The sequence below is a fragment of the Molothrus aeneus genome, chromosome 14 (assembly GCF_037042795.1).
Source record: "Molothrus aeneus isolate 106 chromosome 14, BPBGC_Maene_1.0, whole genome shotgun sequence".
In the NCBI taxonomy this organism is placed as follows: domain Eukaryota; kingdom Metazoa; phylum Chordata; class Aves; order Passeriformes; family Icteridae; genus Molothrus; species Molothrus aeneus.
In genome coordinates, this window is record NC_089659.1 from 132,200 (window position 1) to 198,982 (window position 66,783).

Sequence of the window (66,783 nt, forward strand, 5' to 3'; positions counted from 1 at the left end):
ATTGGCTTTTCGCAAATATTAAAATAAATATTATATGTGTTATGTTAGAAAGTTATGCTGTATTAATTTTCTAAAGTAGTGTGTTAAATATAGTTTGAGGTTATAATATAACGTTAAAATAGAAACTATGCTACGTAAGATACTTTTTAAGTAGCTCAAGAAAGAGATGAGATAATCAAGAAATTCTTTGCACAGAGATAACAGCAACAAAACACTAAAATCCAAGAGACAGAATTATTGTCTCCTTATCGTGAAAAACTAGTCTCCTAGCAGACTTCATGGAGTCTGAAATGATTTACAAGACGAAGGGGGGGAATTTGAATTATAACCAGAAAACACCCTTTGTTTGAAAAGAGTTTTTGAATCATGTATGAGATGTATGAATAGGCAACAGGCTATTGTTTTTAAGAGTTAATCCTTTGTTAGAAAGCCATGCTTTTTTAGGAAAGCATCTGAATGTTCGTATTCTTTGCTCTTATTGTCCTTTATTGTCCTAACTCTGATTGTCCAAATTCTTATTGCTCTAATTTGTGTTACTATTTTTATGATCATTTTATTACTGTTAAACTTTTAAAATTTCAAAACAAGTGATTGGCATATTTCACAAGGTTGATATAATGGAAAAGGTATTGAAGGGGTATCCCCGAAGGTGATGGAATGCTTTTGGCTGAGTGCTAAGATGCACCCTTTAATCTTTGCTTTACTCTCTTTGTCTCCCATTGTCTTTCATTAAACTCTTTAAATTTTCACAGGAGAGTGAACGTGTTTTTCACACTTTCTTCTTGTAGAAACACCAGATCAATCACTAACACTACCAGTCGTATGCTGTTGTGAGCATCAGCCTGAGCATCTTTGGTTCTCTGTAGTGATGGCACACTGAGCCCCTCCCAGACAATTGGGCATGAAGCAGCAGGTGTCTCCAAGCTCCTATTAACCTGCAAACACTGCCAAAGGGCATCAGCTGAGACAACAGGAGGCCCACCTGCACCTCTGCATCTCCCTGCTTGACAGGCCCGGGCTGGGCTGAGAACTGCGATGACCACAGAGCCAGCAGGAAGTCTCAGGCACAAAGGGACACAGGAAGCAGAATAGCAAATCTATAGGAGCTGTTTCTGGCAGACTGGGCTTGAGTTGCGCCAGGGTGAAAAATTAGAGCAATGATTTGGTTAACGAGCTGCATTGCCAAGTACTACCTGAGCCCAACTGCTTGTCAGACAGACTATTTCACCTCTGTGGATCAAAATAAAAAAGCCTTGACTCATCAGTAGCCTCAGGGAAAAAATGTGAATTGAGCATATGAAATGCAGAGCATCAACTCAATACCTGGGTGTGAAAAATGCATATTTTATGACTGGCTTCTCCCAAATATTAAAATGAATATTATATGTGTTGTGTTAGAAAGGAATGCTGTATTAATTCTCTTAAGTATTGTGTTAAATATAGTTTTAGGTTATAAAAATTGTTAAAATAGAAACTATGCTATGTAGGATACTTTTTTTAGAGAAAGGACTCGCAGCAAGATAGCAGCCACAGGACACCTAAATCTTTCAGAGAAAAATAATTTATTGCCCTCTTATCAGAAGAAATAGACTTCTTCTTGCCTGTCTAAGGATTGAAGGCGCCTTAGGATTAGGAGGAAGAAGTTGACAATGACCAGACCGAATCCTTTGTTTGAATGGAATTTATGCATCATGTATGAGATGTATGAACATACAACAGGCTGTTGTTTTTAAGGGTTAATCCTCTGTTAAAGTGTTTTGCAGGCTTGTGCTGCCCAGAAAATGGTACCTGGACATCCGTAACTCTTTGTTTCTATTGTCTCATATTGTAATAATTCAAATTGTCCAAATTATTATTACTCTAATTGTATTACTATTTTTACAACCATTTTATTACTATTAAACTTTTAAAATAAAAAAAAAAATATTGGCATTTTTCACACTGGGTATGTGTGTTGGAGATTAATGCAATTATTGATACTTAAAATAACCAAAACATTAACCTGACAGAGAAGCGAGGCTGTTCATTTCTATGAGCTTGTACCACAGGGAAGAGTTCAAACCTTTTAACTTCACCAGCATTCCCAAAGTCATGAACTTTGCACAGAATCAGTTACACTGCTACTGAAGTGTAAGTTTATTCTCCCGCAGAAAACGGGGAGAGGAAAGCAGTACAAGGAACTTCACAATACTGTGATTATTTTCACACAAACCAGTGTTACTGCAATAGCGTGAGACACAACTGCTCACTTTCAAAATTTTAAAAGGCTTATTAAACTTTAACAAAAATTCAACAAAAAGACTAAATAAGGAAAAATTGTAGTGCTGGGAACTGCCCTTGTGGCTGCCTTCCTTGTGGGCAGTTCATCTTGAAGATGGGCGCTCAGTCTTTAATACCCCGGGGGGGGTTGCATCAGCCAACCCTGTCCCCTCCCAAAGTCTGTCAGTCAGCTCTTCTTTGCCATTCATTGGTGGACATTGCTTTCTTGTAACTTGATTGGAGGTCAGGTGTTGCCATGCCACACCCCCTAAGCACCAAGCTTTTCCACTCCCAACTGACCCATTCAATGGACACGTGTACGCCTTCTTTTTACCTGTCCTAGGCAACCCAGGCTGTCTGGTGGGAACAATGCAGAGGAGGGAAAAAGGGAACTGTAACATATGTTGGGAAATAATTCATGCTATAAAAGAATGTATTTTATAAAGATTGTGAAATCCAAATGAGTCTCTGACCACAAGCAGCCTGAGAGGCAGACGTCTATTCAAACTTGAAAATCCTGAAGGAGGCAGGAAAACAATCGGCTTGTTTAGCTTATGAATAGACGCACCCAGCGCGATGATTATCCCGAGGAAGACGCCTAAGAGCAATCATTGCCCTGTTGATAACATCGCCCAAGAAACACTGGCTATCAACCAGGAAACAGCGATTGTCCAGCTCTGCACAGTGAAAGAACCAACTGTGAATATGCAGAGTTACAAAAGAAACTTGGACTCCTTCGCCTCAGGCATAATAAACTGTATAAAACATCCCCGCTAGAAGCAGCTCTCGTGAACGAGGGGGGGTCCGATGCGATAGAGGTTGGATCCAGGTTCACCCAGTGCCAAACCCGAGCTCGATGCTGTCTCTTTGGATGTGGTGGTTTTGAGGACCCTATTTTGGTCGTGGAAAAAGATAAATAAATCTTTTTGCATTTTTGATAATTTGGCTTTTGATTGATCATTTATAACAGAACTATGGGGAGAACAGAGGACATTTAAACTACAATAACATAACTATACATCAATAAAGCTTCTCTTAATATTCACACAATATTCATCCCTTAATTGCAAGAGCCAATCATCTCATTATCCATCTATAATAAATAATATCTATAAACAAGTATCACATTTCCCTCAAAAGAAAACAAAATGCCAGTAAAACTTTTATGCAACAGTCTTCATTATCTTCAGATGGCTGTGGAAGGGTAATACTTCTGTATTCTGCATCTCAAGGCACAAGAGACATTTTCAAACACAGGTGCAGACCAACGAATCCTAATCTCTGCCAGCAGACAAGTTTCTTAGAGCATTCCCTCATCAGAGAATACAGACAGTGAGCATATTTCAACTCATGGCTCAGGTCCATTCCTTACCAGTCACTAGGGAAATAAACTTCAAAATACTCTGCAACCATTGTAAAATCACTTCTGCACAAACCTGTTATAGATGGGTATTGCAATGGCTGGCTCTTGCAATTAATGAATTTATATTATGTGTATGTTAAGAGAAGTTTTATTGATGTATAGTTACGTTATTGAGATTTGTTGTTTGGACATCCTCCCTTCTCCCCATAGTCCCCTTTCTCCCCCGTATGGTTGCCAAGAGACAGCCTTGGAACATGTAGAGGGAGGGCCGGTGCCTTTCCTCTTGCATGGGGCATTTGGGAGGAGGGCAGGCTTCTGCTAGGAGGTGCAGCATGTCAACACCTGACCTCCAATCAAGTTGCAAGAAAGCAGTCTCCACCAATGGACAGTGAAGATTTGACTGGCAGACTTTTAGGAGGGGCCAGGGTTGGCTGATGCAACACCAAGTGTGGCAGAGCAGCCATTTTGTGGGCAAGCACATGGAGGTTTAGTCCCATGCTCCCAACGCTGTAATTTTTCCTTATTCAGTCCTTTGTTGTATTCTGTTAAGGTTTAATAAACCTTTAAAATTTAAAAGTGAGCCTCGATTCTCACAAACCTATCTGTCTCTGTGTTTATAAACATTGAGACAGAGCAGAAGAATGACAGGACTAAGGCAGAGCAATGGGGGAGGGAAAAGCAATAATAAGACAGAAGACAGCAACAGGCAGCAGGCCAGAGCAACCAGGAAGAGCAGACCAATATAGAAACCGAGGAGTGAGAAAGTGGGATATTGTGAAAGGGAGAAGGACACTGGGATAGAGACAATGAGAGCAACAGAGAATAACAGATATGAAGAACAAGAAAAAACAGGGCCAGATGGGTGAAGTAATAAATATCACGGTTGGGAAACAGCAAAAGGATCACACTAATAAATGAACAGGAAAGTGGAAAGTGTGAGAAATGAATGCTCACTTTTAAAATTTCAAAGGTTTATTAAACCTTAACAAAAATAAAACAAAGGACCGAATAAGAAAAAATTACAGTGCTGGAAGTCTCCGTGACCAGCAGCCACGTGTTTGTCTAGAAAATTGATGCTCTGCTTTTTATACTCTTGGCCCCTCCCAAAGTCTTTTCAGTCAATTCCTTCTCTGCCGTCTATTGGTGGAGATCCCTTTCTTACAACTTGATTAGCGGTCAGGTGTTGCCATGCCGCACCTCCTAGTAACAAGCCTGCCCCCCCAAATGCCCCGACCGGTGACTACAATACAAGGGGGAAGTGAAAGAGGACTATGGGGAGAATATATAACGTGACTCTACATCTATAAAACTTCTCTTTACATACACCTAATATTCATCTCTTAATTGTGAAAGCTAACCATCATATTGCTTATTTATAACACAGGTGCGATCCAGAACTGAAACAAACAGCAACAGTTAGCAAAACAAAAGGATAGAGAGAGAAACAAAAGGAAGGAGGAAAGAGATAGGAATGCAGGAACACACTGCAGTAGACAGAGGTACAGAGAGGAAAAAAGTGCCAAATAACAGGCCAGATAAATTGTGAGGAGAAAAGAGGCAGATTCAACTCAGAACAAATCGATGGAGAAGGAAAAAACAGCTGTAAGCTGCAGAAGAGAGAGGATGAAAAAACGAGACAGAACTGGTATGGGACAGAAGCACAGAGAGAAAAAGGAAAGGGAGTGTGGCAGCGTGATAGATGAGTAATGCGATGATTGACTCTCACAATTAATAGACAAATATCATGTATATAGGTTAACAAAAGTTGTATTGATTTTTAGTTATGTTTTACCCCCTCATGTTGTTACCAAGGGACAGCTGGGTTGGGACATCTGGGAGGGCTGGCTTGTCACTATGGTGACATCTGACTTCCAATCAGGATTTGAGGAAGAGATATCCACCACTGGACAGCAGGGGGGTTGACAGACAGAACTTTGGGAGGGGTTAAAGGGTTAAAAAGGGGAAACCTCCATTGTGAGGGGGGCTGAGCACATGGCGGGGGAAATCTTTTGCTCCCATCACCGTAACCTTTTTTCTCTATTCAGTCTTCTGTTGTATTTTCGTAAGGTTTAATAAACCTTCCTAAACTATGAAAAGTGAGTAGCTGTTTCTCACAGGTAGGAAGAGGAAGCAAGACAAATAAGAGACAAAAGGAGAGATATAGGGAAGCAAAATAAAGTAGTCACAGCAGCATGTGAAAAAATGGGGGTCAGGAGAGAAGCAAAGAGGCCTTGAGACACACAAGACGGGAGACGGGGCCCAAGGGACCTTATACTTACCTCAGCTGTGATTCTTGGATGATTCTTGGCACTGCCAGGAAAATTTACCAGTTTGGATGCATCTTTCCCCTTCTCACCCAGTGAGGCAGGCTTTCACTTGTCTGCAGAGAGACCTGCTGGATGGCCTCCGATTTTTATTTCCTTGTCTTTTTTATGGCCTCTCCAGTCTCTGCCATAGCAGCTCCTCTCTGAGCCAGTAAGTGCTCATCCTGTCCCTCTTCAACCTACGCCCTGGAGGGGGTAAGGCTGGTACTGAGATTGGAAATTATATACAGTTTCAATTTTTTATGTAAAATTTTTAAATTCTAATGTAACTTTAGTCAGTTTAGCTCACCTTTGCCCAGGGAGAAGAGACTTGAAGTTTCTTTTCAGGGGACTGGTTCACCAGGTGAGGTCTGATGAGCTTAACAACTCAAGGGACTGGAAGTAGCTCAGAAGATACACAAAAGGAAATAACTATTAACAACCATTAATGACCATCAACTTCAGACATCACCCCTAGCATGATCAGAGGCACCTGGTCTGAGAAAAGAGAGATAAGAATGAAAACCTAATTAGCATTGAAGGTAAAGAAATCCGTATCCAACAGGAAACCAAATATTAAGAACTGTGCAACTTGGAAATAATGAAGATTTAACCAACTAATTTCTATGGCTTTTGACTGTATAAAATACGTAAAAATCAAGTAAAGAGCTGAGTCATGGAATTATTTTCTCTGCACAATCCGGGCAATGTGTGGATGAAATTATTTCTGTTGCACATGCTGGCCAGAACAGCATCCTGGCCAGAATAAAGTAATCCTTTGATTCTCTTAACACTAAAAACTTCGAAGAGCTGTTTTTGTTTTTCCTGCAGTTTCAGTGACACTAATGTGAAAAATATCTTCACTCTCCTGTGAAAATTTAAAAAGTTTAATGAAGGACCGAAGGAGACAAGGACCACAGAGCAATGCTTATTATGGCCTGGTGCATCTTGGCACTCAGCCAAGGCCATGCCTGCTACTTTGGAAACACCCTTTATATACTATTCTATTACATCAGCCTGTTACATATTCATAGACCTTTATGCATAGTAAACTTTTTCTCCAAACTAGTTTACATGTTCCAGGAATTGTTTAGCATGGCTCCTCCTTGTGTCTGCCTTTTTAGAGCATGCAGATTCCTTGCTTGTGGTTTTAATCCATTCTTATCATCTCCTGGTTTTGGGCCTTGATCCAAACTGCCTTCAGATGGTGAGTGCTGATAGTTGGCATATCTGTAGCAGGTGTCCTCATCCTGTGTTCACTGGATGTTATTTCATACAAGCAGGCATTTTAACACAAGCATAGCTATTTCACTACTATGTCTAAGCTTAATTAACAACAGAAATAAAAACAATATCTTTGTTAGAAAGTTACTTTAACATCACACATATAAATCCATTTTAATATTTGTGAAAAGCCAATATTATAATATGTATCTATGACACTAACGACCCAAATGTGAAAAATGCATGTATTTTATGATCGGCTTTTTGCAAATATTAAAATGAATATTATATGTGTTGTTTTAGAAAGGAATGCTGTATTAATTCTCTTAAGTATTGTGTTAAATATAGTTTTAGGTTATAAAAATTGTTAAAATAGAAACTATGCTATGTAGGATACTTTTTTTAAAGAAAGGACTCGAAGCAAGATAGCAGCCACAGGACACCTAAATCTTTCAGAAAAAAATAATTTATGGCCCTCTTATCAGAAGAAACGAACTTCTTCTCGCCTCAAAGGCGCTGTTAGGATTCTTAGGAAGAAGTTGACAATGACCAGACAGAATCCTGTATTTGAATGGAATTTGTGCCTTATGTATGAAGTGTATGAATATGCAACAGGCTATTGCTTTTAAGGGTTAATCCTTTGTTAACGGGTGTCCTGTTTCGGGCTCGTGCTGCCCAGAAAAAGGTACCCGGACATCCGTAACTCTTTGTGTTTGTTGTCTCATACTGTCCTAATTCAAATTGTTCAAATTATTAATACTCTAATTGTATTACTATTTTTATAACCATTTTATTACTATTAAACTTTTAAAATTTTAAAAACAAGTGATTGGCGTTTTTCACACCAAACAAGCCCCAGGCGGGTGCAGTCACTGGCATCATTGCCTGGGGATGCTTCGGGGAAGAATGGACATGTAGACGCTCAGCTGCGGCCTCTGGCAAAGGGAAAGAAGCAGCAGCGACTGTTATTACCGTAGATACCTTGCACGAATCCCTCCTTCTGCAGGGGCTTCTGGGGGACACCTCGACGGCCAACCTGCCGCGTGGGGTGGCTAGTGGACACAGGGCAGGTTTCAGGGGCGATGCTGGAGCAGAGGCAGTGGCACAAGGCGAACAGGGTCGGTCGAGAGGCTCAAGGGAGCTCTGGCCACATGGAGAGACACCTAGCTCTGGCCTCGGGATGTGGCCGCCTCCGCCCGGGCCGGCAGCCGCGGCGGTGGGCTGCAGCTTCTTCCCCGCCATCCCGGGCGGCCCCAAGGCGGCTCTTCCGCACTCGCTGAGGCTTTCTGTCATCTCACCGCTGCAACCGCCCGGCCCACGCTCTGCCACGCCGCTCCCAAATACCCGCGCGGGCACCAGGCCCGGCGGCCGCGAGGGGCACTCAAACGTTGGGCGGCAGCAGCATTCCGACGGTACCGGCGCCGCAGTTCCGCGCTTTGTACTCCGAGAGGCGCCGACATGGTCCCCGTGGGACGGCAGCGGAGCGTCCTTACCGGGAGGCGGCTCCCACCGCGGTCCCGCACACGCGGGTTTCGCTGTGTACTTGCAGTGCGGCAGTTTGGCCAGGGGGTGGCAGCAGGGAGAAACCCCCTTTTTCGGTCAACGCGCATTCGCGGCTTTCTTGGCTGCAGGAGCAGCTACTGACCGGACGGTGGCGCCTCGGCGGGGCCCCGGCCCGGGGAGCCCCGCGGGGCCGCCGTGTGGGGGACAGAGACCGGAAGGTCACAGCCGAGGAGCGGGGAAAAGACACGGAGGGAGGCGGGGAGATGCACGAGAAACACAGAGAGATGACATACATCAGATCCACCCGCGATAATGCTCAGCAGACAGTTCATTTGGGATAACCCACACAAAGCAACCTCATCTGGTTAACTGACCCGCACTGGATAATCCATTGCAATACCCACCCCCAAACTGCACACACTTCACCCCGAATTTTCCCACCTGTTGGTTTCATTGCCATTTTGGAGTTTTTGCTAGTATAACAACTGGGTTTTACTTTCCCAAATATTCAATTTGGCTATTTTCTAAAGCTTTTTCACAACACAAAAACTAAGTGACTTTTGCTTTTGGCTCTGTGCATGAAAATGTGGGGATTTTCTCCACATTTCTGGCTGCTCACATCTGTGCATCACAGGACAGCCCAAGCACCAAGCCCACTGCCAGCACCATGAAAGACCCTGGAGATGCTGCTGTGAGCCTGCACAGCATCCAGAGGGAGCAGCACAGCAACACTCGAGGGAACATGGGCAGTGCCACAAGCATTCAGCTTTCCTGAGCCTATCAGAATACAGCTGGCTGCAGACACTTCATGAGGCTCAATTACATTTCACCACGGACACCTGATGAAGCTGATAAAAGATGCCAGTTTTGCAATCGTGCACATCTGTGCCCCATCCATCTTGGAAGACAGGTGCTCACAACGCTGACACAGGCAGTGGGAGAGGCCCCAGGACTCCTCTTCCCCAGGCTGAGCAGATCAGAGGTTGTGCCCTCAGCCTCTTCTATGCCTCCATCGCTCCAGCTTTTCCACTGGCCTTACTCCAGTGCCCAGACTTGCCTGGATCTGATGGCCCCAGTCTGTACACCATGCCCAGGCACAGCCTCCCCTTCCCTACAATGCCTCCTTCACCCTTCCTGGCACAGCCCAGTGTAACTGGGCCTTCCTGACTGGGCACACTGCCCACACCAGCCCACCTTGTCCTCCAGGGCCATTCCCAAAGCCACCACCAGTCCCCAGCTCCTTGGCTCCTGAAGGCCAGGCTGATGGTCAGTGTCTCCAGCAGCCCATTCCCCTCCTGCTTAGGCCAGGCTGTCCGTGTGATCACTTGCACCCTCCACCTCCACAGAAAAGACACGGAGGAGCAGCCCCACTTGGGATACTTAGTGCCAACACCCTTGAAGCCAACAAAGCTGGGGTAGCCCCTCAGTAGCTCCTCGAACTGATCTGGCACTACTGTCTACAGGAGAGCCCAGCTAGCTCTCCCCATATCCTTGCTCCTCCTGCACATCCAGAAGCATTTGTGCCAGCACCTTCCCAGGAACAGACAGAGCAGTCTGAAGGCTCTCCCACCCTTCCTCCTTGCCTTTCTGGAATAAGGCTGTGGTACTTGCTCAGACTGACAGGAGAAGCAGGACCTTCTGGGGAGCAGGGCCTGGCACTGGCAGCATGGCTCCCCACCCTAGCCCCAGGACACTCCCCAGCAGTCAGAGCCATGTAGTAAACAGTTTAATTAACACACTGACAGCACCAGAGCCAGCCTGAGCTGGACTTTATCCGCTGCTCTGCTTGGCCGCCAGCCTCTTGTCTCTCTCTTCAGCAATGGTCAGGCGGATGCCCTTTCCACGGGGCAAGGAGATCCATGGCTTGTTGCCCTGCAGCAAGGGAGAAGAAACCACTTCACATCAGGAAACCCAGATAGCAACACAGCTCTCTCTCTCTAAAGGGGAAAGAAGCACAAGCCCACCCCTGCTCATACTGGGTCAGGTAAATGTGGTGATGGCACTGGTGCAGCAGAGGCCCCTAAGGAAGGCGCCAAGGATGTACAGATCTACAGCTGCCTTTCAGTCACATCCATGAAGAATGCGCTTCAGCCAAAACCAAAACGCTGCCCCTCCATAACCTGAACAAAGAACCTTCAGGGATGGGAAAACAGCAGAGGCTTTCTGGGGGGCACTTGGAGTCACAGCAGCTGCTCAGATCACACCAAGTCTGAGCACTGCTCAGCCCCCAGCTCTCAGGTTTCAGGGCTGCTTCTTGAAAACACAGTCACTGCTAAAGTTGCAAATGCTTCTTCCCCTTCCCAGAGCAGGAAAAAATACAGGGAGTCAAGTCAGAACTGAGGCCAGCATTGAAGCTCCACTGTGTGGGAAGACAGCTGCCCAAGGAAACAGCAAGGCTCTTTGTCTCAGCCAGCAGCCCCTCACAAGAAGAGAACCCCCCCACTTGGTGCCCCCACAGCCTTACTTTGCCAATAACAAAGATGTTGGACAGCCGGGTGGCAAAGCTGTTGCCGTTGGCATCCTTCACATGAACCACATCAAACGACCCAGGGTGCCTCTCCCGGTTGGTGATCACCCCAATACGGCCCAAGTTTGCACCGCCGGTCACCATGCACAGGTTACCTGAGTAAGGGAATAGAGGTGTGACAAGAGCTGGCACCAAGTGCTGTGAAGTCCTTCCACTTGGGCTCTGCCCACTACCAAACATTCCCATCCCACCCGTGCTAGCAATGCTCACAGCTCTGTGGCTGAAACTGTCTCTCACCACCAAGAGACAAGCTGAAGCACCTCTCCACCAGCTCGCTGCTTCTACCTGGTGCCTCAGAACAGCCAAGTCCCTGTGAAATGCTTCCCACTGCAGGAAGAATCCCCTGCTCCAGCGTCAGGTGGACATGCTCCTGGGAAACAAACCCCTTCCCAAGGCTGACACCGCTGCTTCTCTATTTCAGTGCAAATATGCCTAGCATTTAACTTAGACTGCTCTCCATGGTGGGGAAGGGTACAATGCAAGACCTACCTGTGTCAAACTTAATGAAGTCTGTGATCTTGCCTGTCTCCAAGTCAATCTGGACCGTATCATTCACCTTGATGAGGGGGTCTGGATAGCGGATAGTGCGGGCATCATGAGTGACCAAGTGAGGGATTCCTTTGGTGCCCACAAAGATCTTCCTCACCTTGCACAGCTTGTACTGCAAACAAAACCCAACATCTCTCAGCTGAGGCAGCAAGCAGTACCTTGGACTAGTGAACTCTTGTACTGCAAAGAGCCACCAGCCAGCAGAACACCCAGACACTCAGGGCTTACAACATGAGCCCACGGAGTGACTTGTCCAGCTCCCTGCCTCAGTAACTACTTTTGAACAGCTGCCATGCAGCTCTTTTGGCCCCACCCCAAAACACCTTTGCTGTTGGGATTAGCAGCCTACCTTGAGCTTCAGCCTCCTCACAAACACTGGCTGCACTTTCACGGCCAAGTCTTTACCAGGACAGTTCCCTTATTTTTCCTCAAAGCCCATGGCACACAACAGAGACAGAGGCTGCATTTCTCCAGGACTGAACAGAGATCTGTCCCCTCAAGGGCACTGATTTCCCTCCTGCCTATTACCCTAACTCCCTCACAGCCTCTCTGGACCTCACAGATCAACACTGAGTAGTCATCAGAGAAGTACATCACAAAGAGAACTACACCACAGTTGGCTCCAGCACAGCCAGCTCTGCCATCCACACAGCTGCGTGCCTGCATAGCCTGCTTGAAAGAAGGAGATGCAAACCAGAGAGCGGCATTGCAGCTGAGGAACACCATGCCTGGGTTAAGGGATGCATGAGGAAGTTGCTCCCCAGCATCTGGGGTGAGTATGTAGTTTTGTTGCTCTGGGAAGAAGTTCAAGGCTTTAATGCCACAGACAGTTCCATGTTTCTAGTCACTGTTAGCTGGCAAAGCCAAGATTCCCCTCTACCCCAAAACTCTCTGATGCCAACAGCATCATCTCCGGGACCAGACAATGACCCTACAGCCATCTGTGAACTACTTCTATGTAACAAAGAGATCTTCACTCCAACTCTGAGCGCCCCAATCTCAAGTGCAGCATGGCCTCAACTGTCAGAGAAGAGAGACATCAGCTCTCATTCAGGAGATACCAAAGAGGAAGCACTGCCCCAACCAAACCCAACTGGGCCCACCCTTACACCACAACAAAGCTCCTCACCTTGGCCTCCTCAGGTGTGATGCGGTGAACAGCAAACCGACCCTTGGTATCATACACCAGGCGGAAATGCTCACCTGTCTTCTCAATGCTGATGACATCTGATTGCAGACAGGGAAATATAACAGCAGCTGTTACCAGCTCATTACCCAAGACCCTTACTTGGGATGAAGTTCACGTTTAAAAAGAAACAGAAACTGCTGAACAACACTTAGGGTGTGACTGATGAGGCTGGGATTTACCCTTGAGCAAAGGCTCACATCTTTTGCACCAACAGATTGCAAATTAGCAAAAATTGCTGAAGGCTGGAATCTGAACAGCAACATACTCAGGTCAAGTAGGCACTTTCAGGCTACAAGTATATGACTATGGTACTCACTGGAGTGCACAATTCCAAACTAAGCAACCACTGCTTATACATATCTTTCTTTCAACTCCAGCAGGGAAACCTTACCCCTCAAATAATGCCAGCCCCACAAAACACTCTCCTGCCAGTGTAGAAGAGCTGCCTAAGAAATTGCCCCAACCCTACTCACCCATGAAGCCTGCAGGGTAGGTGATGTCGGTGCGGACTTTGCCATCTATCTTGATGAACCTCTGCATGCAGATCTTCTTGACCTCATCTCCCGTCAGAGCATACTTCAGCCGGTTGCGCAGGAAGATGATAAGGGGAAGGCACTCCCTCAGTTTGTGTGGGCCTGTTGATGGGCGGGGAGCCTGCCGACAGAAAGTTTCTGCTGGAGGCTCAAGCAGCATCAACCACCCCAGAGAAGGAAACCATAGCGCCAAGAGCTCCCGCAAGACCACGGAAGGGCAGCAGCACAAAGCGCAGCTGCCACACAGGCAGCGACCGGCTGAAGCTCTCTGTTCTTGGTATTCACAGTAGTTTCCCCGAAGTCCTGCCAGCCTCACAGAGCACAGCCCCCAACAGAGCACAACCATCCATCTCAACTCGGAGGTGGAAAAGCACAATAGGCAGACTAAAAAAGAACATTCAACGACCCCATCACATCCTCTGCAAACGGGGGAACACGAAAGCTATTCATAAAGACCCTAACGCTAAACAAACACCTCCTGCCGTGTCCAACTGCCCTTGTTCGCCGCTCGCCCCCACGCAGCACCCGAACACTTCTCCTGATGTGACTGCGGCTGCCACGACCCCGGGCCCCACCTCCGACCCCAGACTCAACCCCAAACCCACGCCCGACCCCAGCTTTAACCCCAAACAAGGCCCGCACTCACGAAGACGCCCGTCAGCTTGTCCAACATCCAGTGCTTAGGTGCAGCCACGCGCTTCAGATGCTTCTTGGGGCCGCGGGCCTACAGGACGGGACGTGTTAAAGGGTGTGTTACGGGCCGCCGCCAGGCGCTGCCCCCCCAGCCATCCCTCCCCGGCTCCCTCCAACTCCCGTCCCCCGGACCCAAGTGCCGGGCTCCCTCCCCCGTTTTTCGCCCAGGGAGGGTGGCCACAGCCCGCGGTGAGCGGCGGATGGCGGCGGATGGCGGCGGGGAGCCGCGCCACCGCGCTCTCACCATGGCTGCGCTCTGCCGAGAAAGGACGGGTGCTTCCGGCCCGCCGCGGAAGTACAAAGCATGGCGGCAGCGACATGCTTCCCCCTGGCGGCTCGGATGTCCAGAGCCGCTCGCGAGGTGACAGATCGGGACGGCTTGTCCTTTCCCGGCGAACCTGACGGGGACACCCCGATCCGGGACACGGCTGTCCGGGACCCCCTGCTCCTAGCCGGGTACTGTGGTCATCCTGGTCATCGCTGATGGCATGGGACAGCCCGCTACGTTCTGGTCCTGCTGTCTGGGAGAGCCGAGCCAGGGGTAACACCTGTGCCCGGACCTCTCCCTGCCCACACCTGCCCTCCCCACACCTGCGTCTCCCCCCTGCCACGGCCCCTCCCAGGGTAGAGCTGGGACCCCACGCAGCCCCCAAACCTGATGCTGGGCCTTAGCGCCAAGTGGTCCCAGCTGCCCTCCCAAAGGCGGCGGCAGACGTGTCCCCACAGTGCTCCGGGAGTCCCCGGGACAGTCCCAGGCTCCCGCATCCTGCCAGGCACCCCGGTGAGTGCAACAGCCCCACACCTAGCACGTCTCCACAGCATCGCTCCCGTAGCAGGGTGTGGCTGGGACAGAGGTCCCATTCCCCCAGGGTGACTCTGTCACCGAAAACGGCGGGATAAATGAAACTCTACGTTTAGATTAGAGAGCAGTATTACTTTATTCACAGTGCTGGGTGAATAGAGGGAGCTCCACCTATGATACACACTTGCAACTTACACACTTTGCACACTTCCAAAAGTTTTCATTATTTATGCACTTTAGCAAAGCAATTAATGTTCATTTGCTGTAAAATACATAGTTCTCTTCATTGATTAGTATTTTATCTTCTACTGGTTACAGATTTCTTACTTCTCATGCTCATTAGCCTACATTTTCAGTCTTGTTATGATCTGTGAAAAATCTGTTGACTCTCCTGTGAAAATTTAAAAAGTTTAATAAAGGACAGTAAGAGACAAGGACCACAGAGCAAAGGTTATTTCGGCCAGGTGCATCTTGGCACTTAGCCAAGACCACACAGTTATCTTCAGGGATACCCCTCAAATACCTTTTCCATTACATCAGCCTGTTACTCATTCATAGACCCTTATGCATAGTAAATTTTCCCCCCAAACTAGTTTACATGTTCCAAGAATTGTTTAGCATGGCTCCTCCTTGTGTCTGCCTTTTTAGAGCATGCAGATTCCTTGCTTGTGGTTTTAATCCATTCTTATCATCTCCTGTTTTGGGTGAGTGCTGATAGTTGGCATATCTGTAGCAGGTGTCCTCATCCTGTGTTCACTGGATGTTATTTCATACAAGCAGGCATTTTAACACAAGCATAGCTATTTCACTACTATGTCTAAGCTTAATTAACAACAGAAATAAAAACAATATATTTGTTAGAAAGTTACTTTAACATCACACATATAAATCTATTTTAGTATTTGCGAAAAGCCAATATTATAATATGTATCTATAACATTATCTTATTATCTTTTTCCCAGATAAGACAATTGCTGAATTGTCTTTGTTAGTTTCTTTATCTCTGGGTTATGCAAAATGTTCTTGCAGACTGTAAATTCTGCATTCCGTGAGTCCAGTTTCAGCACTATGTCTCTCCCATGCTTAGTCCAATGAAGTGTATCAAAGTTGGTTTAGCAAAACTTAAAAGTTTTAGTAATTTTCCTGACCTGCGTTCCCACAATAGCAGTTTATGACTAACCTTGCTAAGTGCTTGGCTACGGTGGAAAATTACACTGTTCATGATTGATTAAAACAATTCATTAAAAATTTTAACTAGAAGTTACTAGGAAAGTTGTATAATTTTCAACAACAGGATGGGAACATCATAAGCCGAGAAGACACACTGGAGCTTTGGGGCGCCCACCCTCCTTCCATCAAGGGCTGCTTCACGCAATGTCCTTCGCCGAAATGGACAAGGGGCACAGCCGCGGGAACAACGATCCTTCCGGATTCTATTACACGGCGGCTGGAGACCCTCGCCCGTCGGGCCCACAGCGACGCCTGCGCGTTATGGGGCAGGCAGCGCGACCGCAGCTCCTTCTCCCGCCCCGTCCCACACTCGGCCGGGCGCCGAGCGTTCTCCGCTCCCGCTGCGCTGGTGCCCGGGGCAGCCGGGACGCTGCTCACTGGTGGGGTGAGGTAGGAGGCCCCCGCCCCAGCCGCGCTCCGGCCGGCAGGTCCGACTGGGAGTCTAGCTCGTGGTGACCGAGCCAGAGCTCCGGCAGCTCGTCCGCCCTGTTGAGGCCAAGCTCCACCACCAGCGACCTGAGCACCTTGTCCCTCGGGTCCGAGTCGATGAGGCCGGGGCCAGCGGCCTGGAGGGGGCGGCTCCCCGCGCCCCGCGGCTGCGTCCCCAAGCCCCAGGCGAGCGGCGAGCCGGGCTCCGTGGGGCTCCAGAGTCTCCCCGGGGCGCGGTTCTGGACGTGGAATTTCTGCAGGCACAAGATGACCCACAAGGCGGTTGGGACCCGCCTTGGAGGACCACAGGGGCGGGGAGCAGGCGGAGTCCCTACCGCCGGCATCTCTTCGGCCCCGAAAGGGCAGCAGCGCAGGATCGCCACCACGAGAGGTCCTTCGTGCCCCGGGGAGGGGACTGTCAACAGCTCATCTCCGGCGTCCACGAGGACACTGCAGCGTTCAGAGGAGCGCGGGCTGCCCCAGGCGGGTCGGGTACAGCGACGTACCCGGACAGGGAGGGACTGGAACGGCGCTCCGGCTTACCCCCCTCCCGTTGAGTGGGCGGCAAGACGGGCATCCCACTCTGGATGGGGGATGTGGGGATTTCCACCCAAGAGGCATCTCACCTAAAAGCCACAACCTTTGACACTTGTGGGATTTCCTATTGTTTATTTTCCCAACTGTGTTCCTGAAACAGCTCCCACAGCTCTCACAAGGGCAGTCTACCTGCTGTGAGGACAGAGCACATGGGGCCCTGAGGTGGGTCAGAGGCAGCAGTTGGCCAGCTTCTCTGTTCCCTCATTCCTCACATTTTCCCCTGGATGGGCAGTCCCAAATCCTGACATCTCTCAGGGCACCAGCCTCCTGCCAGCAGTCACCACACAAGACTGGTCTCACCACACAGCACACCACACCAGGTGCCAGGGGTACATGGAAGCAGGCAAGGGGTCAGGAGTCATGGGAGCCACATCCTGCTGACCTGTCTCCACACCAGACTTCCTGTTGTTTCGATCAGCAGTGAAAAACAACAGAGCAAGAAACAAAGCCAAGGCCAGGCTGGGAACCCATTTGTCTTGCTGTTTCTTCCAGCATAATCTAATTAAAGCCACAGGAAATGTGCTTTCCTACAGTGACTAGGCATCTTTATAAAAAACAGCACAATAAAAAGTCCATGGGCTAGGAGAATGAGGGGACAAGGGCGGCAGAGGCCAGGCTCCATGGCTCCTGGCACTGAGAGAGTTCTGCTCCAGATACCTGTATACCTGTTCCCTTGCTGAGACACCTCATGGCAGCTCTCATGGGGCACCAGAGCATCTGGAAGTTCATCCAAGATCTCCCAGAAGAGGAGCTGCCACAATGCCCTGCATTGCCCTTGACATTCTTGAGAGGCTCTCCAGGCTCTGTTCCCTCTGTGCAGGACTTCAGGAGCTCACAAATGGCTTTGCAGTGGGGGGCGGCGAGGGAGAGTGCGCTGTGGAAAAGAGCACTGGCAAGACAGGGTGGGTGGAAGAAGAAAGCAAAGAGCTGGAAGAGTATTTCAAGTATTTTATTTTTTTAAAATTCCCAGTTAAAACCACAATGGCTGTGCCTTTCTGCGGGTAAGAGACACAACCAGGGTAGCCCTCAGGCTCTACTTCCCAAGTGGGCAGCTCTGAGGCTGTGGCCTTGCCAAGTAGGTAACACAGCACTGGGCTCCAGCTGGGGAGGGCTCACAGCTCTGAGCAGCTCCTCTCTTAAAATACATTTAAAAGCAGTTGTGAGAACAAACTGTGGTGTTAAAAAAGGAAGGGGAAAGGAGCAAGGGAGGCTCTGCCAGCACTGGAAGGCTGTGGCTGGAGGGCCACTCCTGCCTGGGGAGAGCCACAGTGCTTGTGGCATGCAGCAGCTTTTCTTCTTTAAAGAGAAAAAAAAATTAACCAACCAACAGTACTTTCTTTGAAAGTTTCCCTGCAGCCACAAATTTCATCAGTTGTTCACATAAATATGCTGTCTTCCCCACAGGAAATGCTCTTGCCTGAGCCTTCCTTTTCTGCTAAACAACATGCTTCAGATTTCCTGCAAACAAAAGGAAGCAAAAAAGGGTATTTCCACTGATATTTTAGCCTGATGGAGTTACCTGGCAAGGGGTGCCACTCCCATGCCTGACGGACTAGACCATGAAATGGGAATTCCAGCCTCAGCACAGATCTCAGTTCCTGCTGACCCCTCACTCCCTCTGCAGAGGCTGCTGCCCTCATTCGAGCCAGGCTTTGGAAATTACCACAAGGGGACCTTGCCAATGCTTTCACTATGCTGAATGCTGCTTCGGGATTAATGGACCAGCATCTGAGATGAGCATGCTCACTCCCTGCTGCCTCGTCCTTCTTTCAGGCTGGATTCACAGACAGGAGTGCACAGCCCTCCCTTCCAGCTCTGGAGTGGTTCCTCCTACCCTCTTGGACATGTCCCCAAGGAAGGGATGCCCTCTCCCTAGGATTGGCCTGTGCTTGGGAATGGACACCTGAAGGCACCCACAGCCATTGGACTTCCTACCCTAACACCAGCACACTGCAACACACACAGACAGAAAAGGGGTGCCAAGCCCCATCATGCTGCTCCAAGCCCTTCTTGCAGAGAGAGACAAGACAGATGGGTAAGGGCATTGAATGAGTTTCAATGCTGGCACAGCTCACCCAGCTGCCTGTCCTGGACTTGAAGAGCTTCAAGTCCTGCCTGCTGGAGACCTGTCCCAACTCCAGAAAGCTATTTCCCACAGCCTCCTCCTGGACCAACTGGAAAGACACAGACTGGATGGGTCATCTGCAAAGGGGATAGGGAGGGAGCTGGCTCACAGGGAGCTCACAGTGGGTGGTGATCAATGGTTTTTACATGGTCTTGCAGCCTGTCACAAGTGGGGTCCTCCAGGGGCTGATACTGATACATATTGCTCAACATCATAAATTACCTTGCTGTGGTTGAAAACAACCACAGCACTGAACTGGGTGCTGCGGTGAACTGGTCAGAAGGAAGAGCTATCTTAGAGAGCAGGACAGGCTGGAAGACTGGGCTAAAAATAACAGTTTTAAGTTTAACAAAGGCAAAAGCAAGGTCCTGCTCTTGAGATAGAAGGTAGCCAGTTCAGGCTGGGATTTGTGTGACTGGGAAGCAGCTTTGTGGAAATGGATGTGGGGGTCCTGATAGGCAGCAAGCTGAATGGGATCCAGCAGTGTGCTGCTGCAGCAGCGAAACAAACTATATCCTATGCAGCATGTGTAGGAGCATTACTAAGAAAAAACTGGATCATCTCATTCCAGGTCCATCTGACAAACGATGAGTACTGTGTCCAGTTATGTTCCCCACAAATCATGAAAGACATGGACAAAGCAGAAAGGGTCCAAAGGAGAACCAAAAAGGTGATCAGATGCTGGAGAACCTGCCCAATGAGGAAAGACTCTGCCTGCAGAAGAAAAGGCTTAGGAGGGACCTCATCATAGTAATCTAGTGCTTGAAGCCTGCTCTGTAGGCTTCAGAGGACAGAGGCTCTCTCTTCACAAGGAGGCACATGGAGAGGACAAGGGACAACAGGTGTGAGTTGCACCAGGAGAAGTTTCACCTTATTTTAAGTGCTTTTTTTTTTACAGTGAGAACAATCAATCACTGGAGGAAACTCCCCAGGGATGTGGTAGTGGCCTCACTGTCAGAAGTTTTCAGGATGTGACTTGCTAGATAATCTTGTCTATGCTCCCTTTCCCACGAAAAGTTTGGACCAGATGATCTTTGAAGTCCCTTAGAACCTGGGCTGTTCTATGATTCCAAAAAAGACAAGGCCCCATGCTCCCTGCCCAGCCAGAACAAAGGCAATGGCAACTTTTGCTACAGGAACCCATAACTCTGTACCACCAACCCTGAAAATCCCAAGGGATGTGGGAGGCCAATGACACTGCACTAATGAGCAGCCAAGTGAATGTGGTTCATTTTTCCAGTTAGTTAGAAAGACTCCAACGAGCTCTTCTGAAGCCCTCTCTAAAAAAACCTGTAAGCCTGAAGCAGGAGTGTTGGCTTAGACAACGCACCTTTGATAGAGTTCAGAATTTCTTGAATTCTCTGTGGCTCATTGCGGTCTGGTCTGCAGCTTGGTGTGATCTCCAGCACGTAATCGGGACCATACTCTGTGAAGAACTGCAGGGAGGAGGAGAGGAAAATCAACAGAGAGGTCTCTGAAGGCTGAGGCTAGAGAGAGGGCTCTCCATGGGTACCTGTTTGTAAAAAGGCAAAAAAACATTTCTCTGCCTAAGGGCCACATGTAGCTTCACTACATCAAGGTGGTACTTCAGCAGTGTCTGTGTCCACCTGGAGTTTTCAACCACTTTCCAGTTCAAGGGATGGGAAGCAGAGTCCAGTGAAGCAACCAAAAAGCAGTCAAATGTCTATCCCAATGCTTTATTTGGGAAAGCTGTTGACACTCATTTTACTCACAGTTACCTGCAAATGGGATTTTTTTATTATTAAATTTCAAGTGCTGTAATCACATATCCTGCCGTTCACTTCCCATCTTGCTGAACACTGCATTGACATGACTGAAACACCCGGGAAAGGAAAAATCAGTGTGCTGCAAGGATAGTGTCTCTCCTGGCTGAGTGCTCAGATAGTGTGCAGGAAATCTGCAGCCCATGGGGTTGATGTGCTAACGCAGAATCACAGGTTACTGTAAGCGATTGTGTCATGATTCTGGCCAAGACAGGGTCAGTTTTTAGAGTAGCTGGGAGGAGGCATGGCCAGGACACGGAGGTTATTCTACACCACCTCTCATCATTGCTGAGGGCAGGGGAAAGGGACTCTCTTCCAGACAAAAGGGATTCCTTCTAGCTTAAATAATGTGGCAGAGGAAGCTATGCCGTTTTGTCTATTGTCAGGGGGCAGGGATGTTTCTATGTGAATTGTTTTTTGTTTTCTTGTTCCCTCTGTCATTAGTATTGTTGCTGTTATTGTTTAGTAAATTGTTCATGCTCTTAGCAGGAGCGCTAAATTGGAAAATACCATTCCTAAGACAACCTTAATTCGTGCCCAGTATGGGGCACAAAGGGTTGATATAACAACAGATCTGCCTACAGTGGGTTGGAAACAAATTTGATTCTAAGCATTTGTTCATATTAGGTACAGAACCACTGGTGACAATGCTGCTTGGTCTGTTATGTGGGTGTGGTACATATGTGTGAGCATATATGTGTTCCTTGTGATGATATTTTTCAGAGCAGGGAGGGGGATCAGGATTGTTTTGTTGCTGTACTCTGTGATACCAGTTTATGAAATGATAACAATGGCAATGAGGGTCATTTGGGATGTGTATTCAGTGTTCCTCTCCTACCCTTACCTCAGGCACTACCTTTGTTAGTCCATTAATAATAGTACTCAGCCTGAGGGAGAAACAAGAGAGGATGATTTTCCCCAGCTTGTCACCCTCTCTTCCTCCTTCAAGCCTGTTACAACAGCTTTCGAGAATTTTGAATTCCCTTTGGATGTTACAGAAAGCATGTTGCTATGGTTGCTATGTCTCTTATGTGTGTCTACTCAGTACACCTGATAACATGTTTAGAGTCAGTGGAGTCTGCACCATGTTTAGAGTCAGAATAGACATTTCTAGGAAGGTCATTCAGAGATTTGCCCCAAGGGTGGATAGTCATGAGTGGCATAGAAAATGGGAGAAAATGGGCCAGCTTCTGGGGAAATTCTCTGCTCCAGTGGTTTGGAAGTTCTTCCCTGTACAACTACAGGACTCTAATATAGTGACAGAATATTTGCAAGGTGCATTCTGTGTCAGCTCCAGAGAGAAGCAACTTATTGGAATGTGCTGGGCCCTAGCTACTCTTTACCAGACACTGCTGGTCACCAGACAGAACCCTCAGGGGGAGGAGGAGGAAAGCAGAGCAACAGGCACTGTGGTCACTCAAACTTCAGCTGAAAAAAAAAATTAAAGCCTTGAGAAGGCAAAAGGCACATCCTAAAGAGCTCTTTGAGCAAACCAGAGAATCCTTTTGCCCATCCTCTCTGTTACTATCTGAGACTGGAGTTTATGGGCACATGAAACCCCTCACAGAAAGCTGCAGACAGCCTCTGGTTTGGGGCACGAGCACTCACCATACTGCTACATAAGTGTCTTCACAAAACAGGACTGTGTGGCAAGGATGCGTGTGTGGATTAGGCAGAACAACTGGCTCTCCTGCAAGGAGAAGGGAGGGCTTTTCAAAGCATTACCTCATGATCAGGGATCTCAGAGGACAGTGTTCTCCCAAGGATGACCCCAGTCAAGTATGTCCAGCAGCGAGCAGTGTTGGCAAGGTTGTAACCTCCTGTTTCCAGCAAGAATTGGGATTTGAGGAGAAAGAGTGGGGAAAAGGAAAAGAGAAAAAGAGATTTAGGTGGAGGGAACAAATCAAGAAACCACTGTGTGCAGGTTACATGAGTTCAGCTTATTTCCTCCACTCAAGCCAAAATCTGCCTTCTGCACCTGCTGGCTACACAAGGCTAAGTCTGAATGAAAGTGTATGCAAGAGCAGACCGCTCAAACTGAACCCCAGTTACATCCAGTGTGGCAGAGGCCAGTCCTCCAGCCACCATCTCAGACCCAGGATGAGCTCACAACCCCATGTGCTCAACTGTCTCCTGGCAACAAGAAGAGCCATTCTCAAGCAGCAGGCTGCAGCAGAAATGGGGGCTTCCTGCTTTTTAATACCAGCCTTTGACCTATAAAGCAAAATACACATGCCCAGCTATACACTGGTGAGCTCTTCAGCACCGTCATGTTTGAACGGAAAAATATGAAACACAACTTGCAACTGTTTTACACTGAAATGAGATTTCACAGTGAGCAGGAAATGTTTACCTACATGGTAAAGGAACATGAGCCCACAAGGAGAAACCTTAGCTGAAAGCAATCCTGCAAGAGACTCAGCTACGTTTTTTTCCAGAATAGAGGACTAGAAGAGTAAAGGGAGAAAAGCACTTTGACACGACAGACCATATTATTCCAATATTTCCTTCTGTTTGCAGTGGGTTTTTTTCCCTGTTTTTTTTTTTTTTTTTTTTTACTCCTCCCCTAATTACCACTTTAAATGCTTCCACATACTGCAGTGGTGGGACACTCCTTTGCTATTTTTACAAGTGACACATAGTTGATCTTCATTTTTTAACAGAAGTTTTGGGTTTTGTTTGACAGGTGACATCTCCAAGCACACTCACAGGCAAGCCACAGCAGGACTGAACACTCATAACCTTTCCAAAACAAAGGGCATCAGGCACATCAAATTTTAGTCTTAATATGCTATACATGATTTCCCCCATCTAAAAAAGGACAACACCTAGAGCTGATCCGGCTCCAGTCACGGAGCTCAGGAGCTTTCCCTGGCACACAGGGGCTTTTTCTGTTCTGGAATGCTCTGTTAACATAACACCTGTCCTGTGCTCTCCCCACTGGACAAGCAGCTGGTTAGGTAACACAACAGAGATAAGTCCAGCTTAGCTTTCACGGGGTATCAGAGCCCTGCTATATCTTGCAGGCCTCATCCCAAGCCCCTGCTTGAATCTTAATGAAACCATTCATCACCAGGTGCCCAAGGTAGGTTTGGGAACACAGTGCTCATTTTTAAAGAGAAGCACCAAAGGGCTGATCAGCAGAGATGGGAATCAGAGATGTCACTGAGAAGTCAGGGTCAGTTTGTTGGCCTCTCCTCTTCTCCAGAGGAGCCATGCAGCTTTTAACTCAAGATCTGAGTCAGTACTGAGACTTGCACCTGTCAGTATAAATGATTTCAGGTGTGAGAAAAGAGTACTGTGCCACAGTGCATCCTCTTGACACTGCCTAGCAGTCACCCTGCTAAACCCTTGCCAGTCCTGAGCCCAAGGGCAGGCAGGCACTCCAGGCAGGGTCACAGGAGGACAAACACATTTCTCTGAGAACAGCAGGATGCTCTTACCTCCTCCCAGGACAAGAGTTGCTAGTTGCCACTGCAGGACATACTTAAGGCACTTCCCCACTCCCTCAGGTGTCATGTTGAAAGAGCACATGGGGTCTCCAGCAATGGTGTCCGCCCCCAGCTGCAGCACAACTGCATCAGGGTTGAAGGCGGCATACACCTCCTTCAGCACTCTAGAGAAGAGGAGCAGTCCAGTTACTGCCAGCACAGCCCAGAGGAATGCTGGTGGCATGGCCCTGGTCACTCAGAACCACCAATGCCTCTCAGGGTTTCTGCATTCTCTGCTTCCACCCAACTCATACCAGTTTACACTACCTCTGCTCCCAGCCTCTGCTCTGAGCCTTCTACCTCCACAGCAATTTTAGCTCTCAGAGCACTTATCAAAAGGCTGATGAATGCAAAAGGACCACTGATAACATGGCAGAGGGGGATCTAGACCTCACCAGTTTAGTGGTAGCATCAAACTCCACATTTACAGTCTGCCTTTTGGCTGCACGATGATCCAGGGGCTTTTCTGCCCTGTGAAAGTTATGGGGGAAATCAGGATCTGGCAAAACAACAATCCTGAACTCTCAGACACCTCTCACCAGGATAGGCCAGGAGAGGACAGAAGAAACAGAGGAAGACTGGCTAGGGTCTTACTCTCTCCTGTATGGCTCTTGAGGCAAAACTGCGAGGAAAAGCTCTGTGCTGGATGTAGTCAGCCTGCAAAAACCAGCATTGGACAGAGCTTCATGCTTCAAGCCCATCGTGGTTTTAGGAAATACAGGCAATTACCCTCAAACAACAGCTGGATGAGACATCCACGGTCATGCCCGTGGACTGCCTCCCAGCCACGATAGATCTCAAAGAGATCTCTAAGTCTCTTTGCAGAAGCTTCAGCTATACACAGCTTGAAATCTATTGTAAGTTATGATGTCCTTCAGCTGTGAATACATGCAGCAGGCTCCTCCTGAGTGGGTTCCTGACCCTAGAGCTGCCTTTTGAAAGCATGTCCTCCAGCACAAAGAGGGCTGCTCTGCCCCAGCAATGGCAAACACCAATAAGCCAACAGGAGGCATGGCCCCTGCATGACTGCCCTACTGGCCTACAAGTTTAGAGAGGTTTCAGCCCTCAAGTGTTAGAGGTGGATGCTACCACATCCTGCAGCCCTGCACTGAGACTCCTCTCCCCTGGAAAAGAACAAGCCCTGCAGCCCAGTTTTGACATGGGCAACAGCTTGTGAGGCCAACCATCAGCTGAAGGACACAGGGGACTGCCAGGAGGCAGCTGTCACTGTCAGATATTCAGCCTTCAGCCTTTTATTTTTCCAGCATAGACAGAAGGTGCTAGGAAAATGCTTTTAGCTAAGCCCCAAGCATATGTCCCACAGTCAGAATTCAGAGCACTTACTTGAAGAAAAAACATCTAGCCCTAAGTCCACAGCTAAAAAATACTTGTCACTTCTCAGTCTCTCCTTAGATAGACACCTGTGGAGGTGTATCTAAGGAGATAGGCTAACCTGTGGCAGAGACCCCTCCAGCCACCCACAATGTCTCTGTATATTCAGTTTGTCTAAGGATTCATACAAGACCTCTGAGAACTTACAGTCCATGTTCATTGTAATCAAAGGCTGCAACAGGGGAAGGGACAAAGCTTAAGAAAGGACTGTAATTAAAAACATTAAGATGTGTAGTATCTTATTCTCTCTCTAAAATCCCATCCAAGCCAGCTGTATCAGAGCAAGAGGGCTTACGATTCACAGATCTGGTAATATTTTTCATCCTGAATGCCATCTTGAATGGGCACATTCACGCTGTAGTAGCGACCTTTTCCCAGGCCAACATCTGTCACATCACCAGTGCCTGCACAACAGAAATACCCCAATTAGAACGGAAAGTAGAGCAGCAGCAAGAGATGCGTGGGGTGTCTCAAAGGCAAGATGAGAGCCAGGACATTCAGCATGCGTATGAAGAAGTCCACTTGCCACCACCAAGAAAGGTGGGGTGGAGTGACCCAGTTCTATCCTTCACCCAATTCTGCCAGGCAGCATCAAAGGAACTCTGCCTAGAGCTCAGCTACAACCAGAAAGGGGGAAATGCAAAACATGTAGCTCCTCCTCTTTCCTTCTCCTGGGTCGCAGGAGACAGCAAGACATGCTTTTATGTCTTGCCTTTATGGAGGCCTCACCAGTGACGTGTGAACCAAATGAGCACAAACCTCACAAGTTCAACTTGCCTGGGAAAAATCCTGGTGAAAATTTGTGCAGAGAAACAGTCATGACCTTCGAGGTGAAACTAAAGGCATCCTCAACTCCTATTAGGAAATTGAAAAAAAACTTTCATGAATCATTTATATAAATGACAGAGTCTGAACACATTGAGTTGCTTGATACACACAGGCAGCAAGCAGAGAAGGAGCACCATAAGCAAAGTAGAAATGCAGATGTGGCTCAATACATCTTCAATCCACAGAGACTGGAGTTCAACTGCAGCAAAAATCACAACTGCTATGAATCTGGCAGGTCTCATGCTAATCAGTACTGAATGGATCTGAATATCTCACGTCACTACCCATGGTAGCAGCACTTGCCTGTGCTGCTAGGCCTGTGAAGCTGAGAGAGGGATCCAAGCAGGGGTCACTTGGCCAGAGCTTGGCTCTGATCAGAACCAGTGCTACTGGGCTTTCTTGCTTTTTCTCAATGCTGCTGTGGTTCAACGTGCCTTTTCCTTAAAGACACTATTAAGACAGTGGGCGTAGAGAGGGAAAAAAGAAATAATAGGAAACTTAACAGAAACCAAATGCAGGGAGAAAATGGAACAAAATGAAACACGTCATAAAATTTAGGAGAGCAGGAAATGTTAAATGGTGTAGAAATAATGTCCCTGAAGGAGAGAGCAGTTTCAGCAAGGCCAGCTTTGCCTCTAGATTTATAGCATCAAGCCTTCTTTTAAAAGCAGCACTTACTACTGGCTGCTTCCCTCTTGCAATGGACCCTTAAACAATTAAACCCTGACAGCAACTGCTCTGCCAGGATGGGATACTGGGACACATTATCTGTTGCTTTAGGTACAAGACTTCTGCCCAGACCCACAAGAGAGGTCTAAAGAGCAGCATTGGGCAAGTCTGTAAAGCAGGACAAGGCATAAATGGATCGAGGGAACTCCACTGCACCGAAAGGAGCCGAAGCCACGGCTGTTGCAGCAAGTAAACCCCTGCTGTGCAGACAGGCCTTGCCTTCTCCCATTCCCTCCTGAGTCTGTGTAGCTGTGCTGTTTGCAGCCTTTCCTGGGCCTTACCATCCCCATGATGCAAATCCAAATCAATATAAAGGATGCGGTCAAATTTCTGGCGCAGTCGCAGAATCCCCAAGACAGCGTCATTCAGGTAACAGAAACCAGAAGCTTCATCCCTGTGAAAACAATGTCTGTGACATTGAATATTGCCAATGCAATCACCACTGATTTCAGCATTCTCACTTTGACTTTGCAAGTGTCCACCTCACAGGGGCACAGAGGAGTATGAAAACTCAGCTGAGCAGTGACCAAGAGACGGGTCAGGAACAGTTCAAAGCATGGCTGAGAAGCACAGAGAACAGGACTGCTTGTGCCAACTGCTTCTCAACTCTGGGCTTTCTGGCAGCTGGATAAGCATCAGTCAGCTCTGCAGAAAGACACTGTTTTGAGGAGGGTACCTCTGACCACTGCACTGTTGAACAAATAAAATGTTAGCTTTCTGCACCTGAGACATTTTAAAGAAGTTCAGAGCCACCTGACTCAAACCCACTCTGAGTGAAAAGGAGAGTCCCCTTGGCCATTTTCCTGTGAGTTCTGGACTGGCATAGATAGGCAGCCACTCCATCCCTGCTGGCTGGGTCACAAGTCCTGGGAAGGTCCTGGCAGTGAAAGGCAGGCCCAAGCCAGTCACAGGATTCTCCTGCTGTTTTAAAGTCTCAGGCTATGAAGGTTAAGCCTCTTGCCAAAGTAACTCCCTCCTTTCTCTTCCCAGGAAAATGCAAATGGCATGTCCCACATGCAGTCCCTCACGATACAGCTCCTGGGCTCAGCCAGGAGAGAGTCCCAGCAGCTAAACAGAGGACAGGTGTACCATGTAAAGATGTATCACTGACATTCCTCAGGGACAGCTTAATTTCTGGCATCAGAGGAACAAGAAAGTTTCTTGACCCCTACTCCAGCCTCACTCTGAAGTCAAGTCCCCCTCACCACTTAGCACCAGTCCACGTGCATTCTTAAATCTGCTCTGGATAGCTGTTTTAAAGTGAAGCATTATACTTGGCAACAGGAGTACCCAAATCCCTTTTCCACAAATTGTATCAGGATACAAGAGGCACTTCTGGAAAATTCCTCTTGACTTCCAGTCACAGCACTCAGCTCATTCTCTCTGATATTTCCCGCTCAGCGACAGCTGGGAACAGTGAGGAGCAAGCCAGGAGTGGCAGAACTACACTCGCTTTCACTCTCTGCAGGTGCCATGGAGCACATGTGTTTTCCAGTGACTCTGATCATTTACGGTAATGCTGAAAATTGAGGTGTTAACAGGTATCCTGAAAATCTGACTCAACTGTGATTATGTACTTCTCCCCTTCCTCATAGCCCACAAGGAAGCATGTCTTGGGCACTCTCTCCATGCAGTAATACACATCTCTGAAACTCAAAGCAGAGCAGGACACCAGTTCAGTCAAAAGCAGAGCAGTGTTGGAGCTGCAGTTCAGGTCCAGCATTTGTGATTCCCCTGTGCTGCCCTAAATCCACCCAGCAAAGTTCTGAGTATCACTGCCAGAAGGGAGGGTGAGGCTGCCTTGAGAAAAGGCACTTACTCAGCATCTTACTCTCAACCCCAAAGGCATTATCTGAACCAAGAGCTTCCAAAGCTCCAGGTCATTCCTACCTTTAGGACCCTGGAAAGCAACTAAACCACCAGACAGCAGGTGTTTTTGACAAAAGGAATGTATTTTGCTAAGGACACAGGTCCTAGAATCAAGCACCTGCAGTTTGGAGTCAGTCTGGCTGGACTTTCACACTGGGCTGGCATCTACCCTGAACCATCACACACCAACTTACTGGGGTGACTGGGAAGACTCCTTTGGGATTGGTGAGTATTAAATGCCTATTTTTAAACAGACTCTTTGCTTCCCAGAACAGTGCTAATAGCTCAGCAGCAGCAACACTGCTAAGACTTTTTCATTACAGGCATTTTTTAAGCCATGCAATCCAGACAGAATATAACAAAAGATTTCCCAAGACATCAGTTCTGCACAGAGCGAGAGCTCAGCTCTGCTGAGTGCAAGTCTCCTTTCACAGCAAGCTGCAGCTGAAGCCATTTTCAGCCAAGTGCCCACCAGGAAATGGACTGAGATGTTGTGTGAGTACACCTGCCCCAGACCTGCTCTGCAGCACATGACAGTGACAGCACCAGCACTGGGCAGTGACCTGCCTCTTCTCAGGCCTCTGCCCTGCCCTCTGTTTCCTTCTTCTCTATCTCCTGCCTTCCCTCACACCTTGCTTTCTCTTCCAACTAGATCATTGCACCCTGAGAGTTCTCAGGGAAGCTGGGAGCTAGGAAGCCGGGTTCAGACACCAGATGAGAAAACACAAGGGAAGAGATTGTTTTCTTACTTCTTTGCATGATGCCACCCTCCAGGCCAGTTAATTGCTACTTTGCACTTGCCATCCAGCAGGCACTGGGCTGCAGTGATGGTGGCTCCTCCCACAGCCGCTGCATACTCAAAGATCCCTTCAGTGGCTGGACAGTCGTAACCTGCAGGTAAGAGTCCATGTAAGAGTTTGCACCTCAGACACAACAGGCCTTTTCCTTCACTGGAAGCACATTCCTTTTGTTTGAGTCTTCAAGACTGACCCGGGCTGGAGCAGCCTGTTCCTGAAGAACTGGCCCCATGGAGGACCCATACTGGAGAAGTTCTTGAAAAACTGCTACCCATAGGAAAGACTAGCACTGGAAAAGTTCATGGAAGAAAGTGTCCTGCAGGAGGGACCCCACACACACATGGGGCAAGAGTGAAGAAGAAGGAGCAGCAGAGAGGTGTGAACTGACCACAACCCCCATTCCTTGTCCCTTTACACTGCCTGAGGGGGAAAGTAGAAGAGCAGTGAGTGAAGCTGAGTCTGGGAAGAAAGGTGGATGAGGGGGATGGTGATTTCAGTTTTATTTTGAATTCTCACTATACTACTCCATTATTAATTGGCAATAAATTGAATTAATTTTCCCATGTAGAGTCACTTTTGTTGGTGACAGTAACTGGAGACTCACCTCCCTGTTATTATCTCTACATGTTCTTTTCCTGGATTTTCTCCCCCCCCCTACTGAGGGGGAGAGAGACTGTATCTTGGTGAGCACCTAGCAAAAAAAACCCCGACCACACTACAAAAATCAACCCACCACAAAAAGCAACGTTTTCTTGCACTCAGTTCATTTAAAAATGTGTCCTGAATCAACTCTGGGTTGCTGAACCTACTGGTTCCTCACACCAATCTCACAAAAAAACTATTTTCAAGTCTCTGTCTACCTCACCAGAAAAGCCCTAGCATGGTCACTGACATACCTCTTCCCTAAAAATGGACATCCACAAACTAGCCAAGCCTAGATAAACTGTAGGTCTATGTCTATAATACAATCTTCACTTAGTCCTACAGCAGCCTCCCTGCAGCTGTTGCCCACAAAGCATGATACCAGGGCTGCTTGTCTTCCTGTAGGCAGAGCAGCTTCAGGAATGTAAAGTCTAAGGCACACTCATGAGAGCGGCAAAGAATCTGCACCTCTGCCTCAGTTCTGGGTCGCTCTTCCCATTCCTGATACCAAGACTGCCCATAGCCATCTCACCTGCTTTACCTGCTGCATTTCTCAAGCTGTCTTAGGTCCAGGAGGGCAAGAGCCCTCTGCTCCACACGTAAGTCACCAGATTGCTCTGCAGCTGCTCTGGTCACTACAGGCCACTGTTCACACATGCCCTCCCCACAGCAGGCTTGCAGCAGCCAGTCCCAGCTCCAGCCCGAGGGCAGCGTCAAGGCCTTCCATCCCATTCCAGAGCCTCAGAGCAGCAGAGTGACCCAGTCGGCAAGAGACAGGCCAAGCTATACAGAGCAGCAAGGTGAGGCTAGCTCTACCCTCAGCTGGCACTAGGGAAAGTGCCAGCCTGTCAGATGACTGATGGGGTTCAGCAACACCCCGTTAAAGAATGTTTCCTTTCAAAACTAAGTCTAGCATCCCCCTGAGCTCACCCCTCTAACTGCAGCTCCAGCAAAAAGCATCCTGGCCCTGGCACTCTATCTCTTGCTGAAGATGTGCATCCTTACCCAGTCCATACTCCACAGACTCCGGGTGGTCATCATCCCCCTCCTCACTGACCTTCTGCAGGTGCTGCAGGTAAGCATCTGTGTGGAAACTTGCCATTTCCTCCATGGAGGCCACTTTTGGCTTGACTATCCTAAGCAGAGAGGAAGAAGGGAGCACATCAGGGCAAGAGGATCCAGTGTTCAGCTGGAATGTCCAGCTTTAGCCTTTACAGTAAGGGCCTTCTTTTGGCTGTTACTGTTGTAAAAGCAAACAAAACTCCCTCTTCTTCTTGCACTGGGCTGCCACTTAAGTTAGAAAGCCACCCAGCTAAGCTGAAGCAGGCCATGCCCCTGGTTTGGCACTACCTGTGGTGCCCACCCCAGTGAAGAACACTGCAGGTGCTGCCTGCATTAACCTTCCCACTTTGCTTCAACTTTTTTTCTCTGTTCTGCATGTTCTCTCTGTTTGTGCATTCCCCAGCATATCCAACATTCACTTTACAAACATTAGAGGAACTAATGGAGGGAAAAGCCCAGGCACAGCACAGCGCTGTGGTGGGACCTTAGCCTAGATCAGGAGCTGTGCAATGCCTCTCACATGCTGTGACCTGCCCCAAAGCAGAGACTGTCACTGTTCCAAGCGACTTGCACAGCACCTTCCTGGATCTGGGTGCTTTGCAGTATGCCTAAACAAATCCTGCAACATGCTGAACCCTCCCCAAAACTTGGACAGTGGGAGCATGCACAGGCAGTGCAGCACAGCTCTGTTGCTACAGGAAGAATATAGGAAGCTCCCAGCTCCAGGCTGGCCCTGATGCTTCCCACCAGTCAAACAGTCCTTCAGGTCTCCTCTATAACGATGCCTGCAGTCATTTCCCAAGCACACTCTGCCAGAAAAAAATTTCTTTTAAAAAAGAAGTCTCAAAAAAACTTTCTGGCTGTGCTGAACTGGAGTACATTTTTTCTAAGATTTTATGAGAAGCTTCACAAGAGGGGCTGAGCTATGCCTTTCTTATTTTGCCCTTCACATGCCCCAGCGTCAAGAGCCAAATTAGGCAGCAGGTACCTCACTTCTCTGCCCCAGATCTCATCCGGTCTTCTCTCCTGAACAGCATGCAGACCTCACAAAAAGTCTCTCAGATATATTACAATGCACCAAAACAATATGGTCCCTCTCTACATCAGCACTGATTGATCAGTGGATCTGCAGCAGCACCAAGACTGTCACCCGACCCAGGAGTCTCAAGCATGGGGGTGATACACACTCTGTAGAGAAGGCACAAGCCTATAAGTGCTCCACCAGACCAGGTGGTAACCATGAATTACACCTGCCATAATTACTGTAATCGTGTCCATGTAGCAAAACAAACATTTTCCTTTAATCCTGCAAATACGCAGTGAGGGCTCCTATAATCACACCGCCAGCAGGGACAGTGTGAAACTGGAAGTTACTCAGCACCTTCCAAACCTTAGTGGAGACTAAAACATTCCTTCACAGAAACGGGAGCACTTACTTCATTTGGTCAAGCAAGCAATACGCTTCAATCAGTGAATGCACCATACTAGCCTAAAGAAAAGAATAAGACTGTGAGAGCAGGAGACACAAAGCCAGCAACCAGGGGCCCAAGGACTCGCAGACGAGGTGTGGCTCAGACTCCTCCCAGCAGCGACTTTCCCTGCCCGGGTCCCTTCTCCGGCCCGTGCCCATACAGTGTGAAAGGGCCTTCTAGTGTCCCGGGCAAACGCACAGCTGCGCACGGCCTCCCGGGAAATTGTCGCTTCAGTGTCCAAGCCCGCGGTGCCAGGGGCGATGTGAACGCACAGACGAACTATCCCCGCTCTAACCCCACACTCCTCTCGCCGGGAGTTTTCCCCGCTTCCTCCTTTCCTACCGCCGTGCCGGGCGCCGGCTGCCTCCGCGCCCGGGCCTCACCGCTGTGCTCCCCGCGCCCCCTCGCCCCCGCCGCGGCGCTGACCCGCTTGGGCACTTTGCAGAGGGAGTCGCAGAGGGTCACGTACTCCGGGCTGTATATGTAGACCGGCGGCGGCACCGCCGCCATGGGAGCCGGCACAGCCGGGACCAGCACCCGCAACGCCGATAGTCAGGGCACGCCACGATCGGCAGTTCCGGCCCCGCGGCATGCCGGGAGCTGTAAGCCCGCCCCGCCATTATCCTTCCTCCTGCCGCGTAAGAACAGGCAGCCAACTAGTGTTAGAAGCATTTTTATTTGGGTCTCCACGCAGCTCGGGTGGTGTTTATTCTCTAAGAATGTCCTTTTAAAAGGCCCGTGGCCTGCACGCAACCCCCCCCACGCGGCGCCCGCTCTGCTCAAGGAGCCGCAGTTCAGGAGATGCCCGGGCCCGCCCCCGACAGCTCCCACCGGCTCCCTCGGGTCAGAGGGAGGCGCCGGGCAGGGGCCTGGGCCCTTTAAGTCTCCCCTGACGGGAGCAGGGATCACAAAGGGAGGGATTAGCCATGATAGGAAAGATGTGTGCTAATGTCTTTACAAACAATTCCAAGGGCGAGGGTACGGGTGTTAACGTCTTAGAAATGGGTCTTAATGTTTCTACCCACTTCAAGCCACAGGTTTGTTACAAAACGCAGACAGTTTGATTCCTGAAACAGACAAATGGGTCCACACAAGCCTGAGTTTCTGAACTTTGGGGGAAAATTACAGGCTCGAGGGGAGAATATGTGGTAGACCGTTTGGGAAGGCTGTACCTTCCCAGTATCTCAGCAAATGGGCTAAGGAGGAGGGCAACAAGCACCCGGGAGTTTAGGATAAAAGGAAGCTGCACTTTCTGAAACTTAGAGAGAGAATATCCCACAGGCTAATGTCCCAGTGGACTCTCTCCCTTTATTTGAATAAAGTTGCAGGACTCCTCTGTCTCCTTTATGGACACTGGCTTTTCATGATCTTCCCTACAACCACATGTACAGAAGAGCTTCTGCCCCAAGAGACCACCTGGCTTTGAGGCCAAACCAACCTGGACATCAAAAAACGCAGGCAGGCACAGAGGAAAACATCTGGCTTTGGAGCCAGCCATATCCACAGTGGAGTGGCTGACTTTTGCCTGGCAGCCACCCCTGCGCTCACACACAGCCAGCCCAGGGTGCACCACAGGCTACATGGGCTGAGAGTGGCGCACGACATGGGCACTGTCACCCTGCCAGCTCAAGAGACAAGTTCAGCTGCTGTCCATCACCCTCTCAGAAGGAGTTCAGGCTGTGACATCTACCTGACAGAATCAACATCTTCTGTGCTTCCTAGAGTGGATGTGGCTCCTCAGACAGAGCTCCCATGAAACCACACAGCCATCCAGGCCTCTGGGTGCAGGGACTGCCAGAGCCTTTCACTGGGAAGCATGGCAGTGGTGAGAACAACTGCGTTCAGTGTGGCCAAGATCTGCCCACCCTCGGGGCTCAGATATGAGAGGATGTAGAAAGATTAAGGGGCATAAGGGAGTCTGAGAAAGATTCGTAGAACCAGGCTCTGCCCTGTCTGACAGGAACAGCCACCCCAGAATACACAGGTTCAAGGGAATCCTGTATGCTCCCCTGGCAGGTGAAGGCAGTAACTTAAAAGGAGTGGGTGGAAGCAAATCCCCTCCTTGCCCACCTTGCTTACCCACATGCCTCTGTACAGCAGGTATGAATCCCTCATGTGGAAGACCAGGCAATGGATGATGCAGATGTTAGTCCATCTACACCAGAGGTGTTGCCGTGGCTGTGACACCCCCAGACCATGTCCACCTCTAAAGAAAGATGGGTTACAGTTGTAGGTGACTCCTTTCTGAGGGTCCAATGTGCCACACAGACAGTCCTCTTAGGGAAGTCTGCTGCCTTCCTAGGGCCCAAGTTAAGCACAGCACTAGGACACTTCCCAGCCAGGTTCAGCTTCAGACTGTTATCCACTGCTGCTCTTCCATGTGGGTGGCAATGAAACTGCAACACACAGTCCAAGGGCAATCAAAGGAGACTTCAGAGCCTGGGGATGGTTGGTAAGAGATTCTGGAACACAGTTTCTTTCCTCTGTCCTTCCAGTTGTGGTCAGTGACATTGAAAGAGATGGATTCAGTCTGCTGAATATATGGCTTGGTGGCCGATGTCACTGCCACAATTTCAGATTTTTTAATATTTTTTTTAACAAGGCATGCTGCGGTTAGATGGGATCAACTTTTCCCAAAGGGAAAGAGGATCTTTGCTCAGAGCTTTGCTCACAGACAGCTGTAAACCAGTCTTGGAGGGGGACATAGATGATATCAGGCTGGCCTGTGACAAGCTGTGGGACATTGCAAGGTGAGGGGGTGCAAGTGAGGGTTCTTGGCCTGTTGCTCAACATGCTGGGTGTACTGGAGCACACCTGAAGTCTTAGGGAGGTGAACTAGGGAGCCAAAAGGGAACCCCACTTCCTAAAACCGCTTTGTGGCATGTGTGCCTAATCCTCATTAGTCCAACTGCACCATCCTGAGTCGGGGCTGACCTGCATGGTAGATTAGAGCAGGGATCTGCTATGTCCCCATCCTCCTCTCTGCCAGGCTGTGGAAGATGGAGCAGAAGCCAGAGATGAGCATTAAAAGCATGGTTTTGATTGCACAGGTAACACCGAATAGCCAGCTCAGAGCTGCTTCACAGGGCATGAGAACTCAGGAACCTGTCACTTGGCCACTAGAACCACTGCCATGGATAGAGTAGATGGAACACAGGGGCTGCCACTGGCATGTCCCAGCCAGCGAGAAGCCCTGTACTAGCAGCTTGGAGGTAAAAGGGATCCTGGCTACCATAACTTCCCCAGCTCTGCACACAGGACACCCAGTGGGGGATGATGGGCTGCCTGCTTCCAGGCAGCACAGCTGTGGCTGGGCTGGACCATATTGATTTTGGATGTGCTGGGAGAAAGGCTCAGGCACCATCCCCTATTCTCTAGCAAAACTTTTCCATCAGCAGCAGGAAGAGCAAGAGCCTCAGCCTGCACTAGCATAAATCCTGCAGATTTGGAATAATAAGCAGCACAGAAGAGGTTAAAAACTGCAAACCTGTTAGAGGCAGGGAGAGTTCGAGCTGGTCAGAGAGCACTGTAATGCTGAGCACAATGGTCTGGTCAGGGGAACCCCTTTCCAACTCCCTCAAACAGAGGTCTTTCCATGATGAATCAGGAGGAGATGATGAATCAGGAGGAGTCATGCAGACAGAACCTTCTAACACAAGCACGCTTCAAAGCTCAGCCCTTCCCTTGCTCTGCAGGCCACACAGGCACGGGTCAGTTTAGGACACATGCCTCCTGTGGAGTTCCTCAGAGGGCTGCTCACTCACCAAGAGGCCAGGGCTGGGAGGAGAGATGGCCACGCAGACTGCCTTGCAAACTAACCTAATGTTCATCTTTACAAGCTGTATGAAACAACCATCCCAGAGCACCCGCAACCCAGTGAGGAACTGCAAGAGCTATTGCATGGAGCAGCCATCTGTGGGCAGAAAGTCGTACACATACAAGGCCACCGACTTGGACAGATACGTCATGGTGCCAAACCGGCCGCTTGGTGCACTGTCATACAGCAGGCTGCAGATGCCTGTCGAAGGATCCCTCTCCAGCATGTGCTCATCAGCACCCAGGGCTTTCTGGATTTTGGACAGAGAAGCAGAGAGACATCATTAGGAAAAAGGGCAATCCCATTATCAGCTTCCATCCCAAGTATTTTCTTTTGCACTCAGTGTGACACATTGATGATGAGGAGTGGGAGGAAGACACTATTGCTTTGCTGTGCCCCATGAATACAACAGGGAAAACAGGCAGGGCTCTCCAAGTGGGTGAGCCCTGCACAGGTATGGGGAATGTAGCCAGCAGCCCTGGGTGAGGCCTGGCCCCTACCTGCTCCTCATAGAAGAGGTCATTTGCTATGTGCAAGATCTTTTCCACAGCTATGATGCCACCAATGGTGTGCACCTCCATGTCCACCAGCATGGTGAGCACTAAGATAGCTTCCACCAGCAGCTGCCTGTACTCTGGCTGGGGCACACGGTTGAGGACAGATTCCACATGCACAGCAAACTTCATTTCCCCTGGGGTCATCTGTGAGGAGGTAGAAAGAAGTGTACCTAAAGCACTGTATCACCTGCTGAATTCCTGAGCTATGCTGGGCAATCACCCAGGGTAACCAGCACACAACAACCCATGTGCCCCATCCCCCCTTCACATGAACTTCCTACCTCTCTGGTTGTTGAGGAGGGAAGAACAAAGCCCTCCACAGAGAGACCATGGCACTGCAGAACAAGAAGGAGAGATCATGGTTATGGCTTGGAGAAGCATCATGCTAAGGTACATAGGTCCAGCCCACGAACTTGCTCCCAGTTGAGCACTGGTGCATGCTGCCCATACACCCCAGCTCCACCTCCTGACTCCATATAGCATCACTCCTTTCCCATCAGTTCAGCGTCAGCCAGAGCCCCCTGCATGGGGCTCTGCTCCCTGGCTCACCATGCTGAGGATTGGCTGTGCCCAGAGCACCTTCAGCTGTGGCTCTAGCCATGCATTTGTCTGCTTGATGCATGAAGCACCTGAGCAGTTCCCCTCTGCAAGGTACAGGCTGAGGCACATCCTACAAGACTACAAGGCAAGTGCACATCTTCTACAGCTTTCCAAGGTCAGCTGCAGGCCTTGTCTCTGAAGCATATATCTACACAGCATCAGGGACCAGCCCTGAGTGCCTAAGTCCCCTTGGCAAGGCTGGTGCCTGGGACTGGAGGCTCACATGCATGGAGAGGCACCAGTCTAACTCACCTTCTGCAGGACCTTCCAGACCTTCTGGTAGAAGCCCACAGGGACACGGTTAAGGGCCCCATCCAGCCGGCGCCTCCGCTGCCACTGGCCCTGACGGCTGTCCGTAGTGCCCTGGTCTTCTAGCATCCTTGAAAAGGAGTCCTTGCCCAGCAGCTCTGTGTGCCCAGCAGACTGGGCAGACAAAACAAGAACCACAGAGACTGCTGCAAAGTTAAATATCCCACAGGAACGCAGCCTGCTGCTGCTCAAGAGTTTGTTGTTTGAGGTTCTCCAGCCTCATTCCCAAGACAGAGCTGCTACCCCCTGCCCCCAGCAAAGCCCACCTTACAGCCCCAGCTCCCTGTAGCATCCCCCAGAGCACAGCTCCTTCCTGCAACCACAAACAAGACAGACCCTATGTGTGCAGCCAACAAACATAGGTTACCAGAGAGGACCTGAGGGCGGTGTCTCCGGACTGCAAACTGAGGGGCTGAAGGAGAAAGGGAGAGATGGAAATGAGACCATGCCAGAGCAGGGCAGCAGTCACAGCAAACAGAGTAGCAGCAGCACAGGTCAGAGTCAGGTGCCAGGGCAGTTATACCAGGGCCAGGGCTGGCTGGAGACAGAGGGAGTTTTGAAAGGAAAGCTGCAGAGGGCTGCACATGCCAGAGCCGCAGCAGCAGTGGGTTTGCACTGGCCTGCACACAGGAATAGGACTGCTACTGCTCTGCTGGCTTGCTGGTATGGGCAGGGATTTAGTCTTGAGCAGACAGAAGGAACTGTAGGAAGGTCACTGCCCACAGACAACCCTCTGTGATGTCAGGTTTCACACTGCAGCAAGTTGGTCCTAACTCTGCTGCATCAGCCTGGCCCCAGCAAGTTCTGTCCCCTGTCTCTTTAATGACAAGACGTGTTCTAGAGCTCAGGACTCCTCCTGGACATAGGCACAAGAGGAGGTCCTTGGCATTTGTAGATGACCACAGGCATCCTTCCCCAGAGAAGAAATAGCTGGGGAACCTGCAGGCAGGATCCAGTGAACTGTCCAGCAGAGTCACTACTGGTCAGGGCACTGGCAGCATCAAGCCATCCTGCTCAGCAGATTTTGTGGGTATAATGGAATGTATTTGAGCACAGCTCCCAGCTGGCTATAATGGCAGTTGCTTAGAGGAGAAGCCAACTCATTGTTGCAGTAGCTGAGGGAAGCTCATTGACTTGTGCATGCAGGGAAGCTGCCCTGGTGCATGGCATGAGGGGCAAAAGCTGAGGCTGCAGGACCAGGGAGGCTTCACCTTACTCCCAGGCAGAGACTGCCTACGTTTATCCAATTGCTGCAAGAGAAGAACAAAATGAAGGTTCTGCTGTTGGAAGATGCCCACCAAGATGCTGGCCACACCTGGGACACCACATGGTCCTCCTCACCCCTGCACCTTCTCAAGCACCCCTGTGCTCCCACTGAATTGCCAGAGCAACCCCTACCCACTACCAGATTCACCCCAACTTTCCCCTCAGGACAGAACTGGAGACAAAATTAGCTCCTGGAAGCATCTGTGTCTCCCACTCTTCCGTCAGTTCTGTCTGGTTTGTAGCTGGTTTTCACCCACAAGACCTGTCGTGAGTGGCCTGCACCACCTGCCCTCACCTGTTTGATTTCACTTTTCAGCCTGACAAGGCCAGTGCGCTCAGGCCTGGTGGTCCCGACAGCTCCCATGTCACAGATGGATACAGCAGTGGTGAGCGACGAGTCCACTGAACGCACTGGTGGGGAAGAGAGGTCTAGAGTGGGCCACATTGCTCAAGGCATGGCCATCCCTCATCCCACATCGCTGCCTGGGCACTGGGACCTCTGCATGACCTTGCCCTCTAACATGATAACATCACAGATCCATGAGCGCAGTACAGAACTGCTTCAATTTAGACCCAACCAGATCAAGTGTCAAACTAAGCAAAGCTCAAATAGCCATGAGATTCGGGCTTGATCCCAGAAGTCACTCAGCCCCATCCTTATGAAGAGCAGAACTTCCTGTTGGACCCCTCCAGTGCTGAAGCATCTGTGCTGAACATGGGGGAGAACAGGGACAGCGCTCAAAGGTAGGAACATGTAGATCTGGCCATGCTGTGCACTCAGCTTTGCCCCGAGATGCTCTCTGCTGCAACTCACCGCTCCTTTCCACCCCAAACTCCTTGCCAGAAAGGATGTGGTAGAGGAGACTCTTCATGTCTGATGGGCTGAGATTCATCAGGTTCTCCGTGGCTTCTCCAGCTGGAAAGAAGAGAACTGTGATTTTGTAGCCTACCTCACAGTCCTCCTAGGACATTTCTACCCTGCATGCCATTCTGTGACCAGGGGGAGCACTGGTACAGGAGGTCATCTGGCAAGGACATACACTAGGCTCCAGGTGTTGCCTATAACATGGACTCTTCCCATGGCAAGCCCAGCACATGCTGGGATGGAGACTGCAGTGCAATCACTTGTTTGTACTGCTCAAGAACATGTCCAGCTGCAGACACTGGCACTTCTATGCAGGGTCTTGTCCTAGCCTGAGCTGCCCACTTTTAACAGTACTCCTTTGTGGCTGACAGAGCCCCAAGCATCACAGCACCTACCCCAGCAAGGGTGTTGTCTCTGCCACATGTACCTGAACAACGCAGGGAGTGTGCCAGCTCTGTTGCCATCACCTGGATGATGAGCCCAATGCGGATGCGGAACATCTCAGCAAACAGTGCAGGCTGTGTGCGTATGTACATGGCTAAGTATACCATGATCTCCTAGAGGGACAAAGGCAGATCACCTCACTGCTGCTCACCGGGGCAGATACCCAGCTTTAGGCTTCCCTGACATCCCAGCCCCTCACCTGGGTGAGGATAGACACACTGAGGTTCTTCTCACTGGCTTCATCAATAAGGTGAACAAGTTCCTCATAGGGGATCGGGCTGGGGTGTGGACAAACAACAGAGCAAGTGAGAGGCAGCAGAGCAAACCCTGCATACCCCCAGTACAGCCCCAAGAGGAGAGATATAGGCTGGGGACAGCCACCCAGGGCCACTCCTGCCCATGGACCCCAGAGCAGCAGGCTCACATCCAGACCCAGCCCAGCATGCTTGGGGAGAGAGAGGTGCCACACTCACGTGGAGATTGTCTTCTCACGTGGCTCTGGGGGCAGCCCCACTGTCAAGTGTTTCTGGTGAGACAGGAGGTCAGTACAGGCCTGGGGACAGAAAGGCAGCTGCTGTCAACAGCTGAGGGTTTGGGGGCTCAGCACAAGGCAGAGGGAGACAGAGCTGATGCAGCCATGGTTCTCCTGCTCACTCTGCTGCCTCCTCCCTGACAGACCTCAGCCTGGCTGTACAGCTGTTACCTCAGAGGCTGGCTGTACAGCTGTTACCTCATCCAGAGCTTCAACTTTCTTCTTGAGGATACCAGAGATGTAGCGAATCAGGGCCCACTGGCGTGTCTCCCCCACACGCACATACAACTCAGTGAGCAGCTCCTTGATGGTGGGGCCAGGCTCACTATCAAGCCCTGTGTGCCACTCGGGTCCCCTGTGAAGATGAAGGAGGTGCTGCGTTATGTCCAGCAATTTGTCTATCGCAGCTCCCTGGCAGGCCCCCTGGGCTGTGCCAAACCGCTCTATGCACAGTGAGCCCTCAGGACAGAGATCATCCTACTTGAGGATGTGGAGCATGTAAAGGATGTCTGCTTGTTCCTGCAGCGTGGGGCAGATGCGCAGCTGGTCCACCAGTGCCTTGCAGTCCACGTTGCCATCCTCATCACGTGGCAAGTTCATCTCTGCATAGAGTGCGTGGCTCTGGAGGAAGGGAGACCTGTGCTGATGATTAGCATCACCAGCACCCTGCACCAAATGGACCCATGCATATTCTCCCTCATCAAACAACAGGACTTCCCTTTGCAATCCTGCAAGGACACTCTGGCTATAGCTGAAAGGATAGCTCAGTCTGGGAGAGACAGAACTCACCTTGCCATCCAAGTCATGCTGGTGGAGTGAACTCAGAAGCTTAACTGACTGCTGCGATGCCTGGAAGATCCTGCTGGGGACATACATCCCAACATCTAAAAAAAACCCCACAGGTTGGCAGAGACACATCTAGACCCAGTCACCACTACTGTGCCCCAAACTACCTCAGACACTGACACTGCTCCCCAACCAGTCCTTGCAGAGAAGTTGGCTAAGGGAGAAGGAGCCCCTGTCTACCCATTCAGAGGAACACCACAGGGAGCTGCCATCCTTTATTGAGTTTTCATGGGGCTGCCCAGGCACCAACTCCAAGACACTCCATGGCCAGGACTAACATGATGGACATAAAGTGCCTTTGCCCAGGTAAAGGCTTAGTTTCTCTGCAACCCACGGTAACCCTAGCATCATACAGCTGTGAAAGCTCCCAAAGCACTTCAACCTCACCCCTGGGCTCAAGGGAAGATGTGGAGGGTGTTGGAGTTACTCACTCTGGACATGCAGGTCCTTGGCCTTGGATGCCAGGGACATGAGGTCACGGGTGGTGTGGACAGCAGCCCTGAAGCGGCTCAGCCCTCCCCGCTGGGTGGTCGGAGGCAGGTTTGACTGCGGAGTCGTGCGCTGCAGCAGGTGATCCAGATACTGAGCAACCTCATCGTCAGTGTCCTCTGGAAGGGAAAGAGCAGAGCAGAGCAGAAGCTACTTTGAGTCATAGCACCAAAGGCCCAGAGAGCTCCACCTGTGCCTCAGCAGGGAGAAAGCTTTGCTGGCTGCACAAAGTGACAATGTAGGGCCAGTGCTGGCAGTCAGGTAGACTAATGGACAGTGCCAGCAGCCAGGCACACAAAGCACCCCTGTTCCTGCATGACTCCTGCCTAGGACACTGCCTGCCCTAAACTGGGGCTCTCTCCATGTCCCATGTTGACAAAGGAAGCAACAGCATGTTGCTGCAGCATGTCTCTGATCCAAGCCTGTGCAAGGACAGGAACGTCCCACTCAAACCCTGCAGGAAAACCCTCACACTCCTTCTCTCCAGGGAAGAAGTGGGGAGGTACAGCCAGAGGCAGCTTGTCCAAGCAGAGACCACTTACAAGCACCCAAGCACAGCAAGGGCATCTTCCAAGCAGGACTCCAGCAAGGGAGCAAGGCAAGGTGGGTTTTGCAACAGTTATTTGTAAGTTGGAGTTAAAGGAAAAGTTATGGTTCCTGCTTTGCTCTTTGCCCAGCTTCAAGCAGCCCCCAACACCACATCAGGATCATGAGAGGAACCATGCACTAACAGCAGCATGGAAGACGGTGCTCAGAGGCCAGGTCTCTGCTCAGTCAGGAGATAAAAGTGAGGGGATGCCCCTGGGGGGGAACTGCCTCAGATAAAACACAGATGTCAATGCACTACCAATGGGCCAGGGCAAAGTTATGCTGCTCTCCAACTGGCAAACTTAGAGATGTGTTGGGCCCAGGAGACAAGCTGCTGACTGCACCTGAAGCAGCATGGCATCTCCTTTCCACCCCTCAACAGCGTGCCTCGTGACAGTGCCTGAAGGCTAGGCTGGAAAAATCCTCTAAGCACCACCCTTGAGAACATTCACCTGGCTGCAGCATCTGTCCACAGGAAATCTAAAATTTAGCATCTTTGAGATGCTGTTAAAAGACCAGGCAGATCCTCTCACTGGAGCTGGGAGGCAAAGCAGACACCTTGGACAAACCCTGATGCAGCCTGTAAGGAGGCTGCAGATGAAGTGAGAGAAGGGCAAGAAAAATGAGCATTCAGAGTCCCAGCAGTGCGTTCACTGGCTGCAGGAGCTGCAGAGTTAAAACATAGTGGGAAAGCTGATGATGACCAGTGCTAGGTCACACAGGAGATGTCCCCAGGCCTGCTTGCAAGGGGAACAGCAAAACTTGCACCCTGCACAACTGGGCGGGGGGGGGAGGGGGTGGTCCCTTATGCTGTGACAGGCCAAAGCATTCTCAGGTACTCTCTATACAGCAGTAAGGCTTCAATTTGGCACTCACGGGAGTAGCTCTGCCCAGGGGAGGGGCAAAGGCTTTGGGAAAAAAACCAGAGATTAATTAGGTTGCTCTTCCCCACCACCTTTGTCACTGTGCTATCACCTTCTGCATTGCCATTTATGCATCAAAGACCCTCAGCCACATCTCCCAAGCTGAGGCAGGCTGCCAATCCTTTATCTCTTCTCCACACAGCAGCTTATGAAGGTCAGAGCTGCTCATTCCAGACAAGGTTGACAGAGAGCCAGATGGGAACATGGTGAAAACCCAAGCACATGAAGAACACAGCGGTGTATGCTGGCAGGGAGGTTGGGTGTTATGGTTGTAAGGGTGAGTTAGGCATTTGCCACCCCACAGTAATGACTGGCCTGTTCTTGTTTACCATCCTCTGCTACCTGCAAGCCATACAGCCACTCCTAGGTGTCTAGCTTCTCAAAGCTGTCACTGCTGAGCCTGTAACTCATGGCAAAGACCTTACCCTCTGGCCCAGGGTCCATAAAGCTGAGGTGTGTTCGGCATGATGTTGTCAGGAACTCCGACAATTTACCAGTCTGAATTCTGGGCAAGAGATAGGAAGGTCACATGGAGAGGAAAGGGGAGGTGATACCCTTGGCTTTACCTCCTGGCTCCTGCCCTTTGATGGGGAGAGACATGTTCACCAGGAGCATTCACACACTGGTGTCTACTTTAGCTGCCTGCAAATCTTTCAGCTGTGGGTGGGCATGGAAGGGCTGCCCAAAAGCTATTAGAGAAATCCTGTAGCCATGGATTTGATGACATGAAGGGCCATGTCCTCTCTTTCATCTCCTCTGTTGGGATTGTAGCCCTAGGGGACGCTGATAGCCTAGCACACCCCAGTGTATCTTCCCCAGCTTGCTCCCCCACGCCCTATACTCTGCCCAGCAGGTATCCTCATAACCAGGCTCTTGGAGGCCATGAGCCCTCTCCCTCCTGCACTGCAGGAAGCTGCACTCACCTTGCACCACCGAAATACCCATCCTGCAGCTTCTGCAGCATTGCCAGCACCGTGGGATGCACACTGCTGCTGGTTTCATCTGTGTGGAAGATGCACAGGCAGTCAGGCCCTCATGCTCAAACTCACCCCCAGAATGTAACCCAGGACTAGGTGAGCGTTCAGACACCCAAAGCACCATGGCCAGACCCTTACTCTGGGGTATGTGGTCAGGCTGTGGTACCAAAAGCACCACCCAAAAAGGGAAATTCTGGACTGTCCAGGCTGGATTCAAGGAAAACCATGCCAGGATGCACTCCAGGCTCCACGGATTTCACCTTTGGCTGAAGCAGACAGTACTAGACAGCAGCCCCTAACAGCCCTCTGCTCTGTCTCTGCCTTTCACATAAAGAAGCAGAGGAGTGAGCTGCTGTCGAGGTCAGGAGACACCACAGCAAAAGGCACACTCGAGAAATTAAGGGGATTTTAAATACACAAGGAGAGACAGAAAGGCCTTAAAGCAGAACAAAGTCACTTTCCTACACCAGGCTCATAGGGAACCTGTGAGCTGCTGCAGGCAAGCCAGTTCTACTCTGTGCCTTTACTCCTTCCGGTTTACTGTTTTCTCCTCTCTGTTGATTAGGAAAGCCTTTAGCAGGTGCTCAGTCTTAAAGAAGAGTCAAGACACAGAAAGAGCACCAAGAACACTTCTACAGAGAAATTGTGTTTTTGGTCTTGCTCCCAAAAGGCCTTCCCACAAGCCTATTTGCCTGGAGCCTGAATACGTCTGTGCCAGCAAACAGCCCTTGAGCTGCAGGTACTAGTGCCTGACAGACGACCTTGTTAGCTGCCAGGCCAGCTGCCCACTCAACATGGCTCCTCTGAGCAGTAAGCTCTGCACAGGACACTACTGGCTGCTCCAGCCTCACCATGTCCCTGTTATTGAGATGGTCACACATTTGCCCACCCCCTTCCTCCTGCAGAGCTATTTCCCAGGGCTGCTCTAAGCAAATGCCTTGCCATGCTGGAGCATCTATACCGAGCATGGTGTGGGAGATGGGGAAGGTGATGGTTGGTCGCCCAGTCATCCTCCACCGGCTGCACAGGTAGGAGAGGTCTGTCCTCAGCATCTCCACAATCATCTTGTTGTCAAGAGCCAGGTAGAACTGCTGCTGGTCTATGAACTTTGAGGACAGCAAGAGACATGATCAGCCCTACATGTAGTCACTAGGTCCTTATGGTGCCACCTATGTCTTCCCACAGGCACACAGTCAAGCTAGCCATGCTGTGCACCCAGAGGGCATGTGCCTTTGCACTAACAGCTCCTCCCTTACTTGGCAGGTGCTAGTACAGCCCAGCAAGGGACCCTCATACCCCAGGGCAGCTACTGGCCACTAACAACTATGGGGACATAACTAACACCATAGCTCAGCAGCAGCAGCATCCAGCCCCATACAGTGAGTCCATGTTGTGCCTGTTTCAAGTGAATATGCACTCCCCATAGTGCTAGGTTGGGATTACTGCTTGTACCCTGGACACACATCCCTGGCCTGCCATCAGCATCCTCCTGGTGTCCTCGTCAGGGTGAGCAGAGATTTTCATCCAATACTGATCATTAAAAGGCTCAAGCTGTCCCAACATCCACACAGCCAGGACCACCAACTGTGCTGCCTCATGCCACAGAGTTGGACTACTCCACACCCCCAGGCTGTTTAGAGAGCGTTGGGGTCACACCTTAGAGTGTGTATCTTAGAATGAGTACCCAGCCATTGAAGAAACTTCCTGCCCAGTTTCATATCACAGAATAGCTAGGAATGAGCCTCTGCAATGTCACTCACCTGTGGGGTAAAGGTAAAGATGCTCTTCCTGATTTTGTAGAGCTTGGAAGTCCCAAGGACACCCATATGCCGGTAGGGCCGTCCAGTAAGGCACATCTGCTTGTTGCGGCCTGGGAAGGCAGGGAGAGGAGTTTTTAGTACAAGCCTTCTCATGAAAGGGCTGCAGCAGCAAGTAGTGCCAGGCATCTTGCTACCAGCCAGCAGGGAAATGCTAGTTTGAAGCTGGGATATCCCAGAACTGTGTGTCAAGCCGGTACAGTTCTAAGGGACAGTAATTCTGTCCCCAGACCTGCCCAGAGGGGTAGAGACATGATGAAACAGCAATACACAGCCTGTCCTGACTTCTGCAGTGTCACAGTTTCTGGTCTTTGGGCATGTCAGAAGCAGGAGCAGTGCTAGGGGTGCCCCTCTGCATAGGGCTGGGCCCCCTAAGCTGACAGCTCTATCAGCATTCCAATTGCTCCTGGATGACTCCCAAAGCCCAGGATGGTGCAGCAACAGCATTACCCCTTGCTTGTCAGCTCTGGCAGCTGCCAGGCTGCTCCCCCTGCCCATCACGCTTGGCCTTTTGGTGGCCTAAATTAGCTGCCAAATTAAATCACAGCAGATCAGGTGTCTCCTTTGGCCCAGGCTAAATCTCTGGCTCCTGCAAAACAAACCCCCTGCCCGAGGGTTTGCAGCATCAAGGAGCAAGCATGCAGAGGTGAGCACATCCTCCCTTCACACTCAGCCCTGCCCACCCACTAGCAACAGCCATACTGCCTGAGCTCTGGGCCCTCTTTGCCAGGGACAGCCAGAGGGCGCTTCTGGGATCTGGCTCCCCCATCCAGATCTGAATACAGGAACAGAAGACAACTCCTGCCCACATGAGGTTCAACATCTATCAGTCTCTTGTCTCTTCCTGGGGTGACTGTGCAACTGCAAGCCAAAGCTCTATTCCTGTCAGAATCACACTGAACAGCACTGTCTGCCACTTTGTTCCCCTTTGCCATCAGTGGCCTTATCAGGCCTAGAAATGGGCAGCAGAATCCTCATCAGCCAAGCAGAGGGCAGGACATGACTGTCTATGAGCAGGAGTGCCAGGGGTGAGACAGACCCTTCTGCACCCCATTTGCTGCAGGAGCAGGGAGCCCAGCTCACCCAGCCGGGCATAGATGTGGCTGAGGATGCGAGCAGGCTGCACTCTGATGGGGTAGACATCTGCCACAGTCTCCACGTTAATGCCTTCCTTCTGCAGGATTGCCTTGATCCCCTCTGTTTCAGCCAGGATACACACTGTGGATGGAAGACAGTCTCAGTGCAATAGAGGCACAAGGCTGTGTGACAACACTGCCCCATGCCTTTGGGGACACATACGAGGCACCACACCACAGAGAAGAAGCTGTCTGGGGTCCCTTGGGAACCAGTTCCCACTGCAGAAGTCTGCTTTGCTCCTCCTAACACTCTATACACACAAGTCTTCCTCACCAAGTGGCAGGAAAACAATTTTCAACCTCTCTGCAGAGGAGGCTGCAGCAGATGATAGTTTTGTGGGTCAACACAGGATGAAACGGAAGGACTTGCACCCCGTCTTTCACCCACCCTGCCAGGGCTGAGACTGGGCTGTATTGGCAGCAACCCATCAAGCAGAGTCACCCCAGAGGCACCTCTGAATTCTGCACAGCCAGAGTCCTCCCCACCTGCCAGACTCAGGGGTTTGGGACTGGTTCCTTTCCCTCACCTTGGACCACCACATCAGGTTTAGGGACAGTCGCGAAACGGCGGTTGAGGGGATCTATTTCACCAGGAGCTAGAAACCCCTGTGGAAAAAAAAGGTATAAAGAGACTAACATTTTATGGGTAGGGTAGAATGGATGATGCCTACAGACAACCCACCTTTAAGAGGTCCTGGGGGATGGAGGTGACAACTTCCCCATGGTGAGTGGCAGCATTTGCACCTTCACAGCTCAGAGCCTAGTCCCACAGCCCTCCCCAGCACCCAGGGTGACCCTACCTCGGCCATCAGACAACCCAGGATGTAGAGGGACTGTCCCCACATGTGTGGCAGCTTGCCCATGGGTATCCTATCCACAGTGTGTGGATTCCTGTATTCTTCATCCACCTGGAAGACAAGTCAGGAGGTCAAGAAGGGATCCATAGACACAGGATGCTGAAGGAAGCATCCTCACTGCATCTTGAAGTCCAGCAGTTCAAGGCTTAAAACAAGGCCTGACAACAGCATTTGTCACAGACCCAGGTTACATTCCTCCTCTCTTACTATGACTGCCCCAGGCATCTGTGTCAGACAACAGAGCAGCTGCTCAAACCATGTTTGGTTTCTCAGTTCAGGCCATCCCACTAGAACTGACATGCCCCAGGAGCACTCAGAGATGCTTTCTGATACTGGTGAGGAGCACATCTCTCCTGGATAACCTGAGCATCAGGAGGCTACTGCTCTTAGCCCAGGCCCACACAAATTCCTTCACCACTGCACTGGAGCTCAGCTCCACCTACTCAGCCCAGGTCTGCTTGTTCTGAGCTCTCGGAGCACTGAGTCTCTGAGCAAGCAGACTGTCAGCAAAGAACTCTTGTGTGTGGGAACAAGAAATGCTTTGGGAGAAAAACCCCAATTTTTATCACAGTTTCCTAACAGCTCCAAGCCATCCTTTTTATACATGAGGTTTCCATGCACTACATGTGCCCCTTCACTAACAATTTGGGTTAATAAGCACTTAAAACTTAATTATCTGATAAGGAGACCAGAAGTTTCAGCACTGGACTTTCATGATCCTTGTGGGTCCCTTCCAACTCAGAATATCCTGTGATTCTGTAAGACACTCCAGCTTTCTACCATAGCTCAGGTTCACTCACCTTATCTGGTGGGACACTGTAGAGCTCTGGCAGCAGGCGTACCCCATTCTTCCCCTTGATAAGAACCCCCTCAAGGGCTTCCCGGTACTCCTGCACCTGAGAAGAGAGGAGAGGAAATCTGCTGCCAGCTACCTGCTTCCTTCCTCCACACACTTCTCCTGCCAGGGACTTTTTTCCACTAGCCCAGCAGGTCTCACCTCTCTTACCTGCTCCATGTTTCCACTGAAAATCCCATCAATCATCAAGTATGCCCAGAAGAGAGGCCACTCACACTCAATGTTCTCAAACAGCTTCAGCTCAGCAGGTTCATAGTAGAGGCGTCTGGGGTCCTGTAAGTGACATCAAGGCAGGTGGTATGTAACAGGATCCCCTCAAACTGACAGGGCTTCTCCTCCCCATGAGACCATAGCCTCAAATGTCCTCCCAGCCCTTATTTGCAGATGGCCAAGAAAGAACTGAAAAGCAATTTCACCTCCAGCCTCTGTTTTCTCCATTGGACTACCCCCTCCTGAGCCCCCTGCACTGATAATGGAGAGACTTACCCTTCCTGGGGTCTACATCCCCTGTGCCATGTTGGGTCCCCTCTGCCTTGCCTGCTCTGCCTGAGCCTCTCAGCATCTATATCCTCCAGCACCATCAAGTTGGCCCAGCCAGGTGAGAGGGCTTGGCCTGGTCACACAGGGCCAGAGAGGTTCCTTCATGGCCCTCCTGCCATGTGGTGCCACTGTGAGCCCAACACAAGGGAAGTTGTCAGGATGAAGAGCTGCCTGCACAGAGCCTTCCCACCACAGTTCTGTGTGGTGTAGTGCCCTATCCTCAACCCTCCCTGCTAACTGCTCTGTCTGCTGCAGAGAAGGGAGAATGTTTGCCTTAGCAGACTATTCAGGCAGAGAGGGCAGAAAGAGCAGATATCTTCTACCTGGACTCCAGCCATAAGCTTCCAAAATCCCATCTGACTCCAGCTAGCTGCATGCCTCTGCAGGCACTGCTGCTCTTTCCATGCCTCACAGCTCCCCAGAAGTAAGTAATCCACAACTGTGCATGCTGCCAAAGCTCACAAGCACTGGGAACACTGGATTGGAGATGCTGCTGCTTCCCTCTGGCTCTGGAGGAAAGGCAGCCACACATACTGCCTATTATGGGCAGGTCTGCAGAGATGCAGCAAAGGAGAAGCATTCAGAAGTACTCAAGACCAAAGGTTACAGGCCCAGCAGCTGGTGATGACTTAAGAGCCTTTAAATATCATTTCCTAGTTCAGCAGTTAACAAATGAGACTGCTGCTTATAAAATTTTCCTGTTTTCTCTCCCCAAAGCAGCAAACTCTCCACTTGCTCCCAGGGCCATTCTGACAGTACCCAAGCTGGCTGCTGGTCTAGGAGAGACAGAAGCAGCTTTGTGACCTCCACAGCTACCTTGCTCAGGGCTGATACAGCCCTGGAAGAGCCCACCTCAGCAAGGCTCCCATGCTGGGCACTGGTCCCACCTTCTACCAGCCTAAGAAAGACACACCACCAGGTCTCAGGATACAGGCAAAACCAGTCTCTGGCCATCTGCTATGGGCGTGGGTGGGACATACCACCTCTCCAATGAGCTCTGGCATTTTGGGGAGCCTTGCCCAGACCCATGACACTGCCTGGGGCTACTCAGGGCTCCTGTCTTCCCAGTGCTCCCTAACACAGCCTTTGTGCGGCATCCAGGCAGGCTGCTGCTTGGCAGTCAAGTTCTGCCAGGCAGCAGGGCTGAGGACCCTCACCTCTTTGGGAGTCCTGTATCCATCCCGGAGGAAGCGGCAGCAGCCATAGCGGCCCTGGAAGGGAGGGAAAGATGTGCTGAGCAGGAGGCACAGTGTGAGATATCTTGTACTTTCAATGCAGAAGCAGGGGCAGGATGTTTCCTTCAGCCAAACACCCCCTCCCTCACTCACCCAGCACTCAGGTACCACAATCACAGCCTGGGGCCACAGCACACAGGGCTGCTTCTTTGCACACCCCTGCCACAGGTCATGGAGACTGGGACAGGACATGCCCCAGCAACCTCCCACAGAACATGTTTTTGGGGAAAAAAGGGCTACAGCAGTCTGGACTGCAGCTGTCTCCTGGGAACAGTAAGCCAAGGGCAGAGATGCTCACCTGCAGCTTGGTGATAATCTCCTGCTTGGTGATTTCTACCAGCTCGCTGTCCTCCACAGCAAATGCTGGGTAGGAGATGACAGAGAGCACACTGGCATCCACCTCCTTGGATGTGGAGGCCCTGGGCAGCATTGAGTGGAGGATCGACTGGGCAAAGGGGAAGGAAAGGTGGTTAGGCTGTCAGGCTAACACTGCAAACCCAGTAGATCACAGTTCCTCTTGCAACAGTGTCATGGCTGAGGGGTTCTCACCTGGCAGTGCTGCACTTCATCTGACAGCACCCATATCACTGACTGTGGGCCTCCCTTGGCTCCAAAGAGATCCAGCTCATCCAGTGCCTCCAGGGCAGCCTGCAAGCAGGGTGAGACACAAAAAGACATGTCCTTTACCTTGCTGCTCATCTATAAGAGCTATCATTCCATGCTAGTCCCTCTGTGTAAAGCACTGCCCAAATTTAAAAGAATTTGAACCCTGCTGTGGCTGCAGAACATCTCAGGTCAAAATGGGACATCTCCAGACATCAAAAGGGTCTGGAACATTTCTGCAACACACCCCCAATTAACTTTTCACTCCCAGTTCAGGCAAAATCCAGGCTAGAAGGGCACAGTTTTATCCCAGTGCACAATAAGATAGGTTCCTGGGGAACCTATCACTGCATTGAGCCTCAGCAGTTCAACATGCCCAGCCTGCCCTGTCAAAAAGCAGCTCAGGGCCACTGGTGTTTCTCATCCCACCAGTCAGCATTGCTTCCCAGCTCACCTTGGCCATGCCAACAGAACTCGCATTCAACTCAGTGATGCCCTGGTTTGTCTTGTCCCCACGCTCCCATATGCCAAAGTCCTGTGAAGCAGGCACTGTTTCAGAACACACCCAGAAAGTCTTTGAATCACACCCATCCACGGTGCTTCCAGAGGGTGCAGGTGTGGCTCAGGTGGAACCCACAGCTGTTCCTAGACACCAGTGCAGTATTGCCACCATTGGAGCACACCCCTCCTCCCCAGCACATGCTACCCACCGCAGTTTTGTAGGCAGCTTCGATGTAGAACACAAGGTTCTGGATAAAGTTGACTTCATCCAAGCTGTGAATTATGTGGAGGCCTAAAGCAGAGGGAAGAATTCACATTATGCTCCAAGCCCACAAGCATACTCAGAATGGGGCTGCAGTAACCCAGGGACGATTCCTCCCCACTGCATGCCTGCCCAACGGGAGTTATGTCTTAGCTGACTCCATCTCCACTCCCACCCCTTACAGCAGCACTGGGGCTTCAGACAAACGGACTTTTGGAGAGACCAACATCAGAGGGCCCAAACCCGCCTCAGGTACTGTGAGCATAAGGAAACAGTGGGGGTCACGGAAGCCATTGCAACAGCTTGGCACCCAGGACGCTGCATCCAAACTGAGACTCTGAAGAACCTGAAGAGTAGCATGCTCAAAGCTGCAACGGGAGCCCCCAGCATTACCTGAAGCCGTCATTTGTGCAAGCATGAGGAGGTAGAGGGAGGTAGCATCCATCTGTAGGTGACCCCATTCGTGGTCTCCTACCACAGTGGCACAGGTGTGGGTGTTATACTTGGCATGCAGGCAGTCCCTGGTGCTCTGACTGTACTTGAAGGCCTCTACCTTGTCCACCTTGAGAAGGGCAAAGAGATGCAGGCATTCATCAAACCCTGTCTACAGAGAGATCTGACAGCTCCTGAGCCAAGGGCTGCCCTATGCCATGAGTGGAGCACATGGAGTCATGCCTGGCAGGGTAGAAATTCCGAAACCCCTGGGCTGAGCCCCACTGTGCACAAAGGCAGCGAGTTCAGGCTCACATGCTGCTGCAGCACAGGACTGCAGCAGTGGACAGCCCATTGCCACAGCTGCACCATGCAGAGAGAAAAGGGTTACCCCAAATGCCCTCAGGGAGGAGGAGCTGTAGAATCCTGCCAGGCCTCATGACAGGGAGCAGCTGGCAAAGGCTCCACTGGCTGCCAGCCCACAGCTCAGGAACTTCAATCACACCCATGACAGATGCTCACTCAGAATTTATTTCAAGACTTGCTGGAAGGAGGCCTTCCCTCTGCTCATCAAGGAAGGCTGGGGAGGGCTGGGCGAGCTAGGACAATAGCCTCTGTGGTATAGCAGGGCTTTAAGCAGACCACATGACACTCAGAGGTACTCCCCAGCCCCTACCTGTCTCATCATGCACTGGAGCAGCCCCTGCATCAGCTTCACCACGCTCTGCAGGAACAAGGAAAATAGGTTTGTTAATCTCCAGGAGAAGCCCTGACTCAGGATCAGCTGGCTGCTGACCTTTGTGGGGCTCAGTGTCCGTAATCAGAGCCCCTGCTCACATTTTCACAGCCCCTGGGTGACAGCAGAGGGAAGATTTCTTGGTCTGCCAGCAAGGCCAGGTTGCCATGCTGTGCAGGAGGACAGAGGGCATGGCTGCAGGACATGGCTCCCCGGCCCTTGAGAAAACGTCTGTGGCCCCGGATCACCCCAGAGCCAGAGGTCTAGACCCTCTGGTTGGGCTCCAGTGTGGTCTGGGAAGAGCAGGCTCTGACATCCATTCCCATTGCCTCCCGTGTCGGGGTAGAGCCGCGTCCTCGTCCTCACTGCACTGCCCCTGACCCAGCTGTGACCTGTGGCTGACCAGACCGGGGTGACTGCTGTCCCCGAGTGACACCAGCCCCGCCCCCGGCTCCTGCTCCCTCCTACCTGTTCCAGCTCGTAGGCCTTGGCCTTGTCCTCGTCGCGGTCGGCATTCTTGCGGTAGGCTAGGCCAAGACCCCACACCGCCAAGATGCTGTACACGTTGTCCCGGACCCAGGCGTCCTGGTGGTCGGCGCTGGCGGGGAGCAGCCCCGTCACCGCGTCCTGCGGAGGGGACGCACCGTTCACACAGAACTCCCTGGCCCAGCGGCCGGCGGAGCGCGCCGGGGCCCCGGGTCTGCTCCTCATTCCCGGGCAGGGTCCGCACCTGGTGGCGGAGGATAGTCTGCTGCACCAGGCGCCCGTAGCCGTCCAGACGTACACCCGAGTTGCTCCGGCTCCTCATGACGGCGGCAACAGGATGGGAACCGGCACCGGCGGGACGGCACGGGTCCTGTCAAAGCCCCGCCCCACCACTCCCCGTTCCGCCCCGCGGCACCGCCTGCTCGCTGCCGCCGACGGCGCTACCCGAGCACCGCTACAGCCCCTGAGCGGCCGCCCCACCCGCGCTGCCCGGCGCTTCTCGCCGGCGGTGGCTTCGGTCCACGGGGCGCTCAGTCCCGAGTGGGCAGGACCTGGAGGACATGGAGGCCCCGCGGGCGTGGAGGCGGGGGCCTTCGGCGCCCCCTGCCGGGCGAAGGCCGAGCAACGCTGAGTATGGATACGCGGCTGCAAGGACAGACACACGGACGGACACACGGATAATCAGATACACGGACGGACGCGCGGACGCACAGATACCTGTGCCGGTGTGGAACAGATACTCGGACTGGTGTGTAGTGTGGCGCAGGGACGCAGGATGTGTTCGCGTACTAGTGTGAGACTGTACAGACACACAGACGGACACACAGATAGGTACACGTACCAGTGTGGGTCTGTATGGACACGCACACGTAAGCTAGGTGCACACACAAAGACACGCATGTGGACAGAGGCATGGAGACGTCCATAGGTGTGCACGTGCACGTAGGAGCATGGACGTGCACACACATGCACACGTACACACCTACCTGCACTGGAACACATGCACAGGCAGACGCGTGTGCACACATACCTCCACATGCACTCACGTGTACACAGCTGTGCTTTGCTTTTCTGTGTGTCCCTAGCACACAGAAATACACCCACACTTGTGCACCTATGTACATTCACAGGTGTGCAAACCTGTGGATACCCACAGGTACCCTCACCTATAAGCACACATATGCATAAGCACACAGCCACGCTTCCCATGCACATACACAATCGTGCACATGCGCACACACAGGCATACACCTGCGTGCACAGGTGCGGGCAGACACATGTGCATCATACAGATGTGCACCCACACAGGTGCACCAGCAGCGTTTGGGCACACAGTGGGCTCCTGAAGACCACAGCACGCCTCATCCTGGGGACCCCTTTGGGTGGGTGGGGGCCAAGTGGGTGCTGCATTGGACTCTGCAGCTGTTGGGCGAGAGACAGGACCCCGCAGGTGCCATGTGCCACCCTGAGGCACACATGACCCTGTCATCCATGTAATCTGCCTTTGCACAGCTGGACAGGGACAAGAAGGTGCTGAATGTGTCAGGGTGCATTAGGTTTATTTTCTGTACAGAGCATCTGGAGCAGCCCAGCCACGGCATGGCCCCAGGGAGCTCAGCAGCACAGTCTCCCCCTGGCCCAGCCCACAGGACATACAGCTGCTGGAGAGTCCTGTCCCAGCAGTGAGTGCATGCTGTCCCTTGGTCTCTGGGGATTCTAGTGCACAGTGGACATTCCTGGGGATGCTAGTGGCTGTCAGCACTCATACTGTGGTGGGGCACACCCCCAGCCCTGTGGGGCAGAGCAGCCAAGAGCACTGTGCCATGGTGTCCAGAGGGAGAGCATCCCTGAGCTGGAGGCAGCTGGATGTGGGGGGGCCAAAGCTGGGCAGCTGGGCTCTGCTGGGGGGATGCCTAGGCTGGTGTCACTGGAACTGGAGGACACCACAATGGTGGGCACAGGAGGTCCCTGGAATGTGGGCAGTGAGGAATAGTGTAGGGGTGGGGGTGCTAGAGTTGAGAACTCCCAAGGTTGGTGGGGTTGGGTTACTTGTGAGGCCCCATGGCTGGGGACATCAGGGTACATGGAGCAGGCCACAGGACTTGTAGGGATGAGAGACATTAAGAGTCCCAGGCATGCAGACAAGGCTAGGCAGGGGGTGATGCAGGGGATGAGCAGGGGTCCCCAGTTACTGCAGGCCCTGATGACACACTCAGTGCTGTGCCAGCAGTGGGCACCCAGGGGTCTGCTGCTTTCCATCCTCTAGAAGGAGGAGGAGAGAGGCATGGGCCATCTGCAGGGCCACATGCCTCCCACCCCCTGGGGCTCCTGGAACACCCAGAAGGGCAGATGGGGAAGGGAGGAATGTCCTGAGTCACCTGGCACCTACCCTTCATGCCAAGACCCCCCTGGAGGGAGCTGTAGAGAAGCAAGAGGAGGGAGAGGAGTAGTGCTAGGCTGATGGTGATTCCTGGGGATGGTAGTGGGGACTGCACGGGCCCTGTCAGCCATTCTGAGTGCTGAGGCTTCCATAGTCTTGCAAACTCCATCCGTTAGGTGCCTCCTCTCAGGCACTGCTCCTCTCAGGTAATGGCTCTGCACAAATATTTCAGTGGCCCTGGGCAGCTGCCAGCATCTCTGCAGGACACCCATAAGGCGTCTGGATCCTGGCCATCACAGTTTGCATACAGCTACAGTCTTGGCAAGGTGCCTGGGGAGCACCTGCTCTCCACAGCTGGGTGATCTCCATACTGGTGTCCCTGTACTGTGCCCAGCCTAGATTTACCCCAGCACTGCAAGGGCACATGGGACACATCCCTCCTCTGCCCAGTGCCAGCCTACAGGATGTGGGGTGTGAGGTGTTCATGCCCACTTAGGAGGGGCAGCAGGAGGGATAGTGAATGGGCACCCTGTGGAAACAAAGCAAAGCCTCAGTGTGGGGTTTGGGGCAGGGGAAGGAGCTCGAACAAGGCAGAAGGGAACAGGGATGCACTAGCTGGCCTGGGGAAGAGAAAGAGGCTAGCAGCAGCTCCACAGGCAAGATCCCTACCTGAGGGTGGGTTGGGGCTAATGTCCAGGATTAGTGGTCCTCAATGGAATGCCAGGTTGTGCCCAAGGGGCTCACATAGCTGCGGGATCTGCAGGAAGATCATCCCTGCAAGGTGCACCCAGGGAACAGGCTAGGGTCACTGCACCCTGCGCCTGGCAGTCTCAGCAATGATGCAGGCACAGTGCTGGGGTCATCTGGGGACAGTGAATCTTTCCCTGAATCACTGCTCCTCCATCTCTGTGGTAGCACCTTTCCCACAACCAGCACAGAGGTGATCCTGCTGCTGAAGCAGGCCCTGGGCACCCATGGGTACTCAAGGAAGGGGCCAATCCCAAAAGACTCAAGAGCCTGTTGGCACAGTGCATAAATGGACACAGGGCTGGGGTGACAAACTCCAGTGCTCACCCATCTCCAGGTGCCCAGCTGGTCCAAGGGATGCTGGCAGCAGGTTGGGGGTGGGGGGGGCACTGGCATCTAGGGGTATCCAGGGCTGGGAGCATGCCCCTCCCCATGTCTTTTATCATCACTTGCCTGCATGAATCAACAGAACATGGTTAATGATTGATAGGGCTCAGATCTGTGAGCTTCCAAAAAAGCAGATGTTCCCCACTCATCACCAAGATGTGGCTAGCTGGGGACAAGGGGCAAAAGAGAACCTGGGGCTCTGTGGTTTCTCACTCTTTCAGGATGGGAAAGAAACTTTGAGATTGGCAGGAAAGGGAGGGATTGGAGTTGACAGCACCCCATCCAACAGCAAACACGGGGAAAATAAAATTGCTGAAACATCCCATGGAGCTTGGGCCAGCAATAACAGATGGGGCTGGACCCCAAGCAAGAGGAGACCCTGGCAAAAGCATGTGCTGTGGAGAAACAGCACCCAGGTGACAGTGCTGGTGCCAAGGATGATGACTGCCACCTATGCCTTGCTGCTCAAAGAATGGAAATTTTGCTCCAGCACTGCAGACAGGGCACCATATCCAGCAACAGTCAGGTTTGTTTGTAGATACCTACCCACAATAGCAACAGCAGAGAAATGCCTTGGCCATGGTGACAGACAGCCCCAGGAGACCTGGCTCATTGCTCTTCCATGGTCTCCTAGGACTTGCCCCATACAGAGGGATGCGGGGCACCTCTCATTCCCAGATCCATGGAGGCAGCTGCCTGCAGCCACATCTGGTCTCCTCTGCATTAGGGCAGGTCAATGCTCCAGGGGAGGCACTTCTCATAGGCCCTGCTTGAACCAGCTGGGATTTACCCCTGCACCCACCCCCTCCAGTGAAAGCACAAAGGCAGGGCACAGGGATACAGCCTAGGGCAACCTATCCCAGGGTGCATCTGCTGCACTCTGGGGGCGGTGCAAGAACAGGCCAAGATGGTCTTTAGCAAAATCAATCAATTCATTTATTCACAGTCAAGAAATAAATAGAGAAGAGTCAGGCAGCAGGGGTGCTGAGAGTGGGACTGACCCTTCTGGAAACAGGGACATGCCAGGAGCTCAGCAGACCCCAAGGCCTGTGTGACAGCAAGAGTGCAAGAAGGTAGAGAGACATCTGCAACAGGAATCTGACCTCTGGGAACAAAACCTGAACCCAGCTAGAGAGCAAGCCAAGGAGCTGAAGAACAGGTGTGTCAGAGGAAACAGCAGGCACAGCCCAGCACAGGCAGCTGCCTTGGCCTCTAGCACCGGAAGCAGAGATGGCAGCTCAGGTCCCTCCAGTTTTTCACAGCCCTTCGAGAGCAGAACTGCAGGGGAGGAGAGAGGCTTCCTCGCTCCAGCCCAAATTCTCAGCCTGGTGAGATGCCTCTGCAGCTGAGACTAGATAGGGATGGGGTGCACGTGAGTTGGGAAGGAATGCCACAGGCAGGGTCACATCAGATCCTGACACCACCAACGTGTCAGATGCAAAACACAGAGACACCTGGACTTCCTACCCTCCCTGCCCTCCCTCCACCAGGAGACTCCCAGCCACCTCCTAAGAGCTTGGTACTCCTGTTTAGGGACACAGCTCATATCTGAGAACATCAGGCCAAGCCCCCCTGCCCACCAAAACCAGGCAGCAGCCATGGGGGCTGCAGGAAGGACAGATGCCATGGGGCAAGCACCCCAGCACAGGTTCCTGCCTTTAAAAACCCACAATTTACATAAAACTGTCATTGTAAAATCTCCCCACTGAGCAGCACTGCATGGGGAGGGGAGATGAGCCAAGTGAGCCCCAGGCAGAGCAAGATAAACCCTGAAGTCCAGATCTATAGGAAGAGGCAGAGCCCAAGGGTGATGTGCTGGGGCAGTGGAAATTACCGGCAAGTGCAGGACTCTGCAATCATGTTCTCATACTCCTTGTACAGTATGCCTCCATTGCGCTCAATCATGAGGACACTGATGGGGCTGTAGCGATAGGGCACACAAGAGGGCCGGGGCACATTGGCATCCACAAGCTGATGAACAAAACTCTGCACCACAGCATGGTTGGGTGCGTGGAAGTCATAGCGGAGCAGGTGGGGACAGGTACCCTTGCAGTAGCGCGGGTTGTAGCGGTGAGGAGCGATGATCCAGTGGTCCCAGCCCAGCTGTGCAAAACTGACAGGGAAGGGGCGGAGGGAACAGTCACTCTTCTCCCCTCCCTGCTCCCGCAGGTACTTGGGCAGGTCATGAGCCAATGTCCCTGTATCACGTCGGTGTCGGTGGGGCTCTGCTGCCAGAGGTGCCAACCCTGCCTGAGTATCGTTAAGGTAGAGAAGGAGGAAAGGGTGGCCAGGGGCCACAGGGGCATCGTGGCCTCCTGCTCGGCCAGCACGCACACAGACATGCTGCAGTGCCAGGCTCCCCATGCTGCTGTTCCCCAGCACCAGATAAGGGGTGACATCAACTTCAACCCAGCCATGACGGGGACGGGCAGTAGGGCTGAGCAGCACCCTGGGTGGCTCACCAGCCATCACCAGCTCCAGAGCGCAGAGAAGGCGACCGTGGGCCAGTGACAGACTGGGCAGGTAGACCACAGTAGCTCTGAGGAGGTGCTCGACCTCTGGCTGGCCCTCCATGTGGTAGGTGAGGGCCTGCAAGTACCAGCGACCTGCAGGGAAGCAGTAACCAGTACCCTGTTAGCATAATGCAGGAGGCACTGTGGAGCACCCCTTTCTGTCATGGTGCTGCCACAGTCCCACACAGCACAGCAGAGCCTGTGACAGCCATCTGCCCCAGCACAAGGCAGAAGCTGCAGCAAACAGAAGCCATGAGACAAGGCTTGCTCATGGCATGAAGGGCAAAGAGTCTGCAACATTTCCTATCCTCTCCACCAACACCATTAGCCTGGCAGAGCATCAGGCAGAGTGGGAAGGAGAGAAGGGCACACAAGGGCCAGCTATGCAATTGCCCATCTCAGCCCTGGGGCAGAGCCTTGGACTCCTGCCAGGTGGAACCCTATGGCCAAGAGCAACCCCAGCCAGGACAGTGTAGAGAGGGGGAAGGAAGCAGGCAAGAGACATTGCCTTCAGAGCTCAAGCCCACCCTGCTAGCTCTGCTAAGCGCACATACCATCCTTAGTGCTCACCGGTTCCTTACCTGCCCAGGGCTGACCCCCATGGGAGCTGGCCTGTACCAGGCGGATGGTGTTGGTACCTAGGCTGCGGCTGCGGCGGGGTCGGCCTTCGCGGTCAGCAGCACGCCGGTACAGATTCAGCATGTAGCGCAGGGGCTGCCCAGTGGCTGGCCCCGCCTGCCAGCCTGGGCTGCCTGGAGCCCGCGTTTGCAGGGCTTGCAGGAGGGGCAGGGTGGGGACAGCAGGCAGGGAGCCAAGGGGCAGTGGGGACTGGTTTGCAGCCTGGGAAAGGGGCACAACAAGGAGAAGGAGGAGGCTAGTGAAAGGGTAGGGCATAGCCATGATAGGTGAGTGTCGGGAGGGAGCAGGTAAGAGGGACAAGGTGGGGCTGGCCAGCAGAAGAATTAGGGAGAACCTGCAGTCATGCTTCTCCTCACTTGGGAGGCAGAGCTGACTGTGGGCGCCAGCAAAAGGATCCCAGAATGCTTCCAGCTCCTATCAAGACAGGACAACCACACCAGCTGCTTCAGCTTGGCACAGGAACAGAAAGGTGGGGGGAATCTGTATGCAAAAAGGGGTACAAATTCCAGACTAAAATCCAGACCAGGAGCAAAGCTAGCCCAACAGAGAGCCTGGCTATGGGAGCTATAAAGGCGCTGGGGTAGGGGAGTGGGGTGAAGTGGGGTGGGAGAACCAGCTCACTCAGCCCACGTGCTCTTGGCTCAGCCTCCTCCTACAGGGTAGGAGGTCCTTGCCCCGGCCCATTTTAAAGGCATGGACTCAATCAGGTTTTAAAGAGGCAGGACCTCCCTGGGTCCCGGGGGAGTGGGGCTAGACAGAGCCTGAGAAGGTGCTTTCATGCAATGACAGTCCCTCCAGCTACCTCCACTCTGTGCTGATACTCTGTCAGCGGCTCATCACCTTTGTGCCCATTGCTGCATGCTCGTCTGCACTGCCCCAAGCAGGCACAGAGCTGTTGGGGAGTTCTGCTCCCCAACAGCCCCACAGCACAGTGAGGCTGCCCAGTGCCTCACTCTATCCAGCTGGCACTAAGACACATGGGTGACCAGAGTGACCCTGAGCCCAGCAGTGCTAAGTATGTCTGGATAAGCCAGCAGTACCCCACTGTAGGCATCATCGTGCCACCACCATCAGCATGCCTGCAACTTTGCCTACCTTGACCAGTTCCCAGGTCTTTCTGCCAGCACCTGCTCAAAGCTGAGAGGTGAGCATGATGCTCACCCTCTCGCTGGCATGGGCCATTCAAGTCACTTTCCGTAATGGGGACAGTGCTTGCCTGGGAAAGACCCTCTGGGCACACTAATAAAGCCTCTTATTTGGCCTTATCATAAAGCAGAGCACTAGGGCTCAGGAGCTCAGTCCCTGGGTAGGGACTGGGTGCCCGAAGCTAGCTCACTCATGCCAAGGCCGCAGGGCTACTATCTAGCAAGCATGGTGATTATCAGCTCTATAGTGATTGCAAGCTCTTAGGATTTCAGCTTTGCTTGCTAGGTAGTGGTGCCCCGGGCTTGAGGCTGCAGCAGACGGAGAGAGAGGAGAAGGAGAAGGCGCAGGCTGTTCCACGAAGATGGCTTTATTTGGGGAGGTCCGTGAAGGGTCTCTGCTCTTCTTCTTTCTCCCCTAATGGGGTACAGTATGCTTCTTTTATAGGGTTGGAAAGGATCCAAGCTTGACCAATGGGTAAGGGGTTAACATGACATTGCCTTATAGGGTTACAGAGATAGGTTAAGGGGTGTAGGACAGGAAAACAGGAATTTTCTTTTGCTGTTTCAGCATTCCTATTGTTCATATCCTCCATGGTGCTTTTCCTAAATCTATGGGGTTTACTACAGCACACTACGGTGTGGTGTGGGCAGCTGCAGCCAGTCCCACCTCCAGAGACCCTGGTGCTGTGCCCTGACCCACAATACACTGTTGCTCTCCTGCTGGGATGGAAGTGGCCAGGGAGTGAGCACACTGGTTGGGAATCACTGGTGCGGGCACAGGGACATGGGGAGAGCTGGAGGGATTGTACTGGTGTCTGCTGCCCACTCTTCTTGGTGCCAGCTGGGCACAGTGCTAAGGGCTTGGGAGGGCTGTGTAGGGGTGTGTGTGGTGCTAAATGTGCTATGGGGCCTTGTGAAGAGCCAGGGCACAAGAGCCCTCTTGCCTGGCCAGGCAGCCCTTGTTATTCATTTGGGAAAGCGCACAAGGGGCAGACGAGCCAGTGAACATTGGGAAGTCTGGGCATGGCAGCAGCCAGTCATGATTTGGGGCATTGTGGGCAGGTGGCAGGGCAGGTGGGGTCGGGGTGGTGGACATGTCAGTGGTGGACATGTCAAGGCTGTATGGGGGGGAGCTATGAATCTCTCCTGGGTGGGCTCTAGCACTACAAATGGGCCAGGTACCACTCCACCCTGTGCCCTGTGACACTCTGGCTGTACTGGTCTGGCTGCAGCTGGGCTGCACAGGGAGCAGGCAGAGTTCAAGACAGGTGCTTGGGGACAGGGACTACCAAGAAAAACTTGAGACCCTTCCAGCACTGAATGAACCAGCCTGGCACTGCAAGCTCACCCTCCCAGGCCATGGCGGGCAAGCAGGGCTGCAGGCGCTGCTTGCAGAGCAGAGCTTTCCAGGCCGGTTGTCTGGGAAGGAGATGAGTAAGACTCATGGCCCCAGGCGGGAAGGGAGGAGCAGGACTCTTGGGTTCCCTCGGGAATCCATGCCGATCCACTCCCACCATCCCTGGCTGCTATTGCCGGCTCTTCCCCCTGCCTCAATTTCCCCCAGGTAGTACAGCTGCCTCTCCTGGGTGTAGCAGGAAAAGACAAAGTTGAAGAACGGCCAAACTGCCAGGTATGCCCTAAGGTGCCCGGCAGGATATGGACAGGGTGGGGGCTGGCATGGGTAGGTCAGACAGAAGCCAGCAGCATGTGCTGGCCTGCAGGCAGTGGAGCTTGGGGCGCCAGTGTGACTACATGGTGGGGAGCCAGGGGGACTGCATCACCCTACTGCCACCGCCTCGTACCCACCTGAGTGCTGTTGAACTGCCACCGTGCCAGGCTAAACTGTGCTGAGCACAGTCCCTACTGGTGTGTGTTCCCAGTGGCACCATATTGTGCTGAAGCCAACTGGGTCATTTTGAGCTGAACCTGTGCATGGTCAAGCTAAGTCAAGCCAGGCCAGGCTCTGCTGAGCTGAACTCTGCCAGCCGTGCTTGTCCAAGTCAACCAAGCTGAACTGCCCCAAACAAAATTGGGCCAGGTCAAGTGGAGCTAAGCTAGATGAGGCCCGTGCTTGTTCTGTGCTGTACCAAACTTAACTTTGCCAGCCCTGTGTCATGTTGAACTGAGCTGAGACAAGCCGGAATGTGCCAACCCAGCTGAACTGCACCGAGGCATGCCAGGCTGAGCCATGCTAGGTCAGTTAACCCATGCTGGCCCCCCTGCCATCCCACGTTGAGCTGAGCTGTGATGTATCGTGCTGCACTGAGGTCTGCCAGCCTTCTATATCATGCCATGCTGGGTTGAGCTGGACTGAATTGAAATACCCCGGCTGGGCTGTACCAAGATGAGCCAAACAGCTCACTTCAGGTCCCTGGGCTAAAGGATGGCATGCCAAGGTACTGAGTAGAAAGGTGCTGTGCTGTGCTAGTGTGTGCAGAGCCATGCCATGAGCTGTGCTGAGTCGTGCCGTGTTGTGCCGTGCCGAGCTGTCCGCCGCCGTCCCCCCGCGCCTCATTGGCGGCGGCGGAGCAGTCCCGGTGCGGAGCGGCCCCGCCCCGCACTCGCCCCGCGCCGCTCAGCCCGGGCGGGCGGGGGTGTAATTTCCTCCACAGTTCGGGGCCAGGCCGGGATGGGACTGTAGCTGTAGCCGCCATGGAGCGGGCAGAGGGCCGGTCCGGCGCCCCCCAGTACGTGCATGTGCAGCTGCAGGGGGGCGCGCCCTGGGGCTTCACGCTGCGCGGCGGGCTAGAGCACGGCGAGCCCCTCATCGTCTCCAAGGTAGGAATCGCCGGCAGAGCCCCGCGTGGGCTCCGCGACATCCCCCCGCAAGGGGCCTCCCGCCCGTGGCGGGGCGCGGGAGATGGGAGGACACCCGGGGCGTGGCGGCGTCGGGGGTGCGGGGAGCCCCGGCCGCGGGGTCTTGTGTCCTGGCGCGGCGGGACGGGGACGGCCACTCGCACCTACGATCTCCGCGGCCCTCCACTTAGAGTCGCAGTGAAGAGTGAGAGCGAGAGGGGCGGAGGGACAGCCCGGACTCGGCGGCAGGAAGAAATTCCTCTGGCACATCCGTTGGGCTGGCGTCGGGGGCGGCCCCCACATTCTCCCTCACGTCTTTCCCTGTCCCGTCCCGCGGGCTGTAGCTGGGGGAGGTCAGCCCCTTGTGTGCCCATCCGTCGGTGCCGCGCCCACGGGCGTTCCGGGCACCAGACTCTGCGGGGACGTTTAGTGCCACGGTGGGGGAACCATAGTCCGTCCCGTCATGCCCCGGCACCCTTGGAACGCAGGGGCAGGACCGTGCCCGGGACGGAGTTGGCGCCGGGGTGCGATGCCGAGCGGAGCCTGGCCGCAGTCGGGAGCAGATGGTGAGGGTGACCCCTGCGGCCCCGACGTCTCGCCACACAGAGGGTCACCGATTCCTGCGGCCCCCGCCAGCGCATCGCTCCGCGGGGAGACCCGCAAGGAGCAGAGCAGCGGCCAGGGGAACTCCAATAGCCACCCCTCCGGGGAGCCCGGACGGGGCCCTGTCGCCGGACGATTTGGCCGCCTGCCCGCCCGGTGTCGCCGTCCTGCTGAGCCGGGGTGCGGCGGGCCGGGTTGGCGGCCCCGGGGCTGCTCCGTGCCTCGAGCCGGGCCGACTGCGCCCCCGGGCCGTTCCACGCCCTCGGCGGGACGCGGCCAGCGCGGTCTGGCTGGGGGAGCTGGAAAAGTGGCTCCGGTCCCAGCCCTGCGCCCTGAGGTGGCACCGCCGGCGTGTGGGGAGCCGGGCGCCGAAGGAGTAACTGCCCGCGTCCCCACTCGCTGCTGGCCTTCGGGGTGATGGGTCCCCCGTGGGTCCGCCGGTTGCCGGAGGAGGGGATGTTCCTCACTCACCACTTTTGAGAAGGGGATTGGCTTGCGGGCCGCGGG

The 66,783-nt window shown here is 52.0% G+C and overlaps 5 protein-coding genes across 11 annotated transcripts; all 5 read right to left on the reverse strand.

The window, feature by feature from the left end:
- Positions 1 to 10,363: 10,363 nt before the first annotated feature.
- RPS4X (ribosomal protein S4 X-linked) lies at positions 10,364 to 14,426 on the reverse strand. Its single transcript, XM_066559644.1, has 7 exons — positions 14,388 to 14,426; positions 14,097 to 14,174; positions 13,391 to 13,571; positions 12,858 to 12,955; positions 11,669 to 11,840; positions 11,117 to 11,274; positions 10,364 to 10,524 (listed from the first exon to the last, which is right to left on the reverse strand). The coding sequence occupies exons 1-7, from the start codon at positions 14,388 to 14,390 to the stop codon at positions 10,423 to 10,425; spliced, it is 792 nt and encodes a 263-aa protein (XP_066415741.1). The 5' UTR covers positions 14,391 to 14,426; the 3' UTR covers positions 10,364 to 10,422.
- A 2,123-nt stretch (positions 14,427 to 16,549) lies between these two features.
- On the reverse strand, positions 16,550 to 17,181 carry LOC136562765 (cbp/p300-interacting transactivator 1-like). Its single transcript, XM_066559769.1, has 3 exons — positions 17,111 to 17,181; positions 16,940 to 17,054; positions 16,550 to 16,858 (listed from the first exon to the last, which is right to left on the reverse strand). Exons 1-3 carry the CDS (start codon positions 17,179 to 17,181, stop codon positions 16,550 to 16,552), a joined length of 495 nt encoding a protein of 164 aa, XP_066415866.1.
- Positions 17,182 to 18,129: 948 nt separating this feature from the next.
- HDAC8 (histone deacetylase 8) lies at positions 18,130 to 33,967 on the reverse strand. 4 transcript variants are annotated; one of them, XM_066559502.1, is made up of 11 exons: positions 33,862 to 33,967; positions 33,357 to 33,409; positions 31,864 to 31,994; positions 30,169 to 30,310; positions 27,832 to 27,944; positions 26,771 to 26,848; positions 26,289 to 26,397; positions 24,554 to 24,726; positions 22,836 to 22,930; positions 20,657 to 20,762; positions 18,130 to 18,659 (listed from the first exon to the last, which is right to left on the reverse strand). In XM_066559502.1, the coding sequence occupies exons 2-11, from the start codon at positions 33,401 to 33,403 to the stop codon at positions 18,637 to 18,639; spliced, it is 1,017 nt and encodes a 338-aa protein (XP_066415599.1). In that variant the 5' UTR covers positions 33,404 to 33,409; positions 33,862 to 33,967; the 3' UTR covers positions 18,130 to 18,636. The 4 variants fall into 4 exon arrangements, with proteins under 4 accessions (XP_066415599.1, XP_066415598.1, XP_066415600.1 ...); XM_066559501.1 differs by having other exon boundaries at positions 33,819 to 33,925; XM_066559503.1 differs by lacking the exon at positions 33,357 to 33,409 and having other exon boundaries at positions 33,862 to 33,939.
- Positions 33,968 to 34,317: 350 nt separating this feature from the next.
- Positions 34,318 to 55,418, reverse strand: PHKA1 (phosphorylase kinase regulatory subunit alpha 1). Of its 4 annotated transcripts, XM_066559497.1 has the most exons (33): positions 55,311 to 55,418; positions 55,049 to 55,207; positions 54,521 to 54,568; positions 53,806 to 53,974; positions 53,360 to 53,442; positions 53,104 to 53,184; positions 52,596 to 52,694; positions 52,345 to 52,491; positions 51,969 to 52,022; positions 50,422 to 50,544; positions 50,216 to 50,311; positions 49,359 to 49,466; positions 49,086 to 49,164; positions 48,506 to 48,640; positions 47,366 to 47,475; positions 46,567 to 46,711; positions 45,552 to 45,630; positions 45,054 to 45,133; positions 43,060 to 43,236; positions 42,572 to 42,666; positions 42,264 to 42,403; positions 41,981 to 42,137; positions 41,724 to 41,803; positions 41,450 to 41,528; positions 41,234 to 41,363; positions 40,756 to 40,857; positions 40,237 to 40,352; positions 39,887 to 39,925; positions 39,043 to 39,087; positions 38,619 to 38,789; positions 38,048 to 38,101; positions 37,710 to 37,910; positions 34,318 to 37,459 (listed from the first exon to the last, which is right to left on the reverse strand). In XM_066559497.1, the coding sequence occupies exons 1-33, from the start codon at positions 55,386 to 55,388 to the stop codon at positions 37,286 to 37,288; spliced, it is 3,633 nt and encodes a 1,210-aa protein (XP_066415594.1). In that variant the 5' UTR covers positions 55,389 to 55,418; the 3' UTR covers positions 34,318 to 37,285. The 4 variants fall into 4 exon arrangements, with proteins under 4 accessions (XP_066415594.1, XP_066415595.1, XP_066415596.1 ...); XM_066559498.1 differs by lacking the exon at positions 39,887 to 39,925; XM_066559499.1 differs by lacking the exon at positions 39,043 to 39,087.
- Positions 55,419 to 60,410: 4,992 nt separating this feature from the next.
- BMP15 (bone morphogenetic protein 15) lies at positions 60,411 to 61,993 on the reverse strand. Its single transcript, XM_066559806.1, has 2 exons — positions 61,675 to 61,993; positions 60,411 to 61,186 (listed from the first exon to the last, which is right to left on the reverse strand). The coding sequence occupies exons 1-2, from the start codon at positions 61,991 to 61,993 to the stop codon at positions 60,411 to 60,413; spliced, it is 1,095 nt and encodes a 364-aa protein (XP_066415903.1).
- Between the last annotated feature and the right edge of the window lie 4,790 nt (positions 61,994 to 66,783).

What these genes read in the sequence shown, in the direction of transcription:
- RPS4X (XM_066559644.1), bottom strand. An exon ending in CTACCCTGCAGGCTTCATGG is followed by an intron (nt 12,956 to 13,390) that starts GTGAGTAGGGTT and finishes GTCTGCAATCAG; the next exon opens with ATGTCATCAGCATTGAGAAG. An exon ending in CTTCATTAAGTTTGACACAG is followed by an intron (nt 11,275 to 11,668) that starts GTAGGTCTTGCA and finishes TCCCTTACTCAG; the next exon opens with GTAACCTGTGCATGGTGACC.
- LOC136562765 (XM_066559769.1), bottom strand. Translation starts at nt 17,181, where the DNA reads ATGCCCGTCTTGCCGCCCACTCAACGGGAGGGGGGTAAGCCGGAGCGC. An exon ending in TCCAGTCCCTCCCTGTCCGG is followed by an intron (nt 17,055 to 17,110) that starts GTACGTCGCTGT and finishes TGAACGCTGCAG; the next exon opens with TGTCCTCGTGGACGCCGGAG. An exon ending in GGGCCGAAGAGATGCCGGCG is followed by an intron (nt 16,859 to 16,939) that starts GTAGGGACTCCG and finishes TTGTGCCTGCAG; the next exon opens with AAATTCCACGTCCAGAACCG.
- HDAC8 (XM_066559501.1), bottom strand. Translation starts at nt 33,902, where the DNA reads ATGGCGGCGGTGCCGCCGCCGGTCTACATATACAGCCCGGAGTACGTG. An exon ending in TGCTTGCTTGACCAAATGAA is followed by an intron (nt 31,995 to 33,356) that starts GTAAGTGCTCCC and finishes CTCTCTGCTTAG; the next exon opens with GATAGTCAAGCCAAAAGTGG. An exon ending in TTCACCAGGATTTTTCCCAG is followed by an intron (nt 26,398 to 26,770) that starts GCAAGTTGAACT and finishes TCTGTTGTGCAG; the next exon opens with GCACTGGTGATGTGACAGAT.
- PHKA1 (XM_066559497.1), bottom strand. Translation starts at nt 55,388, where the DNA reads ATGAGGAGCCGGAGCAACTCGGGTGTACGTCTGGACGGCTACGGGCGC. An exon ending in AGACTATCCTCCGCCACCAG is followed by an intron (nt 55,208 to 55,310) that starts GTGCGGACCCTG and finishes TCCCCTCCGCAG; the next exon opens with GACGCGGTGACGGGGCTGCT. An exon ending in AGGCCTACGAGCTGGAACAG is followed by an intron (nt 54,569 to 55,048) that starts GTAGGAGGGAGC and finishes TTGTTCCTGCAG; the next exon opens with AGCGTGGTGAAGCTGATGCA.
- BMP15 (XM_066559806.1), bottom strand. Translation starts at nt 61,993, where the DNA reads ATGGCTATGCCCTACCCTTTCACTAGCCTCCTCCTTCTCCTTGTTGTG. An exon ending in TGGGGGTCAGCCCTGGGCAG is followed by an intron (nt 61,187 to 61,674) that starts GTAAGGAACCGG and finishes GCTTCCCTGCAG; the next exon opens with GTCGCTGGTACTTGCAGGCC.